This window comes from Panthera onca, chromosome C2 (assembly GCF_046562875.1).
Source record: "Panthera onca isolate mPanOnc1 chromosome C2, mPanOnc1 haplotype 2, whole genome shotgun sequence".
Taxonomy (NCBI): domain Eukaryota; kingdom Metazoa; phylum Chordata; class Mammalia; order Carnivora; family Felidae; genus Panthera; species Panthera onca.
The window spans coordinates 59,413,706-59,485,794 of record NC_138347.1 but is presented as its reverse complement, the minus strand read 5'-3'; positions in this window follow the sequence as shown (position 1 = coordinate 59,485,794).

Below are 72,089 nucleotides of genomic sequence, written 5' to 3'. Positions count from 1 at the left end.
TAAAATTATCATTACTGAGTCATGATATTATTGTGTATCCCCCAAACCTAAATGACTGTATCACAAATAATATTTAGTATTATTTAGTATTAAGAATTCAGTAAGGCGGTGAGATACAAACTGGGCACAGAAATCCAAGCATTCATATGTATGTATATATAAGAGCAACCACTTAGAAGAGATAGAAGGAAAGATCTGCTGACAAAAGCAGCAATGATTATAAAGATGTTAAGGTATAAACTTAAGAAGAGATGTGTGAACTCTGTATGAAGAAAGTATCCAATTGCTCTTAAGGAAAGAAATGAACCCTTTATCAACTGAAAAGCATCTGTAAAGAGATCCAACATCATAAAGATATATATCTATTCTCCCTAAATTAATCTATTTATTTAATGCAATTCCAATAAAAATTCCTAAATATTTTTTTGGGGGGACAAAACCTGACTCTAAAGCTCATAAGGAACAGAAAACAAGAATTTTCAGAAGAATTCTGAAAAATAGAGCAATGAAAAGGGCTGCCTGGTGAGGGTGCAGAGAGACAGGCACTCTCATACCTCTGGGGTATGACCTCTAAAGACAGTTTTACAATATTTATTAAACTTACAAATGGGGTGCCTAAGTGGCTCAGTCCATTCAGCATCCGACTTCAGCTCAGGTCATGATCTCACAGGCTGCATCAGGCTCTGTGCTGACAGCTCGGAGCCTGGACTCTGCTTTGGATTCTGTGATTCCCTCTCTCTCTGCCTCTTCCTGCCTGTGCTCTTTCTTTCTCAAATATTAATAAATAAACATTTAAAAAAAAACTTACAAAGGCACCTGGGTGGCTTAGTCGGTTAAGCGTCCAACTTCGGCTCAGATCATGATCTCAGGGTTCATGGGTTCAAGCACCGCATCAGGGTCTGTGCTGACAACTCAGAGCCTGGAGCCTGCTTCAGATTCTGTGTCTCCCTCTCTGTCTTTGCCCCTCCTCCAGTCACGCTCTGTCTCTCTCTCAAAAATAAATAAATAAACATTCAAAAAAACTTACAAATGCACGTGCCTTTTAATCCAGAAATTCTTGAAATTTATCCTTCAGACATACACCCATATGTACAAAATAACATACGAACAAGATAATTTGTGGCAGAATTTTTTGTAAATAGCATGCAACTGGAAACATCCTCACTATAATGGTTTGGATAAATAAATTATGGGCCCTCCATACAACATAATACTCTAAGTCTGTGAAAAAGAAAGAGAAAGTTCTTTCCGGATTTATATAGAATGATCATCAAGATATATAGCTAACTAAAAAAAGAAAACAGGGTGCTTTTGTATAAAGTATGCTATGATTTGTGTAAGAATAAGGAAAATAAAGAAAGTATACATATATATACACACACACACACACACATATATACACACATATATACGTACATTCATATACCTCTGCATACACACACATATAAATATATATGTTTACATATATATGCATATAATATCTCTGAAAGTATTTATCAGAAAATAGTAGCATCAGTTGTTTCCAGGGAGAGCTGTGTAGGAGAAAGGGTAAGAAGAACATTTTTACTCTTTTGCATCTTTGGAATTTTGATTCACATGAATGTATTTATCTTAAAAAGTAAGTTAAATAATTAAAAAAGCAATTTATTTCTGATTTTTAGCAATATCATGGAATTGAATAAGCTTTTTTTTTAAGTTTATTTATTTGAGATAGAGAGAGCATGAGCAGGGGAGGGACAGAGAGAGAGAGGACAGATAATCCCAAGCAGGCTCCATGCTGTCAGCACAGAGCCTAAAGCAAGGCTTGATCTCACAAACCTCGAGATCATGACTGGAGCGGAAACCGAGAGTGGGAAGCTTAACCGATTGAGTCACCTAGGCACCCCTTGAATGAACCTTTAAATCGAAGACCATGAAAGAGCAATAGTAATTTGAATTGTTCTAAATTAATGTATTCCAAATTCCCTTTCAGCTAGGAGAGATTGTGGGAAACAGAAGGGAGAACAGGGAGCCCATGGGGATGAGACTGAGAGTCAGGAGTCTGGGAGCCATCAGAGGGGGAGAGAGCCAGAGAATCAGGGAAAGTGGCGAAGCAGGGAGGTGAATGGGCAATCTGTAAGTTTTAGGGTGAGGACAAAGACTTTGAGGACAAAGTCAAGTGAGACTTTCTTGCAATACTTTGCGACCCACTGAGGACATGAGTTTGGGAGCAAATTTCCCTGTTCCACTGGCCTTTGAAATTATTGTGTGTAAACAAAAAGTTTATTTTCCCATTGATACCTAAGCGTTTTCTCCCCTGTGGATGGAATTAACAAAGGAGTGTCCCTTTGACATTCAAAAGCAGTCTAATTGCTTTATCTTTGTTGTTTGACAGTTAGGGTAAGACTCACTTAATACTGCCAGGAGGTTATATTTGAACATAGCATTTACTTCACTGTTTTATGCCTCCCATCACCACAAATAAATCTAATTTATGGGACTATAAATGATTTTGCCACTATATCCATTTTTTTTCAACTAAAACCATCAGACTCTTAGAGGACCCTCCCTTGGAAATCTGAACACAACAGCAGCTCAGTCAGGAAAAGGTTATGTGTCTCCCTAAAGCATCTAAGGCTTGAACAATTCCATCTCATAAAATGCTAGTGTAATGCAGTGGGAGCTGAAGCTGGGGCTCAATCAAGTTCTGATGGTTCCCAGCTCTGGTTTATAAAATAATACAAATTTAATCTTTTGGGATACACAATTACCTCTATTGCCACCTGCTGGTAAACTTATGTGTCATTTACTTCAGTGAATGGCTTTGCCACTGCTGATAAAACACATTTTGGAACACAGAGATAGATTTATAGCAAAAGAACTTCTGCTGCTTCAGGATTGGTCACTAGTTTACAGATGCAGCAGCTGATGCGAGGGGAGGGTGAATCACACTGAGTCATGTCCCCTCAGCATGCAGGACAGTGAATGACAAGGCTGAACCAATAGAGGAGATGGACGGTTTCCTCTGGCTGTGCCACGCACCCTACCAAGTTTTTAACTTTGTCCACTCTTTTGTTTTTTTTTTAATATTTGTTTTCATTTTTGAGAGAGAGACAGACAGAGACAGAGCACAAGCAGGGGAGGGGCAGAGAGAGAGGGAGACACAGAATCTGAAACTGGCTCCAGGCTCTGAGCTGTCAGCACAGAGCCTGATGTGGGGCTTGAACTCACGAACCACGAGATCATGGCGTGAGCTGAAGTTGGACGCTGAACCGACTGAGCTACCCAGGCGCCCCAAGTTTGTCTACTCTCTTGAGCTAATGAAAATATAGGGTTCTCTACCTCTCACACAAAAAACATCAATTTTTTTAAAACTCAGTGATTTTGAGTATTAATTTTTTAAAAGTTTAATCAAACATGTACACATACACACAGGCAGTTGCCTCTCTTGGTTCTGGAGTTGAAGCCAACACTGACAGAGACTTTCGTTTATTCTACATGCAGACTGTCTCTTACTTCTCTCGCGCACATACTTGACCCCCTGCTCTGTCAAAACCTAGACTTCATACTCAGCTTACACACTTAGATCTAATGTACTCATACACACACTGTATAGCTAACACAAGCATCAGTGAACAATCGACACATTTTCTTCATGTTTGTAGTAGCATCAAATCCTTACACTATCTGGAATCTTAATAAGTAGAAGAAAACATATGGCAATTTTCCTTCTTTGATTCCACCTCATGATACTAATTGATTGGAAAATTCCCCCAAAGTATTGTCAGATTCTGAAGTAGCTTCTGTGCACCCATTTCCCTGGTGAAGGATGTTTCTGGTGTTGCAAGTTTTTGGTAATTATAACTAGAGTCACTATAAACATGTATGTACAGGTTTTTATGTGAATATATGTTTTCATTTCTCTATGATAAATATCCAGGGTTAGGATTTCTGGGTCACATGGCTTGTACATGTTTAAAAGAAACTGGCAAACCCTTGTCCACAGTAGCTTGGCCATTTTGCATTCACACCTGTGATGCATGAGAGTTCCAGTTCCTCCGCATCCTTTTCAGCACTTGACATTGTCAGTACTTTTTCTTTTAGCCATTCTAAGTGCACGACAGGGGAGTGGGTGCCTGGGTGGCTCACGCCATTAAGGGTCCAACTCTTGATCTCAGCTCAGGTCTTAATCTCAGGGTCGTGACTTCAAGCCCTGCATTGGGCTCCATGCTGGACATGAAGCCTATGTTAAAAAAAAAAACTGTGTACAATGGTTATCTGTCTGGTTTTAGTTGGCATTCCCCAATAACTAATGTTGTTGAACAACTTTTTATGTGCTCTCTTGTCAGCCAGATACCTTCTTGGATGAAGTGCCTGTTCAATTATTTTACCCACCCCTTATTTTGTTTTGCATTAGGTTGTTTGTTTTCTGTGATGTTTTGAGAGTTCTAATATATTCTAGATGTGTCTTTTGGTGAAATAATTTTTTTGAATCATCAACAAGTGTAAACATTTAGGGTCTTTCAGTGCAAATTTATTCTGTTTACTTTTTAGTGATTCACATATGCAATAGAGTTGAGTCTATAAACTACAAACATTTTTATAACTACAACTGTGGGTACTTTGAATGATGAGCTCTCTAAGGAGGCCCAGAGAGAAAGCTGATGAGCTGCCCTGATCAGATTCTAGACAGGTTCATTCTCCTTGGTGGATTCACCAAAATCGAGAGTGTAGCCTTAGGCTTTGAAGGTTTAGAAATGTGATTTGGCCAGTGTCCCACCGGAGAACACTTATTCATGCCAGTAAGCTCTAAAGAGACCAATGTGCAAGGCCAAGGGGGCAGCTAGTGCAACAAGGTAGCCTCAGGTGCCTTCTTCTCCTATAGATTCATATGATAGGAGCTTCCTTAGTGAGTTTGGACTTGGACTAAGGGACTTGGGCACATCAATGGTGGTGATTAACTTCTCACTGGGCCACGATGAAAAAAAATGAGCATAATTTAATTAATTTTTCTTATTTGGCACAATTTAAAGGACTATCTTTTATTCAGAAGTTATCTTCTTTCTACGACTTTGACAAATTCTGCATTAATGTTTTTCTCTAGGGAATAGCTATGGCTTGTTGGCCTAGCAGATGTTCTGAAAGTGTTGTTCTCTGCTCTAATGTTACCCTCATCTCCTACATTTCTGAGACCCTAGGAGGTACCTCCCTGCCCCTGCCCTAAGTCAACTGAATCTGACATTAAAGATTCTGTACAATCTGACCCCTAGCTTTCAGCTTCATTTCAATACGCCTTCCTATGTGATTCTTCTCCAGGGTAAACCAGTCTCCTGGTTTGTCATGCCTCTTTTTGCCCTCTGGATACTCGCTGTTCCATTCCTAGCCCATGTATTCCCTTATGCCTATCTTCCTCAGTGTCTTCTGGGCCAGAAGTGAACATTGACTTTTCTGAATTCCTATACTACCTATCTTCAGTATCACTCCTAAAGCATATTTCCTACAGTATCTTTCAGCGTGGGTGACTTGTGTATGCTTTAATGGACGATCAGAGGGACTTCCATCAGACAGGAAGCTTTCGAAGGGGAGGAGTAATGGCCTGTTTTAAAAGAAATCTCAGGGTCTCACAGCAAAGAGCACAGTACTTTTTACGCTAGGTGCTCAATTAAGGTTTGCCAAATGAAAGAAGAAAGAATTGAATGTATGAGAAATAGTATATTTAAATTCTTGCAACAGGAGTCCTCTTCTTACCCACAGTTATCTGTGCGTTTTGGTACTTGAGGGCCCTCATGTACACACCTCCTACATAAATACACAGTTCAAGGGCTCCCTTGGGCGATATCCTCAGATGCATGAGTCTGTGAGTGTGGCCTGCACATCAGCATGCCCAGGCAGAAGGAAAAACAAGCAGACACTCCCCACTGGGGAAGTCATTTGCAGCTCCTCCCATTATTACTGGCTGAATCTTCTTATTTAAAACAAACAAAGAGCTAGAAGCAGCAATTCAAGTGGCTGGCTATTAGCAAGTTCAGTTATCAAAACACAGACCTAGTATTTAAACATATAAAATAATCAAGCCCCAAAGTCCAGTTCTGACCTTTAGCATCTCTGCAGCCAGAGCCTCCCCTAGCATCTCCCTTTTGGACCGTTAGGGGTCGTGTATTCTTACCACATGGAGGCTATTTTTAGATTTCACTTGACTGAGAGATCTTGCATTAATCTCAAAGAGACTTTTCTCTCCTTCCCTTTTCTTCTTATCCCATAGGACATGGACGGTCCGCATAGCAAACCAGCTACCATTTTGCACTCGGTCTGTGGCTGGTCTTGGGGCTGCAGAGAGGGCAGTCCTGAAGTCCAGATCCCAGGGACAAGAGGGCTACTGCAGAGCTGGTGAAAATGACCAAAGGAGGAAATCAGAACACGGTCCAGGCCACAGTGGGGAGATGTGGCTCATTTCTTGTCTCTGTAGTCTGCTGAGTGGTCCCATAATCCGGGCTACTCACACGCTGGCCTATGCAGGCACAAGCCAAGGGATGGAAGTGTAGTTAACTCCCTTCATCTGTGATGCTTGTGAATCATCACTGTGGTCATCATCATGGACACCAGTCCTCACTGTCCAAGCACATGGAAAGGGGTGGAAAACAGAAGAGAATTCATGGTGACCACAGGCTACAGCCTGGCAGTGTTTTGTTTGGGTTTTTAAAATAAATCAGATCTATCAGCATATTTGTTGTCTTTTATTTCTTTCTCTTAAAAAAAATGGAGTGCATTAAAATACTGGTTGCATAAATATTCTCATTATTTGATTAGGTAATGCCTACTTTATACGTTTAGATAAAGAAAGAGACAGTTTAATTAAAACCATTCGGGGGGTGCCTGGGTGGCTCAGTCAGTTAAACATCCGACTGTGGCTCAGGTCATGATCTCATGGTTCATGGGTTCAAGCCCTGTGTCAGGGTCTGTGCTGACAGCTCGGAGGCTGAAGCCTACTTCGGATTCTGTGTCTCCTTCTCTCTCTGCCCTTCCCCCACTTATTCTCTCTCTCTCTCTCTCTCTCTCTCTCTCTCTCTCTCTCTCTCTCTAAGTAAATAAACATTAAAAAATTTTTTTAAAGTATTTTGCACTGTGCCAAGCATATAGAAATAGTAAATAGATGGCAGCTATTATTATCAGCTCCTGAATTCTTATAACCAAAGACTTTTGTTATATTAGAAATGCCCACTGAATTCATTCTTGGTCTTCTAAAATGTAGCGTTAGATACTGTTTAGTATGATATTAACTCCATAATGAAAAAGAAAGAAAAAAGACCTGAAGGAAATATACTAAAAGACTTAATATGATTGACTCTGGGTGGCAGAATTATGGATGATTTTTCCTGCTTTTTTATACTTTGCATTACTTTCCAACCTTTCTACAATGAACATTTACTATTTCGATGACCTGGGGCTGTACTACATTTTAGAAATAAGATTATTAGATGTTCAGTATGTAAAGGTTGTTTTCAACCAAATTTATTTTTCAGAGGCTTTGCCACTTTCCACCTGCATGACCCTGGGTACATTACTTAATTAACCCTTTGGATCTTGTCTCCTCCTAAACAGTTGGTGAAAAGAAGCACTTCCTTCAAAAGTCTGTCTAAAGATCAGGCAAGAAAACATAGGGCAGTCACCTCACACACAGCCTGATGACCTACGGGTCCCTAATAGTAGGGCATCAAGACCTGTGAAGCAGTACCTCCCCTCCATAGAGTCAAACAACATTAGGGTCCTATTTGGATCAGTATTGAAAATGGAATGAGTCCACTTACTTACTGCCACCGTCACAGTCTGCCCTCTGCATGATTTCTGGCTTTTCTCCAGCTATGCCTGAGAACGGCCTAACCCAAATTTCAGAAGAGTAATGCAGTCCTAAGGGTAATTGCATGAGTGTAAATAATGGAACGATGTGGTAACACACAGGCACATGTGCTTTGGATTTGAAAAGACCAGAGTTTAAATTTTACTAATTACTAACTGTGTGATCTCGGGCGAGGGACTTAAGTTTTTGGAGTCTTGATTCTAAATAACATCCATTGAACCCTTACTACATACCAAGCAGTGGGCTAAGCATTTTGCATATATCATCTCATCTAATTAACCCACCAACCGTGTGACATGTAACTATCATTCCCATTTTACAGATGAACAAGTGGTAAAGTAAGTTGCCTGAGGTCAGATAGCTCATTATTGCTAGAGTTCAAACATTTTAATTTTATTTATTTATTTTTTTGGGGGGGGGAGGGGACAGAGAGAGGAGAGAGAGAGAGAGAGAGAGGACCCGAAGCAGGCTCCATGCTTTCAGCACAGAGCCTGATATGGGGTTCGAACCCACGAACTGCGAGACCATGACTTGAGCTGAAATGAAGACCCAGACACTTAACCAACTTAGCCACCCAGTTGCTGCACGAGAGTTAAAATTTTAATCCAGGCAGTCTGACACCAGAGCCTATGCTCTTACCCACTCTACTGTAAAGTCTCCCATGCATTAAATGGGCATGGAAATATGAGCCGATGGGCTCATCACAACGATTAAATGGAATATTACATGTGAGGTGTCTGGGCATAGTAGGCATTCAATCAAGGTCTGGGATTAGAGAAGGCATTCTAATCCTAAAAGGTATTTAGGAGTGCGTGTAGAGGAATTTCATACATAGCATGTATCATACTACTGGCTTCTCTTGTGTGCATCATTGTTGCTACTCACGCATATCTCTCTCCTACATTCTTTTTCTTGACAGGTAGTAGAGCATCTCAAGGAAAGGTAACTTTAAAGTATCCTTCAGATTTGCTACATGATTTCTCTCAGACATTGCAGTGATAATTTACTTATTATTCCAATCCTAACACCAAAAATAATGGTGACCTCTTATTGAATACTAAGGGATTTACATGATTTATCTCAGTGTAGCCCAACAATAAAATTCGGAGTCTTTTCTACAGGTGAGGAAACTGTGAATTAGAAAAGTTAAGAAACTTGCCTGAGTTGACATGGATAGTAAATGGCGAACCCAGGACTCAAATCCCAATTTGCCTGGTTTTGAAACCTCTTTATCTAATGGTCTCATGACTGTAGCCCCACCACCACCCTTATCTCCATGTTTTTGGCGTGTCTATCTATATGGCTGGAGAATGGCATGAAGTGTAACCCTGGGATCAGACCATTCTGGAAACTTAGCAGTAGTTGCGATTTTCCTATTTTTCTTTGAGGCTGAGGAAACAGAATTCGCTATAGTGAGGCTGAAATTGCCCAGTGGCCTAGCATCTTAGGGCTTGGATAAGCATCGATCAAATCCACTACTCACTATTCTGGTGGTCACTAGTGCTATTTGACAAATATTCCATTTTCCTCAGGGTTGAATCTCCTGGCTCCTTTGGAATTGGATGGAGCTTTGTAACTAGGTGCAGCCTTTAAATTTTGTGTAGAAGTGACATGTGACACTTCCAGGCTAGAGCATGGAGCCTGTTTTTGAGATTTTCCAGAACCTTCTTTCCCTTTTGGTATAATAACCAGCAACATTCAAGATGGTAGCTGCTCCATCAGTTGTGTCTCTAAGTAAATACAAAAAAGCAAAGGACCCTGCCAATTTATGATGACTATATTTCTTGAGTGGAAAATAAATCTTTCTTGTTTTAAGCCACTAAGCCACGAAGCTTTCAGAGTTGTTTGTTACTACAGCAGAACCTAGTTTATCCTGACTGATACAGCCATGTAGCAAATTATGGATCATACAAAGCAGTGCCCGGCTGTCAGTGTCATAGCTGCTAACACACTCTGCCATGACTAACACCAGTGTGAGGACAGAAAGAAAGTGGGGGGTGAGGGGCGCCTGGGTGGCTCAGTCGGTTGAGAGTCCAACTCTTAGTTTTGGCTCAGGTCATGATCTCATGGTGTGTGAGTTTGAGCCCCGCACTGGGTTCCATCCTGACAGCTGGAGCCTGCTTGGGATTCTCTCTCTCTGCCCCTCCCCCACTCACTCTCTCTGTCTCTCTCTCAAAAATAAATAAATAAAACTTAAAAAAAGAAAGGGGGGGTGAAGGTTAGAAAAACAGGAGGGGGGAACACACACACACACACACACACACACACACGCACACAGAATGAGAGAGAGAGGGAGAGAAAGAGCATTTTAATTCTGGCAGAACCTCTAGGAAGCTATATTTTTTACTTTGAAGAAACATCCTCAAGGAACCATGAGGGTTGAGACTGTGTCTTGTGCACTATTTCCAGGGCTCAGTAAGATGGCTAACACCAAATACTTGTCAAATGCATAATATGTTGGATTATCATTTTATAAACAATAGAGTAGGTAGGGATGACTGCTCATGGAGCACTTCACTTGGTTTTGGAATTTTCTTTACCTAAAACGAATGCAACTCTCCTAGCTAGCATTTTAAACCAGGCTAGTTTACTTGCTTTTTCTCACTCATTAGTCCAAGGTCTCTAACCAAAGTCCTGTAGGACGGGGGTAGATGTATTTTTAAAAATTAGCAATATCCTTGTGCTTTAAAAAAGAGTGTCGAAGCTCATTCATATTCAAATAAAAGTTTTCATTCCTTAACCTCTTTAAAATAAAGAAATAAATCAGTCCAAACTTAAACTTGATCTAAAGATCCCTGTTCCTTTCATGGAGGGAGCCCTGCTGTGTGTGGGGTGGTGGGTGGGAATGACTCAGCCTGTAAAGCAGTGGCCACAGCCCTCAGACGGGCCAACAGCCAGACTCCACAGGCCAAGAGGAAAGAGTGGGAGGGCAAGGAGAAGGAAGAAGAAGGGGAGCAGTGCTGCTGGCACTGAAAAACAGCCTTGTGCTGGCTGGAAGAACTGCAAGGTTGAATGCGTCTCCAGGTAATTCCAAAGGTTCCTTCTCCTTCTTGCCAGTCATTATCCCATAACTTATTCCAGGAGCCACTTGCCAGTAAGCCAGTGTTCCTGCCATCATTAGACTGTGAGTTCCTGAGTGCATTCACTGTGTCTCACGCATCCTTTACTCATCCTATGCCCATACTGCCTGCCTGGCACTTTGGAGGCTACCAGCAGGTGTTTGCTGAGCAAGTGATTCTTCAGGACCTGGGACTGTTCTGAAAGCTACAACTAATAGCCTGACTCAGAGAGAGGAGACGTGTTGCCTCTGCCCTATTCTGGGGCATGGGTTGCTAACTTTTCAGTTTGTATGAGCATTCATTGGCAGCTGCTGCTTTTATCTCTTGCTTGCTTCCTCTGCTGTTCACGAAGTTGCTGTTAGGGGACTCAGCCAAATATCATTCCAGCTCTCTATGTGCAGTGTGGGAAGGATGTCTAGAGCTGGCTTCACTGAAGAGCTAAAGGCTGCTCCTGAATTCAGAGGAGGGATAATAAACAGGATACACCAATTCATTGTCTATCTCTGCCACCTATAAGCTATGATTTGGGGACAGTTTGCTCCTACCAACCAATCACAGGCTTAGGAGACACAGTAGGGCCTAGAGGCCACAATGAGATGTATTCTAAGACTTTGGAAATACAGTTCACTGTAAGAGTTAAATTACCAAAATCCATACACAGTGGATGTGATTAGCCATCTGTGGAAGTATGCCAGGAAATCATTTTAAATGTGTGAGTCAAAGGCTTGGGAATACATAATGTCCAGTGAAGATGAACTAGGAGAAATCTCAGGGAAGCAGGAGGGACAGTGCAGAGAACCCAACCAGTGGAAGCACACTGTTTGAAGAATGCTTCTGAATATGTCTGTCTGGCAGTGGGGTGGATGGAGGAAACTATCAGCTCTAAGAGTAAAGAAAAGGGGGGGGTTGCAAAGGCAAACACTGGTACACCCACTCAGGTACTCTTCCGGACAGAAGTTATCTGGGACCCTGAATGATGAGAGAGCACCAAAGCTTTTTTACCAGAGAGGAATTTCTGAAACTCCACTCCCTCCCTCCATTCTGAGACAGTGTCCTGAGCAGGCCAAAGTGAACCACCAGCACTCTTATCTTACTTCCTGGCAAGACTATACTTTTCTCCAGTGCTCTCAAAGTTTTTTAATTGGCCAAAGGCACTATGGCTCATTTCTATTGTAAGAAGATCCCTCCTCCACACAGACATTTTAATCCTTTCAAGGATTCAAAAGGCAGGTCCTCATAGCCCATTGTGAGCCTTAGACCACCCTCTGAAGAACGCCGTCCCAGATGCAGGCCAAGCTCTAGAGGAATTTTTCAGCAGAAGGATGCCATCCCTTTCTTGGCAATCTGTTCAACTCTGCCCCCATATATACTGTGCCCACTGTGTGCCAGTGGTGCAAAACGCTTCCAGCCCCTTCTCGTGAAAGATGCCACCAAGGCAGGAAGTAACTTTGGAAACGGGGGGGGGGGGGGGGGATCAGCTTGAGGGATTGGCCGGTCTGCAGAGGTTGCGTTTTCACTTGGGAAAAGCATTGAGCAGGAAGGCCAGATGTGTGTTGAAGAAGGAGCCTGGAGGTTTCTGGATAATTGCACGCACACCACTGAGAGTGGAAGGGGAACTATTAGGAAACAACAGGGCTGCCAGAAGGTCTTTCTCCACAAAAAAACCTTCAGAATACTTTACAACTGCAGCAGCTTCCTCTGCTTTGCTCACAACCAAGAGCTCTGGTCCCCTCTGTGATGTGGAGAATGGAGGTCTTAAGATGCCAGACTCCATTCATGATCAGACCCTTCATGAGGAGTTTGAGAGGACTGCTGTGTGAAGGCTCTTTGACCCCCAAAGTTCTCTGTTCTGGAGACAATACCTGAAATTATCCAATTATCAGGAAGTCATATCTGGACTAGAAAATCAGGACCTGGAGCTGGAAAATAATGATGAAGGTAGGGAAATGGGTTTGGTCCTAAGTCAGGGACACTGCTTAGGGGAAATACCAAAGGGTAGAGCTATACAAGAACATCCTGATGTAATGACAAGGGCCCCCTAATTCATAGGTAAGAACAAATCACTAGCAGGGAGAGACGCACAGAGCAGAAAAGTAGCTGAACCCAAGAGAAAGATACACCTTTTCCATAGTTTTTCCTACCCTGTTGTGGCCACAGCTATCATATTTTAAAGAAGAAACCATGCCCATCAGCCACTGGTCATGGTCACTCAAGAGTGATTTTTAACCCCACGTCTCTTACCCTTTCCTTATGGAGAATAACTGAACATAATAAACTGTATTCTTTGCTTGCAAACTTCTTCCGTTCATTTTAATGTTAGACTTTTCAGCCAAAAATATTTGCCCTAAAGCTATTTAGTAAACATCTTTGTGGAAGACCCACAAAACACTGCTGACAGTGTCAGCAAGCTTTCAAAGACAATGCCCATTCACTATAATACATACTCATGTATGCAAACTTCCTCAGACTTGCCTTCAGAAAGATGCAATTTATGATAGTACAGGGCAGCAGAAGGTCCAAAAACAAACAAGCATGTGCATACAAAACAAAACAAAAACAAGTAATTAATTAATTCTGTGAGTCATCCTAATCAGATGATCTCTCAGATACTTTCAGCGTCTGACAATGCCGAGTGTGGCATTGAAACTAGTGTGGAGGGGAGTAGCATCACGTCTCTATTTCCAGGGGAGTTACTGGTTGCTGCGTGTGTGGTATCCTGACTGCCCGTCCTCATTCTGGCACTGGCACTTACCTTCCGAAGGGCAAGGACAGTCTGCTCATTTGTACCGTCGTCAGCTCAGGGACAATGATCACGCCTGTTGATGAAGGTGGCCCAGGTGATTACAGCAGCATACCATAGACATAATAGCAGCCATAAGAAATACAACCTCAGTTTTCCCACTTATAAAATGGGGCTGTGCATAATCTCAACTTACTTTACTAGAAGGATGACAGAATATTAAAAAAAAAAAAAAAAAAAAAAAAGCCTAGCTAGATACTCTATGGAAAGGTATGGTACAAAGCATCACAACTGCTATAATATGGTAGAAGCTTAACTCCAGGACCCTAAAAGGTTTCACACGGAAGTCCATGCAAGAGGTTCATTTAAACCTCACCGAAGTGTTCCTTGATTATTATGTGTAAAAAGGATCTTAATTGTTTTTTTTAATTTAAACTCTTAGCATTCCTAGAGCATGGTCTAAAACGTAGTATTAAAATGAGGCTCTTGTTCAATCATAGCAGCTATCACCTAATTCCTCAGGTGTTTTGCTTCTTTGTTCTCCCCTTCCTTCTAGAACCCTGTAACCCCTCAGTCTATTTGGTGTGTGTGTGTGTGTGTGTGTGTGTGTGTGTGTGTGTGTGTAGGCCTGCGTGCCTTGCTGGAGCCAGGGGGCTCAGGTATCAGGAAGATTGCAGAAGCTATGTCTCGATTGCCAAGTAAAGCTTTGATTTCTTTTGTTCCTACTGCTGGAGCCTCCTTGGCTGATTAAGTCGGAGGCTTCTCCCAGGTTTTGTTGGCCCATGAATGGAGCCTCTTCAGTGCTCACTGGAGTGCAATATCATTGATGCTTCCTCTCCCAGCCTGGCTGAGCTGATGGATTAATCCTGCTGTGTACTTGGAGGGCTCACTGGCAAAAATGCAAGGTAAGGTGGAAAAAGAGGGCTGGGATTGGAAGGGACCACAGAGACCTTCTTCCTAGCATCAAACCCCCTAATTTTGCTTAACTGAGGCCCAGTGTGGAGCAGTTAGGGGCCTGGCCCAAGCCTAGCAGCAGCAGGTCAGGTAAGCCTTAACTTCCGGGGCCATCTACTCTTCCCACCACAGACACTTCTGAGAGGGCTCTGTGGCTCTTGCTGTGGAACAGTAACCCCGCATCTAGACACATCTTTCCCCAGCCTACAGCCAGGTGAAGGAACTGGTTACTGAGATCATGAATCTTTATTAGGAGAAAGAAAGGGGTTCAGAGTAGTAAGAGTCAGAAAGCTGCCTTGTTTGCTAGTGATTTACCTGTGATTTTTATTTTCCTGCCATCTCCCTCAGTCTCACACACATGCCCCAAACCCTTGGGCCTATACATCAACTATTCCCAGCCCAAGAAAAGACTCTGGCTCCTGACAAATCTCCTCATTAGAGACAACACTTCATAGCATTTATTACTTTCTGATATCATGTTACACATTTATTTGTTTGACTGTCTCCTGTGACTGTTTTGTTCAGTGATGTACCCCTCTCCAGCGCCAATAATGCTGTCTACATCATAGTAAGCACTCGAAAAAATCATTTTGTAGTATGAATGAATGAATGAATCAATGAATCAATGAAAATTACATCCCCAGGCACCAGCACAGAAGAAGAAAAACAGATGGGGAGGGAAAGGACATGCGTCTTCTTTCTTCTTGGCTTGTAGTCCCTCCCCACCCTTCCCATCCCCAACTCCAATCACTGTCTCCTGCCTCCCTCTCCTTCTCCTCCTCAAAATAATGTGGTTCCTCATCTTCACAACAGAATAAAAATAGCTGATAGCCATTTAAAAGTAACACCTTTCAAGGTCATTTAGAAAAACTCTAAGACTTAAGCCAAAAGGATGCATCCTTAGTGGTAGAATTACAGATATTGGCCAATAGGTGGGAAAGGCGTAAGAGGTAATGGACCTTCATGAGGCTCCTTATAACCCCGCACGCTCACAGCCTGCCATGCTTCTAGCCAGTGAAATGAAATTCCAGAAAATCTTTAACACTGAACATGGAATAGTAGCCAGAGTGCAGCCAAATCTCATCAGCAAATTCACTCTGTTGGAAAGAATCTGAGAAAAGTAGGGCATTTGTATGGTGACGTCTCTGCGTAAATTAGCAAAACTTTTAAAAATGTAATTTGGTAATACAGAGTGAGAACAAAAAATATTTAAACCATTTGATGCAGACATCTTACTTGTGAATTTATTTTAGGAACATAATCAAAAATAAGAGATGGGTGTCTGGGTAGCTCAGTCGGTTGAGCGTCCCACTTTGGCTTCGGTCATGATCTCACCGTCAGTGAGTTCGACCCCTGCGCTGGGCTCTGTGCTGACAGCTCAGAGCTTGGAGCCTGCTTCGGATTCTACGTTTCCCTCTCTCTGCCCTTCACCTGCTCGCACTCTGTCTGTCTCTCTCTAAAATAAATAAAACATTAAAATTTTTTTAAAAAAGAGAAAAGCTTTATGCACAAAACGTACATTGTCAAATTATTTCCAGTAGTTAAAATTTGGAAGCAAAACAAAAACAAAAACAAAAACCCTAAGTGATGAATAACAATGAGGAAGAAACCATAATGTAAATTACACCACAGTAACAGATCTGACTTAACACTGCATCTGAGCAATGTACTACTCATAAGAACTTGGGTATATTATGTAACATCTCCAAGGTCCAGTCTCCTTGTCTGTAAAATTCCTTCTTTGTATTAACAATACCTAATTCATGGAGCCCTGAGGATTAAATGAGATCATTGTTATCAATTACTTCTATTATTATTATTTCAATAGGTGGCATTATATCTTCATGGAAAGAATCAGTGGACCTGAATCTCCCAACACTGTAGTTAAATAAATATTACAGGAAAACACACTGAGGCCCCAGGTCCCCTTACGAGTACACATCTTCTTATTAGTATGGGTTTGGGATTTGATTCCAAACAGGCAGGACTTGAAGGTATCTTTGCCCAGGGGTTGCCTCACATTTTTACCCCCAATTAACCAAAAATAACTTGGCTTTGGAGAATAGGGCAGATAATCCCTTTTCTTTCAACTGTTCTGCCTGGGTACATTCTGTGGAGGGATAACTGGGCAGAATGGAAAGGACAGAGGTGAAAGGGTCCAATTAATGAGATAGCTTCTTCTAAGGCTTTTCAGCTGAACTTGCATTTAACCATGGAGCCACTCACAAAGCTTTGACCTGCTCCCCTCCTCTCAACCCCCGACTTCGTTCTCAAATCTGATGTTATTGCTGGGTTGTGTAGATCTGGAACCCCTCAAAGAGCAGGGGATGCTTAATTGAGGAAGCCCTGAGAGCCATCATTAATGAGCACTCTGGTCTTGGACCTTGAAAAAAAAAAAACCAATGCATTCACTCAATTTGCACAGCTTTATCCTTTTTCCCACCCCTTCTTGCCCCTTTATTTACCTACCGCAGATTGGCTCCAAATCTGGGATTTTCCTCTTTTTAGCTGTTCATGGGATGGTAATTAGATCTTCTTGGCTCTTTGTCTATTTGTCTTATTGTTGAAGTGTGTGTGTGTGTGTGTGTGTGTGTGTGTGTGTGCGTGCGCGCGCGCGTGTGTGTGTGTGTGTTGGTGAATATGTGTACTGTGAAGTTCCTAGGGCTGCCCTGGTGGTTGTGAATTTACGCCCAGGGACAAGTAGGGGTACACAGTTCTTGGATATAGCTTGTGTATCTGGAGTTTAAGTATCTGTTCACATTTGTATATCAGAGTATTAGGACATATTTGTATCAACTTTTATGTCAGCCAAAGAGAACAGCCTGCCAAGAGAAGCATATGTTTCCCACTTAAGGATTTCTAGAATGATATAGTTCTCCAAATGAATGAGACAGGAGGCGATGCTATACAAGGATCGCAATTATACACCCTAAGCTTTCCAGATTATTTAAGAAAGCCGGCAGGGCCACATGTGATTTTCATGGGCCCCAGGTACTTTTGCCTACATGTGCCCCTTCTTCCATATGAAATTATTACAAGTTACCCTTTATAACCCCAATAGTATACATTATGTTCATTTTTTCTTGTGGTTTTAAAATACATTAAAACATTTTCACAGATTTCACATTCCATAGGGTTACAGGTTCCTGGCTCTGGGCCTGCCCTACCTAGGGGGTGTTGGCATGAGTCTGGGACATGGCTAAAGGAGGGACTGCAGCAAAGGGGACCCAAGGTCCTTCCCACAAAAGCTCCATTGCTGTCACCTCCCATAAAAATATCTGAGGGGTGGGGCTCCTGGTGGCTCAGTTAGTTAAGCTCCTGACTCTTGGTTTCTGCTCAGGTCATGATCTCATGGTTTATGAGTTTGAGCCCTGCATAGGGCTCTGTGCTGATGGCATAGAGCCTGCTTGGGAGTCTCTCTCTCTCACTCTCTCTGCCCCTCCCCTGCTGGTGCTCACACTGTCTCTCTCAAAATAAATAAATAAACTTAAAAAATATATCCAAGGGGTTAGGGATTTCTCATACAAAAGCTATGACTGACAATTTTCATTACCAGCAGGAAGTAAGATATTGTAGTAGCTCTTGCATTCAGTCAGACTTGGAAGTGAATTCCAGTTCCACCACTTACTAGCTCTGTGAACTTGGGGGCAATCATTTATCCCCTCTGGGCCTCAGTGTCCCCATTTTAGTATATGGAAAATAATACTGCCCTCACAGCATTGTGAGCATTTAAGGAAGTGACGGAGGTAAGATGCCCCAGCCCGGAGCCTGGCACTCTGAGTAAGCAGGCACCACGTAACGGCTGTTGTAATTTCTCAGTTCTCTTGGGGGGAATTTAGTTACTTGGCTTCAAGTGAAATTAAATCATGGGGTGGACACGTATGCAGGTGAGTGATAGTCTGGTGTTCTTAGTGGGAAAACTCACTTGATGCTTGAGACATCCTGATACCCAATAAACAGTATCCCCAGGCTGGTTCGCAACTTTTCTGGCTGAACCTTGTACCATCCTTTAACTCCAGAGAGCAAGCTTCTTGCTATAGCTCAAGACAACTGCTTTAGAGGCTCCAGCCTTCCCTGGGACCTTGAAAAATCACAGCCTACCATCAAGAGTCCATCTTTCACACTCTTCTTTTTCTCACTACTTCCCACTCCCAGGGTAAGGCTTTCGACTCTAGCTCTATGCCCTCCCCAAATCTAAGTTTCTTGTTTCTCCCAATATTTCATGTTTCCAGTTCATCCCTGCATGTCTCCACATATCCTTTTCTTGCCTTTCTATTTCTCCTGTGCCAGCCAGGTGCTACACATGCCATGTCTCATTTAATCTTCCAGATAAAGCTGCAAGGTAGTCATGGTAATCTTCATTTTTACAGATGAGGAGACTGAACCTTAGAGCAGTTTGGCAACTCCCCCAAATCAGCCTGATGGGATTTGAATCTATAGCCTTCTGGTGCCAAAGGCCTAGTATGTTTTTTTTTTTTTTTTTTCATGAATTAAGTCCACAATCTCTCATATGCAATTTTTTGCATCTAAAAAAAAAGAGCTCTAAATATCATAAATTGTTTTTTTCTTAAAACTCTTCTGGTTAAGAAAAAAAAAACCTGGGATGGACTGCTGTGAGGCTGGTTATAATATTCATTTATGTCAGTTGGTGTGATCAACAACAATAGCACTTCTTTTTCTGCTAACCATGTTATTACTTACCGTTTAAAGGAGAAGCAGTAAGCCCCAGACCAGAGTATTCCCCTACCAGCCTGAGTGGCGCAGGGCCCCTTGTGTCCCAGCAATGACCCTGTGGAGTAAGTGAAGACAAGAGTGTTGGAACTCTGAACCATAATCCTGCAGCTAAGCCAAAGCAATATTCCATGTGGGCTGATACTAGATTTCCTATCCAGGTCCCAGCAGAGCTGAGGCACATGGCTAAGCAGCTCTTCCCAATAAGCAAACTTGGGCCATAGCATAGCAAAATAAATCTCCCAACTTGGCTATCCAGGGGAGAAGATTGAATCCTGCTGCTTGCAAAGGGGCCCACGGGACAGCTCATGCAAAAGGCAAGGGCAAAACAGCCAGTTGAGTGTCCTTTGTTTAGGAGAACAAGATGTTCAAATTACATGAGACGGCACATGCATGAACGTCTAGTTGAGCAGCCCTCAGTAAACAGTTCCTACCTTACCCTTTAAAGCACAGGGATACATGGGTATACTGGGTGTTCAAAGTGGAGCTGTTTGGGCAAAAGAGGACACACAGAAGAGATACCAGCTCTGAGGACCTGAGCCTAGGACCTGAGATACTTGGTCCCCGGAACTTCCCTCTGCAGTAAGTGGTGTCCTTCACCTCTTGATAAGAGGGAGCTGGAACTCAGCCAAAAATATAGTCTCTCCAAGGTCTCTGAGATTGGGAAACCTGACACAGATGTGACATGGGAAGAAGCGGATAGGTGTCAATGTGGAGACTGCTGGTGGAAACCTACTGCCAAACTGTCATCTGTGAGGCCCAAGAAGGGCTGGTCTTCCTTAGGGAGCTGTCAGAGGTGAATCCCTGTGAGGCTGCTATAGACGGACATGCACTAATGACCCTTTCAGACAGTGGCTGTAAGCCAGCACGTCTGCAGAAGCTCATCCAGTGGAGAGAAAAATAAATGGGGAGTGAGCATTTAGCCATAAAAGCTCTCAGAGCAACTCCCAACTTCATCTCGCACTTCTCCAGCCTTATTCAAGAAATGGCTGAGGAGAGACCTTTGGCTTCTCCCTGTTGGAGTGATGTCATTTCTGTGAATGGACTTCACCTTGATGAAGATGAAGATATATCCCTCATCAGAACAGGGAAGATAACAGTTTTCAGGCTGGAACAGAACTTAATCTATCACACTCTTGGGCTTTGCAAAAGTATACTGAGTACCCTATCTCTTATTTCTGGGCATTGTCTCATGTGAGCGTGGGAGGAGACTGGGAGAGGTGGTTCGTATGAAAGAAGACAACATTGAGTGTGGTTCCTTGGTTATTCATTAGGTTCTCTGGTCACTGAGATGAAAAGGTACAAAGAATAGCCCATTTCCAGCATCTTGGCACTTAGATGCCATCAGGGGCAATTGCTAATGATAAGTATTCACAGTTGGAGAATTATAGCTTTGGAAAGAGCCCTGGACATCATCAAATACTACTCACATTAAGGAACGAGAGCACAGATGCCAAGAGAGGCTAAGGAACATTCTTAAATGATGGAAGAAATACAGATTAAGAATTCACATGGTTCACCTATGGTGTCTTGGCATGGTCCAGGCATTGGTGCCACTAACTACATCTATGCCCTGTTGATAAAAGGGAAGAGAATCCCCACATACAAACTTCTCTTTTCTCATATGTAAAATGAGGAAGCTGGATAATGCCAAGTGTTGGCAGAGACGTGGGCACAGAATACCTTCATACGCTGCTGGGGGAACGTGGACAATGCAGCCATTTTGGAGAGCAATCTAGAACTACTGAGTCAAATTAACATTTAGAAACTTAGGAGCCAGCAATTTTACTCCTAGAGGTATTGTCCCATGTGAAACACTTACAATATTCCATAGGGGACATACACAGGAAGTTTATTCCAGTGCTGTCTGTGGTGTCAGGGAGTCGGGGCCAACCTGGCAGTCTTTGGGGGAGCATTGATAAAGTATGACAGAGGCCCACACTGGAGTGCTAGGCTGCAACTAGAAGGAGTGCTCATGACAGGAGTACATGACAAAATGCACGCTCTTAAACCGACACCCTGGGAGGGGGAGGGGAGGGAGGAAACAGGATGCGATATATACCACGTCTCTCTCAAATCTAACTACCATTTATTGTACTTTGCACCATTATTTTATGCTTTGACTACGAGAGTACAATCTCTGCCAATTAAGCTGTGAGAGACCATTGATTGCAAGGTGCATCCTGATGTCAGAGATTAAAATGTGGAAAAACATGTTGTTTTAGAATCCATTTATGTAAATAAAAACACATGCACAGGTTAATCTCTTTTGCGAAAATATCTTTTTTTTTAAGTTTTATTTATTTTGAGAGAGGAGACAGAGGCAGAGAGAGAGCAAGTGGGGGAAAAACAGAAAGAGAGAGAGAGACAGAGAGACAGAATCCTGAGCAGGCTCCCCACTGTCAACGCAGAACAAGATATGAGGCTTGAACCCATGAACCGTGAGATAATGACCTGAGCCTAAACTAAGAGTTGGACCCAGGCACCCCTGCTAAAATATCTTCAAAAACATATTGAACATGTTGCCTACGGGCTGTGGCAGTGAAATGCGAGCAGCTCTGGGGATAGAGGGAATCAACAAATGAACGGGGGAGCTTTGCACAGACTACAGATGATAAAGTGGTTAACTCAGAGCAGCTGTGGATAACAAAGTGTGAACGTGTGTACTAACATCAGCTTCAGGGGGTTGTGGTGAGAATCCCTGATAGGCACAGGGCACAGCATAAAACAGGGCTCATGAGTCATTTCCACTCGCCCTTCATCTTTGTGTTTAAAGATGCTGCCCAGGATAGGAGTTGAAGGGAAAGGTTCAATGTCCCGAGTGTCATTTACTTCCTTAAAGTCCAAGTACGGTAAGCTTGGGTTTGCTCCAGGACACTGTCAAACGTGGAAAACAGCAAGCCGTCTTGCTGCTGTAATACTGGAAGTCTATTTGATTATTTGTTTATAAAGAGATATAAATGATAAGGGCAATGATGATAATGAATAAAAACCAGTGTTTCAGCAATGCTTAATTTCCAGAAATTCTTTGGATGGTTTCCCAATTTCTCTGGAAGAACAGTACAGAATCAAAGCAATAAGCAAATAATATACAAAGCCTCTGCTGGGGGCTGCTGGGAAACGCGTTAACTTCCCAGAAAGTCTCACACACTCGTGTATTAGTAACATGCTCAACCTGAAACATGAAGCATTTTCTAGAAGAGCATTAAGGAAAGGAAGTACAACGCTTAAGATGCCCTGGGAAGTAAGAGAGAGGCCTTAGGGAGGCTCAATGAAAACGATACAAACTGTGGCTGCCAGAAATGTCTTCCCCTGAGATTCCGAAGAGGAGAATAAATTCTCTGAGTGAATCCGTTAGATCACTTATGAATATGCTGAAGAACTATCTCCCCCCCTCCCCACAAATGAGGAAACGCTCCTAGATTTGAGGTAAAAAAAAAATGTATCTTGGTCTTTAAAAATTAGACAGTGGCAAAGTAAACATTTTAGTAAAACTGGACAAGGGGAGCCACGCGGCAAGCTTGCTGAGACTGGAGACGGTCTCTGTGACCCTGCTGGCCACAGTGAGAAGGGCCATTTTCTCACAGCAAAGGGCACTGCTCCAGATTTTGTGCTAATGGAGGTTGAACAATAAAGGTTTGCCACTCGAGGTGGTAAACATTAAGAGATAGGAGGGGAGGGTGGCTGGGAGCTGGGTGTCTGCCCCCTTACAAGAGGACAGGGACTGGAGAAAGAAGATAGAATCTCCAGGTTTCTGGATGTCTTCTTTCTTCCCCTTCCTTTCCCTATCTCTTCAATTTTAGTTCTTCCTTCCCTTTGTCGCAGAGGCTCCACTGCACAGTGTCCATCTTTACCTTAGGAAGCAAAGCCTTCAGGGTTACAGCCTGCAGGGTTACTGTGTAAGGAGACTCTAGAGTCCCTCTGAGTTCATGTGTGTGTGTGTGTGTTTTAATGCTTATTTATTTTTGAAGGAGAGTGTGTGAGCAGGAGAGGGCAGAGAGGGAGACACAGAATCTGAAGCAGGCTCCAGACTCTGAGCTGTCAGCACAGAGCCCGACGCAGGGTTCAAACTCACAACTGTCAGATCGTGACCTGAGCCAAGATCATGACCTGTGTCAAAATCCGATGCTTAATCGACTGAGCCACCCAGATGTCCCAGTTCATGTGTTTTTTGATTTAATATCTTGCGCACAGTAGATAACAATCTTTCTCCCCATCTCCTATATTTACAAAGTCTTGTTGGAAAAGTCAGGAAAAACTGTTTCCCTTAAATTTCTAGACCAAAGACATTGGGTGCAAGTTAACAACCAGGATTTAAATTCAAATAATGACCATTTCTTCGGTTTTGCATTGTTTCCCCCAACTCTGAGGCCAGGAATAGCTGGTCCTAAGTGGGCAGTCCAGCCAGCGGCAACTCTGCTTTTCAGGGAGAATATTCAGGGGGCGCTGAAAGGAGGGGCAAATCCAAGTAATTCAGGACTTACTCATTCACCCTCAATTTTCTAGACTTGGAGAATTTTGACGCTGGGAAGGGTCTCACGCATCATCTGGTCTCCAGCTCCCAAATTGTGGAGATGGGGGTCCTCAAAGGTAAAAATGTGACTCAAAAAGCTTTTCTACAATGACTTTAAAAGCTTAAAAGGAATCATACATTTAACTTCCAACAAACTCTCCAACTGATTATGCACCAAGCAATTCAGTTGTTAGCACTGATAGCACAAGAAGATTTCGGGCTCTGGTTGGCTGATGATGACATCATTGCAAGAATATAGGAATGGGCACCTTAGTGGTGACAAAACTGGGAACCAAGGGTCAAGATTAAATTTTGTTTGGTAGGTTTGGTAACTGAGATTCTCAGTGAGTATGACAAGTTATTACAGAAGGACTGGGGTGGGGGAGCTTTTCAGAAACTGCAAAGGGCAATGAACTTTCTGCCTCTCAATTCAAGGAAAGCCTCTGAATGAATGAAGCTTTTAATGCTTGTCTAGTTCAAGATTAGGGTTGAATAAGTAACATTTTACTTTTTCACATTTTTATTCTGCTCAGGATAGGATGCTGGAGAAGGAACTTGAAACAATATAACTTGCTTTCCCAGTTTTTCTTGGAGACCCTGCATTTGACCCAAACCTTAGGGCAGAATGCAGAAATGGATCGACTCATTCTCTCTTGTTTTTTTAGGAACAGAGTAGACACCAGCCCCCACACCTGAAATCCTATTTGTTTAAGCAGTCTGTTACTGAGGTATTAAATGGTAGCTTAAGATTTAGCAGTTTCCTTCACCAATACTAAACAAGCTACTAAACTAAGAGCCACATGAAATCCTTAACCACGCAATCTCACGAGACAGAAGTGTCCACAGAAAACAATACTGTCGAACGCTAAGAAGTTTTCTACGTGCGTCTAGGAATGTGTGGGGAATGTGTGGGGAAGTAGGTTCTCAGTGGACACAGAAGTTGGAAAAGAAGGAGAATCTACTGCTAGATTTTGTCTTTCTCCTTTGTCCCATCTGAAAAACTATTTCTGCTCATTTGAATGCCTTTGACTGTCAGGGAAAAGAAGGTGTGCCATAAGAGCACTTCTAGACTAGCAGAACTCAAAATCAGGTAATACTGCCATCAGTTTCCTAGAATTTCTCTGATGCTTGATAATCTGGTGGCTGGGATCATGTGAGGAGGTTCACTAGGGAAGTGATTCTCTTCCTCAGGACATTCAAGCATGAAAAGTTTTCACAGCTCCTAGAGAAATGTTCAAGAGGAATCTGAGCCCTTCCTACTTGGCCGCCTCATTTTTGAGATCTGACCATTGTTGGTCTGACTTAGACTTCAAGAGAATCTGAAAATCCAAGAAAGACTTGATAAAGGCTTTTTAAGGTAATTGTTTTGTCCTTATGTTCTGAGAAGGAGCAAAGAGATGGGAAGAGGACCTGCCATTAAGTACATTGGAAGGGAAGTGCTCGTCATAACGGTTTGCTTCTCCAAGGCGAGAGCTTATGTTTTCTATTTATTTGATGGAGATATGACAAAATTCACCATTTTAATGTGTACAATTCAGCAGGTTTCAGTATGTACACAAGGTTGTACAACTCTCACCACTATTCCAATTCCAGAACATGTCATTGCCGCTAGAAAGAAACCCTGTAGACTTTGGCATCTTACAGGCTTGCATGTATGTAGGTCTGCCTTAACTACACAACATTACTCCTTCACTCAACAAACGCTTGTTGACCCCTTACCTAGCTCTGGGCATGGGATAACGTAAGCCCACGTTTTGTCACAGAGGCTCCACAGCACAAAGTGTCAAACTTTACCTTAGGGAGCAAAAGTCTTCAGGGTTACAATAGACTGCACAGGCGTGAGAGCATGGCAGGTAGGGGTGGGTCATCTGCCAGCGACTTGTCAATCACAGTCAGGAACTGTGGTTGACAGCTAGGATGCAGAGGAGTTCTATGTTCTGCAGAAAGCTCTACTCTGCTGCTTAGGTCCTTCAAATACCCACAGGCTCATGGCTTTTGGGAGTCATCACCTCCCAAAAGGAGGTCTGGCCGCCAAACCAACCCCACGCATTTCCAGACTCCTACCCCTCACATCCACATTTCCCATTCAGTCTATGTCCAGCAGCAAAACCTGTTTCCATCTTTAGCAATTTCCATTTTCTTTTCTTTCACTTAGTTTTCTTTTGCATGTCTTTTGTCAGTTTTTGCCCCCAGAAACCTCTTTTGATTGTATCATCTTTTTTCTTTCACGTTTCCTTTTTCCTAGACTTTCCCCTCACACTCCACATACCCAGCAGGCTTGGGCCGGTGAGTTACCATGGAGGGGACTGTTCAGAGCTAAGAAAGAAAGTAGGTCTCTTCTCCATACACGCTGACATTTAAGAACATAAGAACTCGACTCGGTGGCCTCTCCCTCCCTGCAATGCTGTTATTTGTAATTATAGTAATATAAAATAACAGCACTTACTGTGAACTGGACACTGTACTAAATTCTTTACAGGCGTTACCTTCTTTAATCCTCACAGCAATCCAATAAGGTAGGTGCTGCTATTATCCCCAGTTGACGGAGGGGAACCCCCAGCTTTAGAGTAGTTAACTCACTTGTTTAATATCATAAGCTAGTAAACAATGGAAAGTCACCCACAGCCAGCTCTGTTTGACTGCAGAACCTGGGTTGTGACTTTATAATGCCTGACTTACTTTCTGGGCTTCATTCTTCCGACCCACCTCCCACTGGAGCTGGCTCCCTCTCTTTTTCTAAAGTGAACTTTGCAGGAGACTTGGCCTCTCTCCAGCTTCAGCAGGCTGGAGGATCCTTGGCCTGAGCTTAGCTCTGAGCTCCATGGAGCATTGTAACTGCTGGTACTGGGGTAATAAAATCTTAACGGTCTCCAGAAAAGACGGCCGTAAATTCTTCTGAAGTCCCACTTTGGGTGTAAAGGTTCACGCCTCCCTTCCCCCTCCTCCTCTTCTTCCTCCACCCCCACCTCCATGAACTCTCCTGGGTTTCATGAAAGGGGCCATGCATTAAAACAAGGCACAGAAATCCCAGCAGTCTCCAGCTGCAGCCAGGGTTGTGTTTTGTCTAAAGAATGTTCTTTTTAAAAAAAAAAAAAGTTTGGAATTAACTTTGTTCAGGATCATAGACACATAGTTTATGCTTTGGGGAGCAGTACAGAGAGAAAAGAAGAGACAGAGGAAAATGGCCAAGAAGGATAAGAGAAAGGAAACAAGAATAACCCTGAGCATGTAAGGATGCCCAGAAAAAAATCTTTGTGAAAACAACACCCGAGGGCTTCTGGGATTGTTCCTCTCTTGATTATTTTTAATATTGTTACCTGGGCCCTGACAAGCCAGCTGTGGTCTTTCTGAAAAATTCATTAGGCTGTTTGGAGCTCAGCTGGGAAATAAGTATCAGAGGAAGCCTGAGAGGGACTCAGAGCTCATTTCTTCCTTCAGGGGGCAAAGTGAGCAGATTCAGAGCACCTGGGGGGACGAAGGAGCTGATGTAGGAAGAGTAACAAAAGGGCCCCTTTTAGAGTTCCCTTGCCTTCACCTAATAACTGACACACTCACATTTAGAGAAAGTTTGAAAGTTGGACAATGACCTGAGAAAGTCACCACTGGGACAGATATCTTGGGAGCCATGTGACCTAAGTCCCAGCCATCAAACATCACAACAAGGTTGCTTTGACTTCTCTCCCCCAGGGAAGAGGCAGTCCCAAGTGGGGGCATGGAGGGCTGAGCTCAGACTGAGAATGTATGTGCATGTCAAGGATGGGTGAACCCAGGGGGCCCTGGCTCTTGATAAACACCACAAAAAGGTTTTATGTGTCCTGTGTGATAAAACCCAAATGTACTTGTCCAAATCCTGCTTCCCTCTTACTTTCTAAACCCTAGTGCATTTCACAGGAAATGAAATCTGTGTTTATCAGATTCCTATACCCCTACCTCATTGAAAGGAGGGTAGGTTGGAGTTGGCTTCTCTACCAGACACTCTCAGATTTGTTTCTTTAATTAACTTCTAATTCTTTTCTGATCAAGATCAGAATACAGTGGCAGGGCCAGCAGCAGCTAGGTCTGTCCTTCGTTAGCCAGCTGGCCAAGGACATGATTGCTGCTGAAGAGAGTGTGTGTGTGTGTGTGTGTGTGTGTGTGTGTGTGTGTGTTGGTGGGTATGCACATGCACATGTGCGTGTGCATGTAAAGGAGGGGGTTGGGAGTGGATAATTTGCGTTACCACTGTTTGCTGAACCCCACATCTCAAATTTGAGTCAAGTATTTAAAGAAACTTTGGGAGTTGTTTTGTTCTTTTTGTTTCTTCAGATGTCACTTTAGGAGGAATGTGCAAAGTTCTTCCATTTCTCCTGTATTTCTTTCAAGTCTCCTTGAGGGCAGGGATTTCCTCTTCTGCATTTCTCTCTAACAGAGTAGCTGGCACCCGGTATTTGCTCAATTCTTGTTTGTGGAAAGGAGTAGAAATCTTTAAGAGAGCATTTCAGCCACTCTCTTGAGCTCCTCCTTGTGTGTCCTTTTCCTTCTGTGGGCCTCTTATAGATCTGAATATGTTGTTTCTCTCCGAAGCCCCCAGACTTTGCTTTCTCTCTGCTTGTATTTTTAATACTTAAAAAAGTGCCTTTATATAGATGACTTCCAAATCCCTCTGTTCTCACCGCTCCAAACCACCATACCCATCGCCTATTTCTGGCTCTCTGGGAACCTTCTCTCCTCTGGGAGAAGGAAAGCACTAGGAAGAAGACACCCTTCTGGCATCTCAAAGCAGCTGAGTGCTCTTCTGTGAACCTTTTCCTGGCAGCGCCCCCCTCTTTGCACAAGCCTAGAGCCTTAGACATCTCTGCTGCTCTCACCTGGCGCCCCAGTGGGGTGGTGCAATCTGCTGGCATCCCAGAGTGAGATGGGGCTGGAGGTCCTGGGCCCTGGAGTCTGGGGAGGGGTGGGGGTGTGGGGGAGAGAAGGCAGTCTGTGCTTGTGAGGTCTGAGATGCTGTCCCTGCTCCAGGCCTCAGGGATCCTGGTGAGATTCTCATCCTTTGGTTAGACACTCTGACTGCAGTCCCTCTAAATTGCCTTTCCTCCCAAACTCACAATAGTGTGAGACATCTTTGTCTCAGTTTCCTCTGTAGACAAGGAAGTCCTATTTCTTCCTTTACCACAAAAGTAAGACCCTAAAAAGCTTGACCCTAAAAAAACTTCTGTTTGCTAAGCCTCCAGCGTGCCTACCAACCTGTGGTTCTCCAATTTAAGCATGGTTCAGAATCACCTGGAAGGCTTGTTAAGACATGGGGTGCTGAGTCCTGCACTCTGAGCTTCTGTTCAGTAGTTCTTCAGTGCATCCTGCGATTTTGCCTTTCTAACAAGTTCCCAGGAGATGCTGATGCCACTGGGGAGACCCCATCAGTCCACCAGGCCCACTGACACACTCTTCAGAAGCCACTCAGCCACAGTTTCCCTCAGTCACAGTAAGTGCTACCAATTACTGAGCTTGCTTTCTGCTTAGCTTTTTAGATGCTTTTATGTCATTTAACCCTCACAACAACCCTCTGAGGTAGCTACTGTTGATATTCCCATTTTAAAGAAGTAACTGAAGCACAGAGAGGTTACACATCTTGCCTAATGTGAGTGGTGAAGCCGAGTTTCAGAGCTGAGCAGTATTGACTGAAGCTTGTGTATTTAATCACTCTGCCATACTGATTTAATGGTCTAAGGATATTTTTTTCCTAATGGATGTCTTCTACCTTAGAAACATGGGGCTTTGCAAACAAGGTGCTCTTTCATTCTGAATCTCCCCTCCCCAAATTTCTCTTTACTGCTGGCTAAGTACAGCAGGAGAAAGCACACATTTAATCTCCATTAAGACCTTCAGACTTTTGGGAGAGGAAGTCTGACTTGGGAAAGAAGGCTGAAATTTTTAAAGAAAGGCAGTTTTATTGCCTTCAATAACACATGGTAATACAAATGAATGACTAAAGGAGGATTTCCAAGAATTCCTCTTAGCCTTTTAAAATAAATAAATGTGGCTCATTTGCATACAAACTACTGTGTTAAAGACCAGGGGCTTATTATTTGAGTTCTGTTTAAAATGGTTTAAGAATTTTGCCACTGATTTTTTTAGAGGTTCAGCCTGAATTAACAATCCATGTTTTGGAACATGCAACCTTTAAGATCATGTCCTCAAATAATTCCTTTCCTTTTGCTTCTAGATTTGGGTTTTGGTGTCTCAGGAAATCTCTCTGGCAAAATCCACAAACAGGCAACTATTAAGTCAAGGCAAAATATGATCCATAACAGGCAGGCTAGGATTTGATTTTAAATCAAGACAGTTCAAACATCTTGGTGCTTTGCCTCAGTTGGGGTTCCTACACTTACTGAGAGTTTGTGTAAGTTATATATATATTTTTTTCAGTGATTCTATTGTACAATGTGTCTAGAGGAGAGCAGAGAATCTGCAACATGTATAATTTCAAATATTACTTTGTTCTTTTTTCTTATCAGTGTTTCTTTCTCCTGCCTATGCAATTCTAATGCACCAGACTTTGAGAAACACTGCCAGGGTGTGGCGGGAAGCCAGGACTGGGGAGTTCTAGACACTTTGGTGGTTCCAATGCTAACTTCACATTGGACTCACTTGCAGCTCTGCTAAAAAACACCAATTCCTGGAGCTCTACTCGAGCCAAAGAAAGCGGAAGTTTTAGAAGTGGACCCGGACAGTGGCATTAACAAAAAGCAAAATAAAAAAGTCCCTGGGTGAATCTAACATGGGGGCTGGCATTGAAATCCACTAAATCTGATTTGGAGCAACACAACTAGCGGTATATTTAGCTGAGGGTAAAAAGTGGAAAAGTAGAAGACAGGATATGCTGAATGTATGGGTGTGTGTCTTTTCCAAACTAGAACGAACTCCTGTGATCGAAGACCCCAACTTAGGAAACAAGGTGTTGCCCAGTTAAGAAGCTTCTGTCAATCCTTCCTCCACCATGATTCATTCCATCCCTATCCTGAGCATGGTGCAGGGCCATTAAGGGAGCCCATTGGCCTAAGGTGCCTTGGGCAGGGACCTCATGCTCACTCCTGCTGGACCCTGCAGACACTCCCCCCTGTGTCCTGGGCTGCTCTCTGCTGCTCAGATCTGGCGGCCACACAAACCACTCGGTGGTTTCTGAATGATATCCCTTCAGCTGCAGCCCAGGGACTCTGGCTGGCTTTTCTGTTTGTTTTCTTTTTTCTTTCTTATTTAAGAAGCTCAAGAGAACTTAAAAGCAGACCCTTGAAAGCTAAGCATTTCTAATCACATAAAGGTGTCTCTGCAGGGCCTGGGCTGAAGAGGGTTTGTTTGGGGGCTTTCATCTTTCTGTGTATCCCCTTCCTTCTTCAAACACTCTGCGCTCTTATCCACCCAGCTTCTTTGCTGGACGCCTACCCCCATCATCTCCGTGTTTGGGGCCCAGAGGGTAAAGGAGGGGAGGGGGTGGCTGAGGGCCTGAGGGGGAAGGGAGGAAGCAGTCGGCCCCCATGCTGGGTCCAAGGAGACTCTGTGAGAAAGGCCCTCTCCATCTGCAGCCCAGCCCGGTGGGAGTCAATTAATTCTGAATAACCTAAACCGACAGAGGTATTTGCATTCACAACCTGACTGATGACCGTATAAAATTGATTTATGAATTAAAGTGCTTCCCCTCCCTTTATCCCAATTCAGGCTGTAATTGATTATACGTGCTGCAGCGAAATTAAAGAAAAGAAAATTAAAAAGAAAAGAAAAAGGAAAGTGCAAAAAAGAGAGGCCCTTGCTTGGCAGTCTGGCCTTCTCAGGGCTCCTCAGGATTAGCCATTCTATTCATCACTTATCATTTTTTATTTTAAAAAGTTACTTCCCCCTTTGTCTCCACCCTACCGCATCCCCCCACCCCCCATCTCTGCTATTGCCACATTCTGTCTGGCCTCCTCTCACTCCCTGATCCTTTGGGGGATAAGGAGCCAGTTACCCTCCCTGCTTCCTGGACAGGGAGAAGTAAAGTGGGGAAGGGCTTCTCCCAGGTCACACCCTGCCCACAAAAAATGAGGAGCAAGCAAGGGTGTCTTCTATCTTCCTTTGTGTTAATCTCTCACCTTGTCCCTTTTCTGACTGCCCCATGATCCTCATGCACATAGTGAAAATTTCCTTGTTGGGAATTTTCTCCTAAATATGTTTTCAGTAAGGAATGCATTAATGACAACCCTTTTAATGGCTCATTCCTCTCAGTTGCCAAAGAATAAAGTGTTGGATAAAGAAATACATCTCTAATCGAACATTTTCAAGCTCCTTCTGCCTGGGGGAGGACCATTTCTTGGTGGGAGGAAGGTCTGGAGTAGGGGACTAGGAGAGCTGGACTTTAAACCTCCTATGCAGCATGAGAACAGGCTTCGGAAACAGTTGGATGAAGACTGAAAATTATGAATCATGTGTCCTTATGCAAGTCACTTAACCTTTCTTGCTTTCATGGACTCTGCTTTAACATAGAGATAACAGCCTAAACTGAGGTAATGTATGTAAATCCCCTTGAAGGGGGTTCAGAAAACATGGCGGGTACTGCACAAATATTAGAGCCTACTTCCTTGCTCAGGCCCCTTATGAAACAGGGCAGCGCTGACTCAACGAGTTCTCTGGTAGTAGGATAATCAATGGCTTTCTCTCACCTCAAACCCAGTGTTGCTATTTGAACGACAAATAGAGAATTGTTTTTCATTGCCAAGCCAGTCTTGGGAGCAGACTGCTTTATTTCTGTATCCTCAGAGATCCCGGTGCACAAAATACATCATAATTAAACCCTCCCACTCAATCCACCTCACTGCTTCTTCACCCTTTCTCTTCCTCCTTCCACCTCAGGACTGCCAACATTGGATCCCCAGTTCCTGCTCCCTTTCCTGCCATAATTGCTGTCTCAAAACCCCCCATCGTACTGTCCTCCCCTTCTTGTCAAAAGGCACGGTGTCATCCCCTCTCCTCTAACGAGTTAATGTGCGGTGTTGTGGGTGCTCTCCTGTGAAGTGCAGCTGGCCACATTTCACATACAGTTAAACAAAGTGGGGAGAGTTTGCATGGGCCCGGTCAGAAGCAGCCCACTTTGCTGACAACCAGCATGATGATTGGGTTCTCCAACTAGAAGCTCTTCCACAAACAGATCTCTGAAGATGAGTGTGGAGTGTGAACTCCCCCAAAGAGTCACCAAGAAAAAACTGAAAAGTGGATCCTCTTCGGCGAATGTTCTAAAGGTGAGCCATGCAATGAGAACGTTTCTGAGAAATATTCAGGCAGCTCAAAGTGAGGTGCTAACCTGAGAGGAGGTTTTCAGTGGCCGGGAAGCCCCTTCTCAACATCTCAGGAGAGCCCAATCGCTGCACCTTGAGGTGGGATTAGGTGTCTTGAAACTTCACGTGACCACTCAGCTGCTGGCGGACCTGCAAATTCCCTTCTTGAAATGCAATAAGGGAGGCAAGGTGCTTCTGCTATTTTCAGCCTTTCACCACTGAGCATGAAAAGAGGAGAGGGCAGTCTGCAGAGACAGACCACCTCTGTGACTTTGTGCCACTTCCACAGAAAATCCCAATGCGCTTTAAAGTATGCGGGAGTCAAGAGGACAGGAACTTAACACAAAGAAGAACCCAATGGAAGAAATCTAAAGTGGAGAGTTCTAATTAATCAGAACCTCTCTTTTTAAGGGAAGAGAGAACTTTCCCTGAGGCTAAAGCAGGGAACAGGTGGAAAAGCGTTAGGGTGGGGTATGAGGAGAGTATCCAGCCAGCTGGGGATTGGCTTCAGAAGATGAAAGCTTTCTGTCTGTGACATGTGACCAGAAATGGCATCTCCTAGTGACTTCTAGGACACAAGTCTAAGTGTCATGGGCCAGAAGCCCTGGTGGTAACGGGCTCCTCCAGCTCAGTTGAGATTGTCTCTTCTCCACAATGGTGACAACTTAGGGCTCATTTCTCCCTGGTCTGGGATCAGACGTTAGGCAATTTGGATGTAACTATGCCCTTAACTCTGCCATGGTAGGCTTGGAGGAGGACCAGGAGCAGTTGTGAGGAATCAGGAAGTCACGAGGGACCAGTCAGTCGACGAGGCAGATAGGGAAAGTGTGGAGATACAGAATTCTGGGAGGCTTGCCTGTCCCTCAGCTTCCAAATGAGAAGAAGCTACACACGGATGTTGACAGCAGCTTTATTGACAACTGCTAAAACTTGGAAGCAACCAAGATGTCCTTCAGGAGGTGAATGGATAACCAAACTGGTACTTCATACGGTAGAATATTATTCAGTGATAAGAAGAAATGAGCTATCAAGCTACAAAAAGATACAGAGGCACCTTGAATGCTTATTACTAAGTGAAAGAAGTCAATATCAGGCAGTGTGGATGGTTCCAAGTACATATATGGAATTTTGGAGAAGGCAAAAACATGGAGACACTAAAAATATCAGTGAATGGCAGGGGGGAGAGGGGAGAAAAGAAGGGATGGATAGGTGGAGCACAGGAGGTTTTAGGGCAGTGAAACTACTCTGTTTTGACACTGTAGTTGTGGATATGTTTCATTAGACATTTGTCAAAACCCATAGAATGTACAACACAAAGAGAGACCTCTGATGTAAACTATGGAGTTTAGTTAATAATAATGTATCAACATTGGCTTATAGGTTGTAAGAAATATACCAATACCAATGCAGGATGTTAGTAATAGGGAAACTATGGAGGAAGGAGGTAAGGGAATGGAAAGGAAGAGAGGCTCTATGAGAACTCTCTGTACTTTCTGTTCAATTTTTCTGGAAACTTAAAACTGCTTTAAAAATAAAATCTATTATTTAAAAATAGAGAGAGAGCACAAACCCTTTTTTCAGTATTGACTTTTAGCAGCTTGTTGGGAAGGTCCTACATAAATGCTAATTTATACTATCATTCTTAATGAAAGGCAGAAATGACTTCTGAAGACATAAAAACAGCTTGCTAATAATATATAGAAAAAGATACAGGTTGAAAGAGTAAGACTGAGGCGCATCACTGCCGTGGTGCCATGTCCCAAGCTCAGCCTCCTCCACATGGTGCTCTCCCAAGCAGAATCTGATTGCCTTTAAACAATGCTCCCCTCTGACCTTCCAAAGACAAAGCGAATGAAAGATCAAAATTCCCACTCATGAAAAGAAGGGCAATCTGCAGAGAACGGATGAATAGTTGTTGAAATCACAAAAGTGAGATCCTGGAATCAGTTTTGTCATAATGGCCCAGTTGAAGACTCCTGCCAAATCACGCAGCCACATCGATGCTTTTCTCTGAACATCTTCACTTCACCTCTGGTGTCACCTCTGGTTTGCTTGCCATTCACAGGGCAGATGCTTCTCCTGAACTCTTGCCCACAGATGGTACAGTGGATGTCCTTTCTTTTGTTTAGAGAAAATCCAATCTTACTTCTAAAACCACTCCATCTTCCAAAAATCCAATCTTCTAAAATCACTGCATCTTCCAAAATTCTGGACAGTCTTCCTGGACTCCTGTCCTGAACTAGGATTATCTTCCGACATGCCAGACTCTAGCCCATGCCACACCAACTTTTCTCCTATTCTTGCTGTAAGATTTTGTCTACTTGGCCTAGTTTCCCAATCAATTCAGTACTCTTATCCTCAGCAATCAGACTCCAGGGAAATATGTCATTTATATATAGCACTCTCTTGAATTCAGCTCAACAAATCTGTCTGACCTACAAAACAAGACAGCAGAATCTGCAAAGAAAAAGAATAGTTCTTTTCCTGGGAACCTGGTTCTGAAGCTAAGATATATGTAAATTAAGTGACTAGAGATGGGTTCCAAGCCAAGATAATAAACAAAGGCTTGGCGGTGAGGCACTATCTGTATATGTAAGTGCCAAGAGGATTCAAAGACAGGAATAGATACCTGTGGGAAAGCTTTGTCAGTGAAAACTTTTGGGAAAAACTGCTATGTAAGATCTAAAAGGAATCTTGTTTGTTCTAATGTACACATTTTTGTTGGCCCAGCAAAGTGATTAAAAACAATTGTGGTTTGGGTATTCGGGAAAAGACATAATAAAATAGTAAAACCAACCTGGGAGAACAGAGGAAACACAAGGAAAAAGTAAAAAATTTCACCGACCATCTATTTTTTCAGTTGACTTATTCAGTATACTTTCTCTACTTTATATGATTACGAAGCCTTAAACCCAGGTGATTTCAGAACACTTCCTATATTATTCTTTTTCTTCTCCTTTTATCTTGATTTAACTTCTGGTGGTGTTGGAATAGGAAATTCATAGGATAAAAATGAAAACTTTACCAAAAGTTAAGTTGCCAAACATAACTCAGGGAGTCTCAAATAAGAAGTTGTAAGTAGTGTCAAGTTTGGGGTAGACCTGGAGAAAATGAGGGGAGGGAAAAGGAAGAGGAAGAGCCATATTGACTGTGTTGTAAAAGACAAATCACTTGCAACTCTGCAAATGAACAGGCCGTCAGAAAACCTGATGTGTGGCCATCACCTATGAAGGCTGAAAACAACCATGTCCTTGGAACACTGTTTATGTCATTAATATTCTCCCTTTGGAAAAGAAAGATAATAGTACTTCAGAGTATTGTAATAATTAAAAAAACAGATGCATATAAAGCATTTAGAACAGTGCCTGGCACATAGTAAGTACTATAGTATTAAATTTTATCATTCATATGTGATAAATAAACACAAAGGGTAAAAAAAAAAAAGCAAACAAAAACCCAGTCACTCTTAACATTTGGTTGGTATATTATTTTTAAGTAACCACATATTTGCTCTTTCCAAAATAAATGATATCTAGGACGGAAGTGAGACAGTTTAAATGAATGTTGGTCTGGGTTTAATAACAGATTCATGTTATTGTTCGGATGAGGAAATAAACCTTAATAATTACATTAAAATGACCTTTGAATGCCTGATGTTAAGATGTCCAAGACAGGCAAATGTTCAGACTATTTAAAAAATATATATATTTTTTTCTGATTAAAAACTGGTTTAAGAGGATAAGCCAATATCACTAGAAATAGAGAGGTCTGTTACATCAAAAGAATCTCTTTTGACCTTGGAGCCAATGCTCCAAGCCTGCTGGGAGAGTGAGTCGTCCAGTTCCTTGGGTTTCTCTGGTGGCCCCCACGAGTCCTGGTGCCACACCTCAACTCTGCTCCATCTGGATGGATGTCCTCACCATATAATGACCCCTGCTGATCTAGCTACCTGCTGGAAGATAGGCCCCTGATGTGTTCCTGCAAAGCTGTGCATTTGGTGGAGGAAAAGACCAGCTGGCTGGAGAATTCAGCCATCCTGGCTATCTGGAAAGGAACATCTCTAAAATTGCCTCATTGAATTCTTCCTTTCTTCCATGAAACTGAAAAGTGGGAGTACACAATATCTTAGCTCTCTGGATGATGTCTCTTCCATTTCTTCCAGCTGTCAACATCTATGAGTCTAATAGATTGTCCTAGTCCTCACCTCCTCATGGTCACTTTGGTGAGGGAGACCCTTCACATCACATGTCAACACCCAATCTTCTTTTAAAAAGACACATTTCGGTGCCCCCAAATTACTTTTTCTCAAAGAACAAGAATTTTGCTTATCTAATCCCTAGAGATATTCCACAGGAATATTCCGGAGGCAAATCTTCCATCAAAAGATGCGGGACAACAGAGCAGAAAGCTGGGTAGGAAATAATCCATACTACTGCATGGACATAACTCATCTCTGTAGAAGGTCATGGATGATTTGAGGTGAAGTGCAATTTCAGGGAAAAGTAGTCTGCTAAGAAAAATGTGCAGAAAATTTATCCCTAATGTAAAAGGCCAACATTAGTCTTAAAAGTTTCTTTGCATGTAAAAATATTATTTTTGAAATGAACAAGTGCAGAAAGGCAAGGCCAGCAATAAAGGAAAAGAACTCAAGGTCAAAATCATCAGTTCATAGATACCTGATAAACAATTCTGGTTTGAAAACAACATGGAATTCTTTTTTTTTAAATTTTTTTTTTCAACGTTTTTTATTTATTTTTGGGACAGAGAGAGACAGAGCATGAACAGGGGAGGGGCAGAGAGAGAGGGAGACACAGAATCGGAAACAGGCTCCAGGCTCCAAGCCATCAGCCCAGAGCCTGACACGGGGCTCGAACCCACGGACCGCGAGATCGTGACCTGGCTGAAGTCGGACGCTTAACCGACTACGCCACCCAGGCGCCCCCAACATGGAATTCTTAAAGGTTATTTCAACATATACAACTTCTTCTGATGTTTATAGCAGAGGTAACTGATTTCGTTTTTATCTTGAATATCCTTACTATTGAAGACTATGTTCTTTATGGTATGAATTTTTAGATTATAAAAGTCCTTGGGAGATAATTTACTGTGGGTCTGTAAGTCATTCTACAAGGTGTGATAATGGTGTATCTTTCCAATTTTCTATTTGGGCTAAGCAATTTCCGCATGTAAACATCATTGTTCATGGAAAAAAAAAATAAACGTCCCCTCTAAAAACATGAGACTGCTCAATAAATGAAATCTGTTGTAAGATTAGAAATTTGATTTCAACTCTGAGGATGGAGTTGTAAAAAGTTGGCCACTTTTGATTCTGAAGTGGGCCTTTGTAGCTGTTTTCTGAACCCCTGGAATAAAGAGGTTTGATTTGCGATGGAATCTCCAAAGCCTGCAGTCATATATTACAATATGTTGTAAATCCAGAGGGTACAATATAGATTTCACAGGGGGCCCTGGGGTTAATTGAAATTCCATCTGTTTCTTCTCTGTGGCAAACTTAGGATCCTGGGATATTAACTCAGGATAAGATATGACATTTACAACTTTTTAATTTTTAGGCTAAAGTAGAAGTCTGTCTAAATCTGCTCCTCTCTACTTTCTACCTCCTACCTTCAATTAAAAAAACAAGTTTACAAGACAGCCTTTATTTTCCCCACAGCTGCCCCCGAGGGAGCCCCCCTTCTTTCCAGTGCATGCCGGGCAATGCCATGTATTCTTAGACTCCCAATGGCCCCCATTACTGTCAATTAGTTACGGAATGCTACAGGGATTCATGCCTGACAGCTCGAGTAAAGGCAGGAGAAATGGGCCCAGTAGGGAGCGAGGGGCCTGATTCTTTTTTGTGCACAAGAAATACCTTTCTCAGCAAAGCTTTTAATGGCCTTCCCTTCATTCTTTCCCTACGCTGTAGCGCCGCGCCCCCCATGATCCCAACACATCATATACACATGCGCTCCTATATTCACACACTGATGTGTTTGTGTGAATATCACCCAGGACTGTGAGAACTCTCTGAGCAGGAGGCTCTGAAATGTCCTTATAGCCTCTGAAAATCACGGAGGTTTGAAATTCCAATATATATCTTTGCTACAGTTTGATTTCTAACTTCTTCAGAAGGCTTCTTGTTACCAAGTGCCTCTTTTGCCTCTGGCTTTTAGCGTATTTTTCTTCTGCAGCTATCCTCCTCCCAAACAAGAAATGCACTCCCTCTGGCCACCGACTCTGGATCTGGAGCCCACTGCACCATTCATGCGGTCACTGAGTTGGGCGGCGGATTGTGCTTGGCATCTCCTGCCACTCCCGGGTCTTTCTGACTTCTTTCTCCACCTCGTGCCTTCCTCTCCTCTACTTTCCCACAATATCCCCCTTTCCCCCCTCCTATCTGTGCCTAGATCATTCTGTTTACTCTGAAGACTTGAGGCCAGGGGTTTTGTTTTACTCATTTTGTTCTCTCTCTTCCCTACCTTACCCACCCCAAATATTTATCACAGCAAGATAAAAGACTTTGTTTTGTTCACCAATAGAGCTGTACTCCATAGAATAGCACCTACCACAAGCAGGAGCTTGGTATCATGGGCTTAAAACAAAAAATGCATAAAAAGGCATTTATTTAATGCCATTGGTGTTACTCAGGGTTAAGGAGACCCCAGCATCACATCAAAACTGGTCTGCCTGTTGCTGATCTGCTGGCTTTGCTCTTTTGTAGGAGTACCAGGGTTTTCTTACCATTCAAAACAAAGATAGATATGATTAGGAAAAGCCTACGAGGAGAAAAACAGGTCCCCATTGGAAATAAATACAATGCCTAAGGTCACACTTCTCTGGTGGGTTTGAAAAGATGACAGAGTTAAGGTAGGAGACAACAACACACTAGAGAAAAACATTCTCTGGGGCATTTCCTGCATGGGTTGTACATTGTTCCAGGCCCTTCCTCTCCTGAAGCCTGGCCTAGTGCAGGGTGTCAAGGAGTCACCCAAGGGCAGTGGCAGGAAGACACGTCCAGCCTGTTGAATCCAGACATCTATAGAAGGGCAGAGGAAAAATCCAGAAGAGGGCAATGTGATGGAGATAAGTGAGGAAAGCAAACATTGGAGGGATTTCCTGAGCCCAAGAGTAAGGCTGCAGGCATCTCTTTCAGGGCTCCTACAGTCTCGGGCATTACTGGGTAGGCGCTGCCCAGAGCAGGATTCTAGTTTGCAAAATGCAGCTATTTTATATGGCCAACCCATCATGACCCACATATTGCTTTAAGATTCCTGCAGATTCTTCAAGCTTCATATTTATGCCATCTGAGATGTATTTCCAATGCTGTTTATCAAGTCTGCTTTCCTTCAGTGCTTTTCAAATGTGAATGTGAATGTGAATCACCTGGCAATCATATGAAAATGCCCATTCTGAGGAGTGTCCTGGGATTCTGCATTGCTAATGAGCCTCCAGGTGAGGCTTTATTGCTGGTTCACTGATGCACTGAATAGCAAGACTTGACTCCATCATCTTGGCAAGAACTAGAGAGGGCTTTGTAAAGATAGAGTGACTCTAGCCTGAATTAAAGAAGCCAAAGTCTCATTAATAAAGATTTTGATTCCTCAGAAGAGAGAGAGAGAGAGAAAAAAAAGATGTGTTTGTGATTCTCATATCTTTCCTTTTTGGTAAATGAGTGTATGGGGTGCTTGGAAATAGTCAATGAACTCATGAGCTAGATATGCTAACGCTGTTTTTCCAGTGTAAATTTCATTTTTTTTTTCTACGCACTTGAATAAGATTCTATTACAAAGTCTCGGTTTTGTTTGTTTTTGTTTTAAACAGTGGAGTTACTTCATCATGAAGGAAAAGATGAGTCATTGTATGATACTTGGAAGAGAGTATGATTAGCTGTCTACCTTGCTTCTTTCCTACATGCTAAAGAAGAGGCAAAAAGAAAAATCAAGGTAACTGTGCATACATACAGTTCCATGGGTAGCCAATAAATACGATTTTGATTGGAAAGAAGTAAAAGAGAATATCCACGCCTGCATATAGTTAATCCTGCCCAAAGTATATGCTCTCATAAACATACAGGCTTGAGACTCAATATACAAGGTCAACTTGTATTTATAAATCTACAGTAATTCAGGAGAGAACAGCTAATGTGTACTAAATCTGGGCTAGGTGCAGTTAGGGGTCCAGATCCAAAAGGAGCGGACACTCTCATTAGGAATATAACATAATGAAAATGAAGCAATAATTTAAAACGTAAACTATAATTTTACATTATTCCATAAGGTAAATAAATTTACATAAATTTACATTATTCCATAAACTTCCAGGCATATATGGGAGTTAAAGGGAGTATATGGGAAGAAGAGATTTACTGAGATTGAGATGGTCAGGGAAGGTCTTCTGAAAGGTAAGATATGAATTGAATTGAATTTGAAGGGGGGTTAGGCCAGGAGAGATGGGAACAAAGTGAAGAATGCATCGGGAAAGACAGACAACTTTGTGGAGACAAGAGAATATAAAGTGTGTGGAAGCTTATGGGCAGAGCAGTCTGCTGGAGTGATTGATCTATTTGAAGGAAATATATGGTAGAGAGAGAAATGTGGGAACAACAAAGTTGTGATCAAATTAAGAAAGGTCTTGATGGGAATGCAAGCTGGTGCAGCCACTCTGGAAAACAGTATGGAGGTTCCTTAAAAAACTAAAAATAGAACTACCCTATGACCCAGCAATTGCACTACTAGGCATTTATCCACGGGATACAGGTGTGCTGTTTCGAAGGGACACATGCACCCCAATGTTTATAGCAGCACTATCAACAATAGCCAAAGTATGGAAGGAGCCCAAATGTCCATGTATGGATGAATGGATAAAGAAGATGTGGTATATATATACAATGGACTACTACTCAGCAATCAAAAAGAATGAAATCTTGCCATTTGCAACTATGTGGATGGAACTGGAGGGTATTGTGCTAAGTGAAATTAGTCAGAGAAAGACAAATATCACATGACTTCACTCATATGAGGACTTTAAGAGACAAAACAGATGAACATAAGGGAAGGGAAACAAAAATAACATAAAAACAGGGAGGGGGACAAAACATAAGAGACTCATAAATATGAAGAACAAACAGAGGGTTACTGGAGGGAGTGTGAGAGGGGGGATGGGCTGAATAAGTAAGGGGAACTAAGGAATCTACTCCTGAAATCATTGTTGCACTATACGCTAATTTGGATGTAAATTTTTAAAAAATTTAAAAAAAAAGAAAAGTTTTGAATGTTAGCCTAAGAAGGTTGGACTTGATTCTGTTAATAATAATAACAATAATAGTAGTAGTAGTAAACCATTGGATGTTTTGAGTAGAAGAGTACATTTTAACCAAAGCATATTAATAAATTGATTTCAGTAGCCCAAGTGTAAAGCATAAGGGACAGAATTAGGATGGTGACAAAGGAAATTGAATATGTGAGGTAGAAGGGTTGATCTGAAGGAATTGTAGACTTTAATGACTGATTATAGTTAATGGACGGGCAGTGACCTTGAGGCTTGAAGTTAGTAGAATAGAAAATAAACAGTGTGGGGTGGAGGGCATTCAATTTGAGATATTTTAAGTTTTAAGTAGTAGGACAGATGAGTGGGAAAATCCAATAGATAACTGGAAGTATGTCATTGTGACCCTGCTGAGACATGGTGATAACTGAAGCCTTGGTAGTGAAAGGCATCCCCAAGGAAAAACATGCAGAGACTGAATCTTGGGAAATGCCCACATGTGTGGCCTGGATGGAGAAATGGCAGTGGGAGGAGAAGCAGAGGCACACAGAGGGTGAAAGAAGAGAGGGAAAAAGACAGGGTGTCAGGCCAGAGGCAGGGGCCACAGCATCGAATGTTGCAGAGGAGCCCAGCATGACCAGATCAAGGGAAGGTCGTTCGAGGCTGCTGGTACCTTTCCCAGTGAACGAAGTGTAGGGTGGAAACCAGATGACAGGAGATTAAGGGTGAGTAAGTCATAACAAAGTTAGAATTTACGGACTTCCCTTTAGATAAAAGGGAAAATAGAATGGAAACTGAGGGGGAAATTAAGACAAGTGCTTTTGTTGCTTTTTCATTTATTATCATGGTGACACAGGTTTCTCTGCTTATTGATTAAGAAAAAAGGAAACAATGGGAGGGGGGAAAATCGTATCTTAAAAATTGCAGAGGGACAGGAATTTGAGGTGGTAAAATCCTGAAGGAGATAGGCCTCCTGGTAAAAGGGTGAACCCTATAAATGGCAACAAGACAAAACAACACTAAACCAACCCCAACCCAAAAACTTTCCCAAACAACCGTGCCTCAGTGTATTTGAAAGGAAAGCAGTGCAGGCTCCTGGGGGTCCTATCACCTCAATAATGTGAGACTGTTTTCAAGTTCCAGGTATGGAGGTAAAGTGGAAGAATGGGAGAATGTTTGGAAGGGCCATTGTATTAGGAAATACACAAAAGGTGAATAGAACGCATTGTTTTGTTTTGTTTTTTTTTTTTTTTTTTTAACATTTATTCATTTTTTGAGAGACAGAGACAGAGAGTGAGCAGAGGAGGGGCAGAGAGAGAGGGAGACACAAAATCCAAAGCAAGCTCCAGGCTCTGAACCGACAGCACAGAGCCCGACGTGGGGCTCAAACTCACAAACTGGGATCAGGACCTGAGCTGAAGTCGGATGCTTAACCGACTGAGCCACCCAGGTGCCCCTAAAAAGCAGTGTTAAGCAACAGTTGAAATGAACATTGATTTGCCAAATAAGCACAAATACGCACCCAAAGACAGTAAACAGCGGGCATGACTCAGGGATGTGGGAACAACACAACAGACTGGGGACAATGAAGCACCAGAACACAAGATGTTGATGCAGACAACATCAAAGTGGCTGGTCTTTGAGTCTCCATGGGGTTAATAATCCAAGCTGACATGATCCAGAATCTGTAGCATATCAACAAGAGGTAGATGATGAAGAGTCCTGGACAAGAGCAACTATTTAAAAAAAGGCTATTTCAAAAGCACTTGTTGGGAATCAAACAAAAGACAATAAGTTACTGAGCAACGTACACTCAGCCCTGGGCTTGGGCACATTGAGGATACAGAAGAATCACCAGTGTTCCTGCCCTCAGGAGCTTCAGCATAGGTGGACAGTGGGGATGAGCATACTTGACCCCCATGAGCACATCCACGTTGTGCAGTAGAGATAGGCCTTTAATACCAGGAAGAAGAGTTGGTTGGAGCAGAGCCAGTTGAGAAGTAGCTAGGGTGGCAGAATGGGAGTCGTCCCCTATCCTACGTTCTTCACATCCTCACCAATAGTTACAGCCAAGCCATGCAGCTGTACCTTCAAGAGATTGGAAATGGAGCCAAGGAAAGGGTAACTGATTTTCTTATCATGTGAAGGAGACCTGAAAGCTATATTCTCCCTGCTCAGAGAAAGATCTCAAAGCAATGCTCATCTCCATTCTGTGCCTAGTGTGGGGTGCTCTGCTCAGCAGAACAAGCTGTGTGAAGAGGAAAAAATGAGATTTGGGAGTGGTGAGAAGTCTGGAGTCCTTTTTTACAAAGTTTTTAAATTAATCACCCCCCCCCCCCAGTTTTATTGAGATATAGTTGACACAGAACATTATTTATGCTTAAGTGTACAACACAATGATTTGATATATGCATATGTTGCAAAATCATGACCACAATAAGATTAGTTGACACCCATTACCTCGTATAGTTACATTTTTCCCCCTTGTGATGAGCAATTTCAAGATGTATTCTGTTTGCAACTTTCAAACACACAATGCAATATTGTTCAGTATAGTCATCATGGAGTCTCTGATGAGAAGGCAGCTGCCAGAAGCCATTCCACAGCTCAAAGCTGCCAAGTGGATGCACAGCCCTTAGGAACATTCCTATGGGCTGTGGTGGACACTGCTTCCCAATGCTCCCACTCCCCCACTCCCCTCCCTCCACTTCACAGAATGCTCTTCAGATCCTGCAAGCCTAGGGGGGAATTCTGGCCCTGCCACTTAGCTGCTGTGTGGCCTGGGGCAAGTGGCTTGAGACAACTGAATCCCTCCAATGGGGTAATAATTCTTGTAGGAAAAGTGTGTGGCACTACGCAATTGCTTGATTGTCCCTTTCAATTACTCTCTCCTTCCCTTATCTTTATTGTTTGGTAATGAAAATGGTAGTTTCTTCCTTCCTATTCCTTTCATTCAGCCACACTGCTTGGTAGCTGAGAGTCTTTCCCTGGTTGGATGGATCCAGCTTGAGCAGCAGACCATTTGCCTGGCACCAGACCAGTGCCTGTTATTTGACCAATACCCCTCTGACCTGACACACACACACACACACACACACACACACACACACACACACACACAAGGTGAGGCCAGGAATTCATATTTTTAAAAGCTTCTACTCCTGATTAAGAATGATATACCTATTGGGGCACCTGGGTGGCTCAGTCGGTTAAGCGTCCAACTTCGGTTCAAGTCATGATCTCACGGTCCATGAGTTTGAGCCCTGCGTCAGGCTCTGTGCTCACAGCTCAGAGCCTGGAGCCTGCTTCAGATTCTGTGTCTCCCTTTCTCTCTGCCCCATCCCCACTCATGCTCTGTCTCTCTGTGTCTTAAAAGTAAATAAAACATTAAAAAAAAAAGAATGATATACCTATTCAGACTCAGGTACCCCATGAGAATACATAACAATATTGTTTGAAAAATAGATGAATTATTTTCTATCAAGCTGAGTAAGTTCAGAGGCAGCAGCTGCCTCAATCACAGACTTAGGAATAAATTGAAAAGGACTTGTCTAATTGGGGACTTAACATCTCAGAGGAGTCTACCATCAAAAACAACTTTTTGTTGTTTGCTGCTTTCTAAAACAGTCTGCTATTCAAGCTTAGGTTTGCTCCAATATTTTATTTTTACATTTTTGGGTTGAAAATTACCATCACTCCACCGTGGATGTTTGCTTTACTTGTGATCATGTGACTCACGTCTTTATAAGGAGTCAAAGACCAAGGCATCCGCCTGAGGAGGAGAGAAGTGCACAACAGACGATGGAGGGAGCAGAGGCTGAGTGTGGGGTGGTGGGAGAAGACAGGCAGTGTAGTGGAGGGCACTGGCTGTGAACTGAACAGCCCATGTGTACTGTTCTGGCAGGTGGATGTAAAGTTCAGCAAAACTGACCCAAGGAAAAAACATTTTCAGATGTTTCTAAAGTCTTGCCCAGTGTCCCACAATTTTAGGTGTGTGTGTGTGTGTGTGTGTGTGTGTGTGTGTGTGTGTGTGTGTGATGGGGGTGGGGTGGTTGTATACTGAGAGTTGAAAATAAAAAAGCTCTCTCTATTGACTCCTGAATGGCTGAGATAAAGAGAACCACATGGGACTCATTGTCAGAAATGAGAGCTCAGAAGCTGGCCTCCTTTTTCCCATTATTGTGCCATTCTCCTCCTTCCCCCATCCCTCCCACCTCAAAATGTTTCCCCAGCCCCTACCCAAACCCCCCACTCCCCCCTCCCCAATAGCCCAAAGACCCTCTTTTCAAGCTCCCACTGTTGAGGCCCCTCCACGGAGCCCAAGACGTCCATTCAGAGTCACTGGTTTGGGTAAAATCCCTTATTCACCCCCTACCCACCCCCCTGCCCCATCAGCTGAGCCTCAGTTCAGACCTCACAAAACAAAACAAAACCAGCCTAGAGAATTGATGGTTGCTGCTGGAGGACCCCCCTCCACTTGGTCCCCCAGGGGCTCCTGCCCAGGCAGCTTCTATTCTCCATGGTTCCCTCCCTCCCTGCCCCCAGTCCTGCTGGATTTTTGTAGTTAACAAGCACACACTGTTATTATTGTGCCCCCTATCATATTTATTCCCTTTCAGAGCGGATCTGCACTTTTGTCAGAGGCAACTGAGGCATCTTTTGACATTTTAGCCTTTCTGTCTGCCGGGGAGTGATGGCAGTGGTGGCAGCAGGGGTGACCCATGCTTCTAAGATGGAGCAAGCAACGCAGAAATGAGGAAGAAGAGAACAAAACCCCAAAACAACAGGGACTGGAGAGGAAAAAGAAAAACATTGTAACTTGTTAGTGACCCAATGCGAAAGAGGTAAGGGGAGGAGGATGTTAATGAGTTTGATGACAGTTGTATTTTAAAGAGTTTTATTTCCCAGCAAGGCTGTGAGGTGGCTAACTTTGTGATAACTCTCAACTGAACTTTCGTGTTCACAAGTTACCCAAACTTGAGCGAAATAAGACAAGGAAAAGGAAAGAGTGAGAAAGAGTGAAACCCAGAGAGATTCAGAGAGAAGTATCATCAACAACAACAAAGACAACAAAAAGAAGAAGGAAACGGGAGAAAGAAATAAAAATTTCTTTTTGGTGTTCTTAAATACACAATTGAAAGTGGCTAATAGATTTGGCAAAAGTCCCTTGTGCCTTTTGTAAATGGAAAGCTAGGAAATGTCACCAGAATCTCAAAACTTTGGTGATTAGTTAACTTCCCAGATTCATTCATATTCATTTTCAGTAAGAATTTTGTGGCCAGGGAGCCTGGGTGGCTCAGTTGGTTAAGTGCCTGACTTCTGTTCAGGTCATGATCTTGTGGTTTGTGAGTTTGAGCCCTGCATAGGGCTCTCTGCTGTCAGCACAGAGCCTGCTTCGGACCCTCTGTCCCCTTCTCTCTGCCCCTCTCCCTCCTCTCAAACATAAATAAACATTAAAAAAAAAAAAGAATTTTGTGGCCATGGGATAGAAGTAATGTCTAAAAGTTTTATTCCAATTAATGACTGCAGAGAGTACTGAAATGTCAGTGGAGAGAAACTTCAAGAAAACACAGCTAATTAGTTTTCACTTGACCTCACAGAGAGGGGCATTTTTATTCCAATGGTACATATGTGGAAAGGAAATGGAACAGCACTGTGATTTGCATAAGCCCAAGGTAAAGCAAGGGATAGACAACATCTGACTGCCGGGCCGCAGCCAGCTCCTTGCAAAACCAGTCTTCATTTTTCACTATTATATTTCTAGGAAAGAATGCATTTGTACTGATGAGGAAATCTGAATGACAAAATTCCAACATACTCCTATAGGAGAAGAGTGCATGTCCAGAGAACATTAATGGGGAAGAGATTAGTTTGTGATGTTAGTCATCTCCCAACTAGATTTTCTTTCCTTATAAGACAAGGAAGGAGGAATCTCATGAAAACACTACATAGAGGGAGATGTTCCGAGTGCTCTCTGATCATGTTCTTTCACTTTTCTAAATAATCCATTGTATTCTTAAAGACTTTGTCCTTCCAAATTGCTCAAAGCATTTAAAACATTAATCAGTCTCAGGACAGTTGTAGGTGAAACTCTGCTTTCAGACAGAGAAACAGGTTTAGAGAAATGAAACTTCTAGTGCAAGATCACTCTGAAAACTCCACAGTAGAACAAGGTCTAGAATTCATCATTCCTAGGCTGAAATCCACCCATCTTGCTGTGAGATGAATGTCATCCAACATGTCCCCCAGCAAAATCTCCAATACCATTTTCTTATTTTTATGCCCAAGATTTCCCCTTATCTCCTCCTTCTGCAAACTTTAAATGGTACCCATAACACTTTTATAATCTCTCCTGAGATAGGAAATCAAAAATTCTCACAGGTTTTGCTTCAGAACAAACCGTTCAACCTTAATTTTATTCTCCCATTGTACAATTTCTACTCACCCTAGGCTTGACTCACTTGTATTTGGAGGAAGAGGCAGGATACCTACCCCAGTTTCGCTTTCTCAGGAGTACAGGTAACCCAACTGGTATTAACACTAAAATAACTGCTCCATGATATTTGTACAGTGCTTCACGGTTCATAAAAAGGTTTCATTTAACCTTTCAGTTGAACTTTGCTACAGTCCTAAGAGTTTTACAGACAAGGAAATTGAGTCAGGCTTAAAGAGGTTATATGTCCAAAGTCACACAGCTAGGAATTTTGTGTGGGCGGTTGGCAGGCTGTGGGAAGACAAGAACCCAGGTCTTCTAGGATGCAGGTACAGAATATTTTATGTTAATATTGGAGACAGTGACTGGATAATGAATTTTCTGTTTATACTGAAGAAGTCAACAAGGACAATATAGTCTCTGAAAAATAATTCAGCCCCAAAGACAATTTGCAGGTTTGACTGAGTAGAGTATTCCTCAAGTGTTACTGAGGAACCTAGAACCACTACTTGAAAACCTGAAACACTACAACGAACGTAAGGTAAACTGTAATCTATTTGGATGCAGGGACCTGAGATTTGGTTGACATTGAAATGTTCTACATTGTGGGGATAATGCATTCAGGTAACCTCTCAAGTTTTGGGGTCAGAGTTATCAGCCATTTTAGGAAAGAATGTATGTTCTGTAGATGCATGAAATGTTTTAAAATATTAATTAGGTCAAGGTGGTCAATAGTGTTGTTCAAGTCACTTATGTCTTCACTAATTCTTGTCTAGTTCTATCCATTGTTGAGAAAGTGTGTTAAAATCCATCACCATGACTATGGACTGTCTATTTCTCCCTTTAATTCTGTACATTTTTGCTTTGTATATTTTGAAGCTCTGTTATAAGGTACATGCTCATTTATTATTTTATGCCTTCCTGATGAATGGACTCCTTTATCATTATGAAATGTCCCTTTTTATCTCTGGAAATACTCTGTCTTGAAGTCCATTTTATCTGATATTAATAGAACATTCCACTCTTCTTATGCTTATTGCTTGCATGGTTTATGTTTTCTACCCAGTTGCTTTCAATCTGTATCATCTACTCAAGATCAAACACATCTAAATTCCTGTTTATATAAGAGCTTTTGTGAATTTTATTAGTTTTATTAAGGTACTGAGACTATGATCATCTCTGGATGAATCAATAAGAGGAAATTTATGAACTTAGCTAAAAGGTTAAAATCAGGTGCATGTGGCCCAGTGGACAGAAGTGGCCAGCTCCATGACCCATGTTCAAAAATCATCATTTGAACTCTCCATGTCTTTTCCTCTCTTTTCAATCAGACTTCCCCCAAGTCTTCTCCCACTTCAGACTGGCATCTTTCCCCCTTTCTCTCCAGAAGGTAAATTCTCATCCATAACCTTGTCAATTCGTCCATGATCATTCAGGTTTCCTTAACTTGGACATCCTTGCCTCTCATCTCTTCGACCAAAAGATGCAAGCAGGTTGTCTCATTGAACATCTTCCTCTCCTGAGACTCTCTCCTCAATGCTCCTTCTGTTTCCTTTTTAACCCCATTGGTTTGGTAACCTTTCTTGTGTGCCCCTTGAAATAGTTCACCTTTTTTTTATGCTCCTTTATCGCTTTTCACATCCCTCCATAAAACTTACTTCTTTTTTTCCATCTCAGTTTTTTCCTCCTTCCCAGCCACATCAACTCAACCAGTTGTCTCCCTGTTTATTCAGTGTTTTGTTTAAGCCTAAATCAGACAGTCAACGCCTTAAGGCTGAGGTTTCATTCTCAGAATTCTGTGCTTTGCAAAATGCCATCTGCACTTACCACACTCCACAAATAATAAATAATCAGACCAAAGAATCAGAAAACTGCTGCCAGATCACTGATTAGCATAAGTACTCAATACATAGAAAGAGCTGCTGCTGCTGCCACAGAAACTTTTCCTCCAAGACAAAGAGAGCAGTGAACAAGAACCTTGGAAGAGATACTTGGTCACAATTCAATTTGGATGAGGTAGACAACAAACTGACTGTGGAGGGGAAGGCTCCCGGGGCTCCTTCTCACCCTCTCTGTATCTTAAAGAACTATGGCCTGAGAACTCTCTCTAGGTCTTATTCTTCTTCTGTACCCAGCCTCTGGCACAGTGCCCATCATGAAGGAGCCACAGAATAAACATATTCTTGAATTGTTGACTTGAACTTAAAGAATTAGGGGGACATTTAGCTCATTCCAGTGCCTGGCTATAGAGTTATTCTTTCCGACAGAGCCTCACTCTTGATTAATTTGTAGACATCCAGTTGCTATAGGAACTGGATTACTACATTAAACCATATTTTATATTTATAATTTGATGTTCAGGCAGAAAATTATGTGCAATAGGCTCTGGTTAAGAAGGCAGATCTCACATATACAACATTTTTATTTGCTATATACAAGTATATATAGTAAATGAAAAATATATAAAGTGTACATAAAAATGAATATATCTATATTCATATTTTCAAAATAGTTCAATGAAAATATTTGATCCTTAAAGGGATGCATCCTCAGCTATATAGAAAACTCACATTAGAAAAGACTTGTAATGAAGGTCCCAGTAGGTGGGGTCTGATATTTCAGTTTATTGTCATTATATATCCTAGCTGTATACCAAGGCATATACCTTTCTATCTTGCTCTAGAAACATATGTACTATATGTTCTCATATGAGGAACAGAGTTGGGGTTCTCTAACTACTATGTTGTAGTGTTCAGGTGCTCTGGGAACTGATAACCTCAACAGGGTTGAGAATGAACCCTGTTCATTCAACATGCAACAGGGTTGAGAATGAACATTTTTCCATTCATTCAGGACACGTTTCCTGAGCTCCTTCAATGAACCAACTCCTTCATGAGTAAGATGAAGTGCCAGCCCTTTAGGAAGACTATGGTAAGGCCTTCAAGTCCTGCAAAAGTTGGAAGGTTCTTATGATGTAGCTTTACTTTGGGATGGGAAATGAAGTTGAGGCTGATAAAGATTTAACACTGATGCTCTAGGTACCTTGCCTGTATCTTCTCAATTCCAAATATAAAAGACTCCTCTTTCATCTGGGACAAACTTGCCACTGACTGGGCTAACAGACAAAAACTTAAGGGAAAAGACAAGGCAGAAGCAAAAGAGAGACTGAGAAAACTGACAGATGTGGAGGAGAGGAGGCAGAGACAAAGTAAGATACGCTGTTTCTTGAGACAACTATCATATTTCAGCATGCAGCAGAAGTGTTTCATAACTACTTCTCATTTCATTACACAGAATGTTAAAAAGATGTGCATTCAAAGAATAAAACCTAGTACAATTAATATTATTACTGCTTCATCCAAGGATATCCTTTAGTGCAATTAATATGTTCCTTTATATTATGAGTGTGTGGCAGTGAAGATTATAATGATGACTGGTATAGTTTGGTGATCCTGCTGGATTCTTGCTGGCACACTAGCAGCTTTACCCATATTTGGTTTTGCACCATCATTGGAACTATCAACATAGTGAGAAATGGAAATAACATCTTAGTATCATGAAAATAGTTTTGGTCTTACAGACTCTGTGAAAGGGTGTTGGAGACCCCCAGGGCTCAGTGGACTACACTGTAAGAACTGCTTTACAGGGTATCAAGGAAGTTCTGGCATTTTCTTTCTTTTTTAAAAAATTTTTTAAATATTTATTTATTTCTGCGAGAGACAGAGACAGAATGTGAGTGGGTTAGGGGCAGAGAGAGAGGGAGACACAGAATCCAAAGCAGGCTCCAGGCTCCGAGCTGTCAGCACAGAGCCCAACACAGGGTTCGAATTCACAAGCTGTGAAATCATGACCTGAGCCAAAGTCGGACGCTCAACCGACTGAACCACCCAGGTGCCCCAGTTCTGGCATTTTCTTTAGGATAGGCCACCTTTGCATCCAGAATTCAATCAACCAACCCATGTTGGAGCCACTCCTAGCTGCTTTTGGCTCTAGAGCTAGTACTTTGAATCCAGAATCTCTGGTTAGTGCACCCAATATCAATGAATTTGGCTATGTCCAACATTATATTCCTTCCAACCTGACCTATCACCTTTAGGATCTATGTAGGATTCCCATACATTTCCCCCATGGTTCTGTCAGTGAAAATGGACAAGACTGTGCAATTTTTTGTGTGTGTATGTTGCACCTTCTCATGGATCATCAGTTCTGTACATTACCCTTTGGGCCTGCTGGGAGTTGAGTCTGGTTGTAGGTGTAGCGCCGTTAGCGGCGCTGCTGCTCTAACCGCCGAGGCACTGGCCCTCGCCCCACGCGAAGCCTCCGGGCCGCTCTTCGGGTAGCGGATTGTAATTTGGATCCTCATCTGGCGTATCGAAAATAGCCTTCAAGACAGATGGCGTTTTCAGAATTCTGATTCCACCAGGCTGATTGGGAAATACGTCTTCCAAAAAAAAGTAGATGTGTCCAACCGCGATGCCCAGGAGGTCCACGATGACAGAGTTCCCCAACAACAGCGAGAAGCCCATGAGCACCCACGGCAGGAAGGGGGCCTGGAAGTTGAGAAGGCCGAAGAAGTTCATGCGGACGTACGGGTTCCTTCGGCTCCACACGTACACGAGCATTATGGTGAAGGCCTGGCCCAGGAAAACCAGACTCACGAACAGCCTCATGAGAATGCATGAGGGAAGGTCTAGAAAAAGATCATCAGTCTCCTGCAAGGCCACTACCTCAGGATTCACCATTTCAGGTTTTTCAGGTGAGGGGAGACTAACCCCCACAGACAGGAGAGGAAGGAATGCTACTTTCTGCAAAGAAGGCTCAGCTGAATTTAGGGGGTTAAGGCCAGTATTTGCCCATTTGTCTTCATTAAAATATGAGTTGGGAATTTGAAGACCTGAACTCAACATTTTCTTTCTCTCAAGTTCTCCATCATACTAAGAAGCATCTAACTAGCTCCTTTATACTCCTTATCTTTACAAAAATATTTTATGACAATATCTGCTTTGTCACAAAAAGCCTTGACTTCTGTTGACAGTTGATTATGTATGTTTGCAGGTAATAGGTGATAACGTAAGTTTTGTATCGGCATGACATAGACTACCAGTATCCCATTTACCACTGGCAGTAAGGTAATTAATACCTATAAATCTAATCAGATTAAAGGAACAATTCCAGAAAATCCAAAACTAATTCAGAGAACCCAACCTTAAGGCTCTGTTTCTATAAAATCACTTCCAGTACTAATTTCTGTTATTAGTAAGGATTTGCAGAGAAGCAAAGCCATGAGTGACATAGAGTAAGGGGCATTTAATAGGGATTAGGCCTTGCACAGCAATGGTTAATCAGTCTACTTAAGGCCCATGCATGCACCACATCTCATGTGGTATCCAAAGTCACCAGGACCAATAGTCAGGAAAGGAAATTAGACATAAATTGGGGAGAGAAGATATTCATTAAATGCTTACCATTATGTGCCCTCTGCTCTTCTGGGCCCCACAGTGGTGTCCTTTGTTCACCTCATCACTACTGACCTTGCTGGCACTCATGGCTAATGTCAGCAGCTGGTGTAATACTTACTTAGGTCCCTTTTGGTTCAGCTGGGAATAGTAATCATCACTGGCAGTCTTGCCTCATATGAAGACCCCTCTGGAATTGAGCTAAGACTTATATTTGGCCTTGGTCCAAGTGGTCTCCTCTGCTGAGTATAACCCCATGTCGGGTTGGCAGGCCATCTTTGGCAAGTTCTACAGTTAGACACTCAGACTAATTTGAGTTCTGCATACCTTGGGTAACTGAAGGTGGCTTGGACAAGCTAAATTTATATGTCTTTCTCTGCTCCACTGCACTATAGCCCTGGGTTTGCATTAAAGGAACACACCCCATGTTGATCAATGGCAGCAAAGGAAGTAATCTTCCCGAGCCCCAAGTGATGAGTCAGAATAAAGATTCTTCTCAGAATTCACTTGATTTAATTGGGTGCTTCTAAAACACCCTGCCATTTCAGCTCATGGTCTGTGTACATTCGTGTATGAATGGGGGTGGGAGGAGACAGAGAGAGAATGAATTCTATGGATCTAATAGTGTGTTGGTCATCTGGATCTTTGAGGGGGAAAAACCCTGGTTTGTAGTGTTTGTTGATTTCTGTGGTATAAATATTCCCATCATGGGAATATTTCAAGGTACCAATGATTTCAAGGTACCAATGATTTAGCAACCTGCTCAGAAAATTTTTGAATATTTAAAAAGTGACCTTACTAGCCAGTATAAACTGACTAGCATTTGGCTGCCTGGAACCTTCCCTTATCTGCCTTTGTTTCCTTCTTATTTATCTATTGTCTCTTCTTACAACTCCACAGACAGAAAAAGTGGGCTTTGTTTTATTTCCATTATCCTTCTATTATGGGGTGGTATGCCTCTTGGCTGGGAGAATCATATAATTTATCATTCAAATCAGGACTTTTTTGAGTGAAAGGGAGCACTCTTAATTATTCATAAGAATAACAGGAATAAACCAAGACTGTCCCAGAAAACTGGTATATATGGTCTCCTCACTCATGACCTAGTCCTCGTAATCAGAAATTATATCTTTCATAAAATATGGGGATCCTCTATGATCTGAGTTCCCTATGCTTCCTTCCCAAAGAAATTTAAGAAATCTTTTACATCCAAAACCTCGTTTTTAAGCCAGTTGTCTTGTTAAATAGGCCTCCAATGTGAAGGGCTACAGGGTAACATCCATCATTTTAATATTTTCACCCTTTCTCTGTCAATAAATATAAATTTCCTTACAGATCATTGAAAGAGAAGTCCTGTCTTTGACATCAGACTGGGATACAAATTCAGGTTTTGCCATCATACAGTTTATGATCTTCAGCAAATTTCTTAATTACTTATAGCATCAGTTTTGTAGAGAGTTTTGGGAGATGGTAGAACTGGAGTTTGATGGTTACAAGCTCTTCCTGGTTCCCCTGAGACTATCCTGATTTTAAAACTAAAATTCTATATCTCAGGAACCCTCCCAGTCCTGGGCAGACTGGGATGGCTGGTCACCCTGAAACCCAGAACAATTATTATGAAGCTCACATATCATGTAATAGTGCATCTGATCTGGATGGAGCTGTTATCCTCAGGGGAGGGTGAGTAGTCAGAGGACAACTACCTAGCAAATGTTTTCAGTTTTCCTTTATTCTGTGTCTCTACAGTTCTACTTTATCGCCAACTATTTGTGGGGGGGGGGTGTTATTTTCCATTTGGTGGACATATCTATGGATGATGGGTTTGTCTTTTAAATTTTTTTTAATGTTTATTTTTGAGACAGAGCATGAGCAGGGGAGGGAGAGAGAGAGGGAGGGAGACACAGAATCTGAAACAGGCTCCAGGCTTTAAGCTGTCACACAGAGCCCAACGTAGGGCTCGAACCCACGAACTGTGAGATCATGACCTGAGCTGAAGTCAGACGCTTAACTGACTGAGCCACCCTGACACCCCTGATGGATTTGTCTTTTACGTCATCTCAGTAATACAAGTAATTATTAGGCACAAAATAAGCATTTTGAAGACTGATCTGAATAATCCTTTCCCCAGACTAGCCCCTAAGTAACTCTTTAAAGAAAACCTCTGTATTCCTCTTGCCAAGGCAAGTCTATGTTGCCAATGGTGGACTTTATTCTCCTGTTAATTCTTTTGGAATGATCACTGCAATCAGAGAGGCAGAGGATCAATCAAGCCATACATTCCATCCACCCCTCTGGGGACCAGCATGGAACTGTTCTCTCACAGAAACTTTATTTAGACTGGCTTAATAAGAGCCTTTCTTTTAAAAAATATAATGTTAGTTTAATACCGATGACAGGGGCTGGACGGCAAGTGCAGAACCAAGTCTTCTATTCCCTGAGAAGGTTCAGCTGGTGTAGCTACAGCACAAATTTCTCTCCCCAAGTCTGAGAACTACAACACTCTCAGGTAGGAAGTAGCTCTAGAGGGGCCTGTTTGGTCTCAGGGACTCATTCCAACTGTAACACCTTGGCCTCAACTGCCCCATTATGCTGAGCAGAATAAATGACTCTTGCAGATGCAAGGCTTGGGATGACATCAACCTTTTTCCATCTGGAAAGAATTGAAATCATCAGTTCACTTTTGGTAGTTTCCTATGGAGCAAGGGTTGTGATTTAAGGAATTATGACTAGGAACTCAATTTGGGACAAAAGATGCTTTTTTCCACTTACACTAGATGGTATATGCACAGCACCTTCATTATCATCTCTTCAAACACACCCCTTTTCTTTCTTTCTTTCTTTCTTTCTTTCTTTCTTTCTTTCTTTCTTTCTTTCTTTCTTCAATATATGAAATTTATTGTCAAATTGGTTTCCATACAACACCCAGTGCTCATCCCAAAAGGTGCCCTCCTCAATACCCATCATCCACCCTCCCCTCCCTCCCACCCCCCATCAACCCTCAGTTTGTTCTCAGTTTTTAACAGTCTCCTATGCTTTGGCTCTCTCCCACTCTAACCTCTTTTTTTTTTTTCCTTCCCCTCCCCCCATGGGTTTCTGTTAAGTTTCTCAGGATCCACATAAGAGTGAGACCATATGGTATCTGTCTTTCTCTGTATGGCTTATTTCACTTAGCATCACACTCTCCAGTTCCATCCACATTGCTACAAAAGGCCATATTTCATTCTTTCTCATTACCACGTAGTATTCCATTGTGTATATAAACCACAATTTCTTTATCCATTCATCAGTTGATGGACATTTAGGCTCTTCCCATAATTTGGCTATTGTCCAGAGTGCTGCTATAAACATTGGGGTACAAGTGCCCCTATGCATCAGTACTCCTGTATCCCTTGGGTAAATTCCTAGCAGTGCTATTGCTGGGTCATAGGGTAGGTCTATTTTTAATTTTCTGAGGAACCTCCACACTGCTTTCCAGAGCAGCTGCACCAATTTGCATTCCCACCAACAGTGTAAGAGGGTTCCTGTTTCTCCACATCCTCGCCAGCATCTATAGTCTCCTGATTTGTTCATTTTGGCCACTCTGACTGGCGTGAGGTGATATCTGAGTGTGGTTTTGATTTGTATTTCCCTGATAAGGAGCGACGTTGAACATCTCTTCATGTGCCTGTTGGCCATCCGGATGTCTTCTTTAGAGAAGTGTCTATTCATGTTTTCTGCCCATTTCTTCACTGGGTTATTTGTTTTTCGGGAAACACACCCCTTTTCTAATTTGGTAGGGCCTTCATGGTTGGTGTTAATAAACCCAATTCTTCTTGAAATAATACATATTCCATGAGCTGGCTGGGAGGGAAGGATTAGCAAGGTTCTGTTCCTTTAATTCCAGTCTTACTCCCCTTCCTGTGAGGAAGTCATACTGGAGGCAGCAGTAGGAAGAGCAAGAATTAGGAAACATCACAGTGGTTGGCACAGAGTAGGGATAATGGATGAGACCTGGTTGCTGGCCCTGCCTATGGAATCAATTAGTTGTATGACTTACGAGTTATTCCATCACTTTGGCTCTATTTCCACAACTTTAAGTGAGGGGTTGGGTTAGGTCATCCTCAAGCCCCCTCTCATCTCTAAAACCCAATGAATTGTATGCTTCAGCAGCTTTTCTAATTTCTCCTTCTTTTACTAGTTTGTTTTCCTCCCCGCCTCTCCTTAGAAACTGAGTAGACTGATGAGATGGCCCTTGTCAGGGATGAGGAGGGGGTGGTGGTTTCCTAGATTGGCTACAAAAAAAAAAAGGATATTTCTTTTATATACCATACTAAAGTCCTGCTTTCAACAGGAATCTCCCCAAGGAACCAGATGGCTGTGCCCTCCTCTGGACACTGGCTTCATAGAAGGCATCTTTTCCTCTCTCATGTCAGTCTTCATATTCCTGCTAACTCTACAATCTCCGACTTTGGGGACTGTCCCTGTATGATACTGGCAATATGTGCTGGTAAGCTGACTCTCTGAAAACAAAGTCCGAATTTATAGTATTTGTCCATTTTCATGGTGTAAGTGGCTTATTTCAAGCTAACAATGGTTTAACAAACTGCTTGAGAATTTCCTGAATATTTAACACTGTTCTCATGAGCTTATATGAGCCAATTCCAGTACACCACTTGGCCTGGTGTAGACTGTAAAGAGAAACCAGACCTACTTTTTTGATTAGTCTATGGTGTCAACACAATCCGGTGCACATAGTAGGAACACAAGTGAAGCCATTGGTTGACAGAGCCTCTTCATGTCTTGATAAGTACAATCATCCTTACCTTCTGCTGTAGACTAAAGGTTTATATCCTCCCAAAATTCATATGTTGAAACCTAATCCTCAGTGTGATGGTATTAGGAGGTGGAGATTTTGGGATGTGGTTAGGTTATAAGGGTGGAGCCATCATGAATAGGGATTAGTGCCCTTTAAAAGAGACCTCAGAGAGCTCTCTCATCCCTTTCCACCATATGAGGACACAGTGAGAAGATGGCTGTCTATGAACCAGGAAGAAGACCCTCACCAGAGACCAAATCAACTGGTGCCTTGATCTTGGACTTCTTGGCCTCCAGAATTATAAGAGATGAATTCCTGTTGTGTATAAACCACCCAGTCTATGGTGTTATGTTATAGCAGCCCAAACAGACTAAGGTACCTTCATAATCTTTCTTATGGAAAGTACCTGTAATAATTTTCCAAGCTAGTTTTGGCCCTAGACCCTAATTCATTTTATTTATCATGGTTATCTTTTCAGGTTACAAATTAGTCTGGCTTGCTTTTATTTCTGTTTCTTTCCTCTTCTGGTACTTTGATATTTAATGCACACATACACATTAGTGAAAACAAAATCACCTTTAAGCTTCCCTGTTTGTATCTTGGAAAAAGAAGGTGCTCCTAGAGCTACATGTTAAGCCAAGTTAACTTTATCTCACACTGGAGTTTTCTTGGGGTCCATGGCAGTCTGTGAGTTACCCAAGGATTCCTTCTTGAAATCATGGTGATCTCTGGAATGGACCATCAGGTCAGAGGAAAATTTTAGATACTAACCTATTATTAGCAAATCAGATACTGACTACACAAAAGCTTTAATAAATTAAAGAACTGCCTCTGTTAGGTTCTTTCTCCTTTTAGTTCTTTCCTTGTTTAACTTTTGCCCTAACTTTGTTGTGAAAGCTTACTTTGTAGGACTGTGCCAGTTGTGGCTCTGGGACAAAGTGTTCCTTTTTTCAGGCAGTGATGTTTCATCTGGAGCCAGCCTTGACTTTTCTTTCAGCCATAATGTAAGCATGAAAATATGAAAATGAACAGCACAAATAAGGTTTTATGGCTTTCTCCAACAACGTAGGAAGCCAGGAAAGGCAATAACAGAATTCAATCCTTCCTCCTCCTTTCCTATTAATTTGATTTCAATTTCTCTTCCAGAATAAATATTCAACGAATTTCTTCATTAGTGTGGAGCTGGAGGAAGTGCAGTAATTTTGGCTCAGGCATGTCAATACTGTTCTTCTCTGGCAGTTCTGCTTTGTGGAGTTTAGTATTGGGTTTATGATTTCTACCAGGCTATATGGCAAAGACTAAATAAAGAAGGGGATGAGGTTGTTGAGGAGGGGTCCAAGGCTGGATCAGCCAAGAGCAGATATCATAGGTCAAGGGTGAGGTGTGTTGGCAGAGCTGTGCTCAAAACTAAATTGTGCATGCGCTAACTATACTCATGCCCAGGAGTGCAATCCATTCTCCAAAGTGGAAAAATACAAGAAAAGTACCAGAAATAGAGTAAAGCCTTCAACAAATTAAAAGCAATCATGTTCTTCACAGACTTCAGGAATCAAAGCATTAGGAGGTCAATTGCAAATTAGATTAGGGAGCAGTAACACATGTGCACATTCCAAAAGGGGTACATGAGATAATTTTGAGAAGGCATATTATGATTTCTCTTGGCATCCCCTACTTTTGCTGTCCTATCATCTTATCTTGCTTCTAAAGTCTCAAGACTCCCCACCCTTTCCAGGGGCTTTCCAACTCCTACCCATTCAGTGAGACAGTGAATTCTAGCTAAAAAAAAAAAAAAAAAAAGGATGCTTCCAGGAGAATGCCATATTGGGGGGGGGGGTTTGATAATTTGGGACTCAGGTTTAGATGTAAATATCATCTTCCTATCCCAATGATGTGCATACCTGCATGCAAACTTAGAATAGTTTGGGAAGCCTTTCAAAATATCAATCCGTTCCATTCCCTTCTCATTTTCATCCAAAGAAGAAGGGCAGTAAGGGAATAGTGATATTATGATGATGTGGTGGGAAGCAGCCTGATGGTTGAGGAACAAAGTAAGATGTAGAGGTGACAAATGGAGAAGGAAGCTGGAAGGCTGGGGATTGGTTACCCTTAGCAAATAAGTTAAAATAAGTTAATTGCCTGAGCAAATAGGTAAATATATTGAGGATAGTCAATCCATATTCCTCACCATCTGAGACAAGATTTTAAAACATAGAAATAGAGGAGGCTAGAAAGATCCTGAGGTATTGGATTGAAGTTTGAAGTATTGGTATGAATTCATGAATTTGTAGATAGATAGATAGATAGATAGATAGATAGATAGATAGAAAAATAATTTGAATATACCATGTCCCAGGTCTTGCGTTTTATATACTTTTTCCACTAAAAGGAGCCAGGGATCCTTGGAGGAATGACTAATTGTAAGGCTAGGGCAAGGAAAGAACAAGAAGAACTTGAATCATCCTGTTGTAACAGAAAGTAAAGAAATGCTCTAAGAATGATGGGGACATATCAATAAGACATATAAGTCAGCTTGAAGAGCTCCCACTGGCCAAATCTAGGACAACAAAAGCATCAAGATAAATAAAAACATTGGGAAGCCAAGATGACGGAACAGCATGGAAGTTTTTTTTGTGTCTCATGTCCATGACATACAGCCAGATCAACACTAAACCATCCTGCACACCTAGAAAACTGATTTGAAGATTAACACAACAATCTGCACAACCTGAACCAAGAACTCAGCAGGTACATGGTGTGGAGAGGTGAACTGGGGGAGAGGGAAGCCGTGGAGGGCAGGGAGTTGTTTTTGCTTATGGAGAGAAGACAGAGATGGGGGGGAGAGTACAGGAAAAGCACTCCCCCCCCAAAGCAGCTGGAGAGAAAGTGTTAAAGTGGAAACAGTTGCAGGGACTGCAGGAGAAAGGAGAAGGTTTAAATTCCATTAAGACTTTATTAACGGGGGGGGCACAGAGTCTGAAACTCCACAACTCGCTACCTGGTGGTGCTCTGGTGAGAAGGGTGAATCCCCAGGAGGAGAGTGAAGTCCAGGGATCTTAGGGCCACATGGGGAGAAGCGGTTCCCCTGCTGAGAGGACATTTTGTAGGGGCTGTGAGACCTCCCCAAAGGCGAAGGCCCCAGTGAACACTGGAGAACAACCACATTTGCTGGTGCTGGAACAAGGTCGTTAAGGGTGAAGCCTGGTGCCAAATGTGTATTGTGATTTTCCATAATCCCTGAAATGCTGCTGCTACACTATCACGTGAACTTTTCCTAGGGTGGGCTGGCACCCAGCCACAGTCTCTGGGCGTCAGCAGCAGCACAGTCCCGTGAACATTCGTAGGTGCAGCTGGCACCCAGCCATTGCTCGGTGAGACCCTCCCTCAGAGGGGCAGAATGGGTCAAAGCCACAGTCCCTCAGAAGTAAGGGGTCTGGAGAAACAGCCTCATCTGAGATAAAACTCAGGAGGGAGGTGCTGCCTGAGGCTTGGTCACAGACAGTGTAAAAGTGGGAGCGGACAGAAGCCAGAGACAAAGGATGGGTGTGTAATTGCTGGTTGGGGAGAACAGAGTTCCAATACTAGAGACTGAGTAGCTGGGTAACACCATTTTCACCCCTCCCACGCATGCGCATACACACCTACAAGCACCACAATACACCCCAGTAAGCAAAGGAATGCCATCTAGTGGAGAATGGAGCTGTTACACTAAGCCCTGCCCAATTGGGCCAATCTCGCTCTTCAGGAACACCACAAGGCTCTCTGCCTGCTAAGTTTACAGACTATAAAGTGCTTCATAGTTTGACTTCTAGGGGGAAAATGATGTAATTTCAATTGTACTGCAGTCTGTTTGCTGGTCCATCTATTCAATTTTCTTTGTTTTTTCTTTTTCATTTCTTTTCTTTTTCTTGAATACAGAAAGGGAAAAATTATTTTTATTTTCAATTTTTATTAAAAATATTTTTCTTTAATTTTTTCTACCATATTTTTTACTTTTGTGTAAACTTCAAATTCTATTTTACTTCCATCATTCATTTTATTCTATTTCATTGTACTCATTTTTTCAAATTTTCAAATGTTTTCATTTTTTCTTCTTTTCTTTTTCACCCTTTATCCCTAATCAATCAAGACCTTTCAACACCCAGACCAAAACACACCTAGGATCTAGCATCATTTATTTGATTTTGTGTGTGTGTGTGTTGTTTTTAATTTTTTAATTTCAATTTTTTTAAATTTTAATGTTTTTTACCTCATTAATTCCTTTTCTTCCTTCAAAATGACAAAATGAAGGAATTCACCCCAAAAGAAACAGCAGGAAAAAACAACAGCCAGGGACTTAACCAACACAGATACAAGCAAGATGTCTAAACTGAAATTTAGAATCACGATAATAAGAATACTAGCTGGAGTTGAAAATAGACTAGAATCCTTTTCTGTGGAGATAAAAGAAGTAAAAGCTAGTTAGGATGAAATAAAAAATGCTATAACTGAGCTGCAATCTTGAATGGATGCCATGGCCGCAAGGATGGATGAGGCAGAACAGTGAATCAGCAATATAGAGGACAAATTTATGGAGAATAATGAAGCAGATAAAAAGAGGGAGACTAAGGCAAAAGAGCACGATTTAAGAATTAGAGAAATCAGTGACTCATTAAAAAGGAACAACATCAGAATCATAGGAGTCCCAGAAGATGAAGAGAGAGAAAAAGGGGTAGAAGTGTTATGTAAGCAAATCATAGTGGAAAACTTTTCTAACCTGGGGAAAGACACAGACATCAAAATCCAGGACCCCTATTAGATTCAATAAAAACTGACCATCAACAAGGCATATCATAGTCAAATTTACAAAATACTCAGGCAAGGAAAGAATGATGAAAGCAGCAAGGAAAAAAAAGTCCTTAACCTACAAGGGAAGACAGATCAGGTTTGCAGCAGACCTATCCACAGAAACTTGGCAGACCAGAAAGGAGTGGCAGGATATATTCAATGTGCTGAATCAGAAAAATATGCAGCCAAGAATTCTTTATCCAGGAAGGCTGTCTTTCAATATAGAAGGAGAGATTAAAAGTTTCCCAGACAAACAAAAATTACAGGAATTCCTGCCCACTAAACCGGCCCTGCATGAAATTTTAAGAGGGATTCTCTGAGGGGGGAAAAGACAATAGATAAATACTTACATACCTATATACACACATACATACATACATACATACACAGCAACAAAGACCAGAAAGGACCAGAGAACACCACCAGACCCCCCAACTCTAGAAGAAACATAATGACAATAAGTTCATATCTTTCAGTACTCACTTTACACATCAATGGACTAAATGCTCCAATCAAAAGACATAGGGTAACAGAATGGATAATAAAATAAGATCCATTTATATGATGTTTACAAGAGACCCACTTTAGACCTAAAGACACCTTCAGATTGAGAGTAAGGGGATGGAGAACCATCTATCATGTTAATTGTCGACAAAAGAAAGCTGGAGTAGCCATACTTACATCAAACAATCTAGACTTTAAAATAAAGACTGTAACAACACATGAAGAAGGGCATTATATCATAATTAAGGGGGCTATCCACCAAGAAGACCTAACAATTGTAAACATTTATGCTCCAAATGTGAAAGCACCCAAATATGTAAACCAATTAATCACAAACATAGAGAAACTCATTGATAATAATACAATAATAGTAGGGGACTTCAACATCCCACTTACAGCAAAGGACAGATCATCTAATAAGAAAATCAACAAGAAAACAATGGCTTTGAATGACACACTGGACCAGATGGAATTAACAGATATATTCAGAACCTTTCATCCTAAAGCAGCAAAAGATACATTCTTCTCTAGTGCACATGGAATGTTCTCCAGAATACGTCACATACTAGGACATAAATCAGCCCTCAACAAGTACTAAAAGATCGAGATCACACCATGCATATTTTCAGACCACATGCTATGAAACTCGAAATCAACCACAAGAAAAAATTTGGAAAGGTAACAAATACTTGGAGACTAAAGAACACCCTACTAAAGAATGAATGGGCTAAAGTTAAACCTTACACTTTAAAGAGCTGGAAACAGAACAGCAAATAAAACTGCAAACCAGCAGAAGGTAGGAGATGATAAAGATTAGAGCAGAAATCAATACTATCAAAACCAAACCAAACCAAACCAAACAAAACAACAACAAGGGGCGCCTGGGTGGCGCAGTCGGTTAAGCGTCCGACTTCAGCCAGGTCACGATCTCGCGGTCCGTGAGTTCAAGCCCCGCGTCAGGCTCTGGGCTGATGGCTCGGAGCCTGGAGCCTGTTTCCGATTCTGTGTCTCCCTCTCTCTCTGCCCCTCTCCCGTTCATGCTCTGTCTCTCTCTGTCCCAAAAATAAATAAAAAACGTTGAAAAAAAAAATAAAAAAAAAAACAACAAAAAACACCAAAAGCAAAAACAAAACAAAACAACAACAAAAAAACAGTAGAACAGATCAATGAAACCAGAAGTTGGTTCTTTGAAAGAATTAAGAAAATTGATAAACCACTAGCCAGTTCGATCAAAAAGAGAAAGGAAAGGACCCAAATAAATAAAATCAAGAATGAAAGAGGAGAGATCACAACCAACACAGCAGAAATAAAAACAATAATAAGAGAATATTATGAGCAATTATATGCCAATAAAATGGGCAATCTGGAAGATATGGACAAATTCCTAGAAACACACAAACTACCAAAACTGAAACAGGAAGAAATAGAACATTTGAACAGACCCATAACCAGTAAAGAAATAGAATTAGTAATCAAAAATCTCCCAAAAAACAAGAGTCCAGGGCCAGATGGCTTTCCAGGGGAATTCTTCCAAACATTTAAGGAACAGTTGAAGTTGTTCCAAAAAATAGAAATGGAAGGAAAACTTCCAAACTCTTTCTATGAAGCCAGAATTACCTTGATTCGAAAACCAGAGACCCCACTAAAAAGGAGAACTATAGACCAATTTCTCTGATGAACATGGATGCAAAAATCCTCAACAAGATATTAGCCAACGAGACCCAACAATATGTTAAAAAAAATTATTCACCACAACCAAGTGGGATTTATACCTGGGATGAAGGGCTGGTTCAATATCTGTGAAACAATCAATGTGATTCATCACATCGCTAAAAGAAAGGACAAGAACCACATGATCCTCTCAATAGATGCAGAGAAAGCATTTGACAAAATACAGCATCCTTTCTTGATAAAAACCCTCAAGAAAGTAGGGATAGTAGGATCATACCTCGAGATCATAAAAGCCATATATGTAAGACCGAAAGCTAATATCATCCTCAATGGGGAAAACTGAGAGCTTTCCCCCTAAGGTCAGAAACAAGACAGGGATGTCCACTCTCACCATTGTTATTCAACATAGTATTGCAAGTCTTAGCCTCAGCAATCAGACAACACAAAGAAATAAAAGGCATCCAAATTGGCCAGGAGGAGGTCAAACTTTCACTCTTCGCAGATGACATGATACTCTGTATGGAAAACCCAAAAGAACTGGATTCTAGAACTGATCCATGAATTCAGCAAAGTAGCAGGATATAAAATCAATGCACAGAAATCGGTTGCATTCCTATATACCAACAATGAAGCAAGAGAAAGAGAAATCAAGGACTTGATCCCATTTATAATTGCATCAAAAACCGTGAAATACCTGGGAATAAATCTAACCAAAGAGGTGAAAAATCTATACATTGAAAACTATAGAAAGCTTATGAAAGAAATTGAAGAAGACACCAAAAAATGGAAAAATATTCCATGCTCCTGGATGGGAAGAATATTGTTAAAATGTCAATACTACCCAAAGCAATTTACATATTCAATGCAATACCTATAAAAATAACACCAGCATTCTTCACAGAGCTAGAACAAACAATCTTAAAATTTGTATGGAACCAGAAAAGACCCTAAATAGCCAAAGCAATCTTGAAAAAGAAAACCAAAGCAGGAGGCATCACAATCCTGGACTTCAAGCTGTATTACAAAGCTGTAATCATCTAGACAGTATGGTGCTGGCACAAAACCGACACTCAGATCAATGGAACAGAATAGAACCCAGAAATGGACCCACAAACATATGGCCAACTAATCTTTGACAAAGCAGGAAAGAATATCCAATGAAATAAAGACAGTCTTTTTAGCAAGTGGTGCTGGGAAACCTGGACAGCAACATGCAGGAAAATAAACCTGGACCACTTTCTTACACCATACATAAAAATAAACTCAAAATGGATGAAAGACCTAAATATAAGACTGGAAACCATTAAAATCCTTGAGAAGAGAGCAGGCAAAAACGTCTTTGACCTTGGCCACAGCAACGTCTTACTCAACACGTCCCCAGAGGCAAGGGAAACAAAAGCAAAAATGAACTATTGGGACCTCATCAAAATAAAAAGCTTCTGCACAGAGAAGGAAACAATCAGCAAAACTAAAAGGCAACTGACGGAATGGGAGAAGATATTTTCAAATGACATATCAGATAAAGGGTTAGTATCCAAAATCTATAAAAAACTTATCAAACTCAACACCCAAAAAATAATCCAGTGAAGAAATGGGCAAAAGGCATGAATAGACACTTCTCCAAAGAAGACATCCAGATGGCCAGATGACACTTGAAAAATGCTCAACATCACTTATCAGCAGGGAAATACAAATCAAAACCACAATGAGATACCACCTCACACCTGTCAGAATGGCTAACATTAAGAACTCAGGCAACAACAGATATTGGCGCGGATGCGAAGAAAGAGGATCTCTTTGGCACTGCTGGTGGGAATGCAAACTGGTGCAGCCACACTGGAAAACAGTATGGAGCTTCCTTGAAAAATTAAAAATAGAATTATCCTACAACCCAGCAATTGCACTACTAGGTATTTATCCAAGGGATACAGGTAAGCTGTTTCGAAGGGGCACATGCACCCCAGTGTTTATAGCAGCATTATAAACAATAGCCAAAGTGTGGAAGGAGCCCAAATGTCCATGTATGGATGAATGGATAAAGAAGATGTGGTACATATATATATATACAATGGAGTATAACTTGGCAATCAAAAAGAATGAAATCTTGCCATTTGCACCTATGGATGGAACTACAGGGTATTATGCTAAGCAAAATTAGTCAGACAAAGACAAATATCATATGACTTCACTCATATGAGGACTTTAAGTCACAGAACAGATGAACACAAGGAAAGGGAAGCAAAATAATATGAAAACAGGGAGGGGGACAAAACAGAAGAGACTCTTAAATATGGAGAACAAACAGAGGGTTACTGGAGGGTTTTTGGGAGGGGGGTGTGCTAAATGGGTAAGCGGTACTAAGGAATCTATTCCTGAAATCATTGCTGCACTGTATGTTAACTAACTTGGATGTAAATTAAAAAAATAAAAATTTTAAAAAAGATAAAAACACTGGATTGAAATTCAATGAATAAAATAAGAATCCGTAAGTTCATGCTGATATAAATAAATATATAAATAAGCAAATGAAGGAAAAGAAGTAGCTCTTCCTCACAGTACAGTACCAACTATTATAAGTGCAAGTTTGATGAACAGCATATTGGTGTAATACTGGACTATCTCTCCACAAAATACTAATCGAATACAACGAATAGTGGTGATTTTGCAGTGGAGAACTTGACAGACATAAATTTGGCCAGATGATCAAGGTTAACATCACCAGTGTGGGACAGGCTACAGTGTAGCCTCCTAATATATGCATTGAGAAGAGCATAGCATCTCTTCTCCAATTTTTCTGCCAAGAATGCATGGCTTGACTATAAGGAAACATCTGACTGATCGAAGTTGAGGGTCATCCTAGTGAATGAGAAGTCTGTCTCTTTAAGACTATTCTCGAGGACACAGAATCCGTTCCAGAATGAAGGAGAACAATAAGCCAATGGGTGTTCTTGGAGAGGAATGTGAAAAAAAGAGACATTCAGACAGTTGGAGAAGTTTGAATGCGGTCAGTGGATTGGGAGTTGGTGTTGTGTTAATGTTGATTTTCAGATTGGGACAGTGGTCTGATGGTTCCAAACAAAGTGTTCTTGTTTTGTGGAAGTAGACATGGAGTCTTTAGGAGTCATAAGTCATAATATTGGAAAAAAGACAGACTTATTCTCCCCCTCTGTGTACACACACACACACACACACACACATCTATATAAACTGATAAGCAAATAAAAAGGATGCATCTCTTATTAATAAATTTATAAATATACCTTACATATATATGTGTATGTGTGTGTGTGTTAGAGTTACTAAAATTAGCAGAAATACATAGAGCCCTAGGAGAATAATGGAGAAAAAAAATGGTAACCTCTAATATTTTCCCTACCTTTACTTGTCATCATTTGGATCAAATGCACACAAGACATCATGGGCCCATCTGACCTCCTCAGAGTTCATGAAATACCCCTTTGTAGTCATCATGTTAGAATAAAAGTCTATGACACTACATTAGTCATTAATTTATGCCAATTTAAAAAAAAAACTTTTTAAGTTTAGGGGCACCTGGGTGGCTCAGTAGGTTAAGCATCCAACTTCAGCTCAAGTCATGATCTTGCGGTTTGTGACTTCGAGCTCCACATCAGGCTGTGCTGACAGCTCAGAGCCTGGAGCCTGCTTCAGATTTTGTGTCTCCCTCTCTCTCTGCCCCTCCCCTGCTCATGCTCTGTCTCCCTTTCTCTCAAAAATAAACATTAAAAAATTTAAAAATATTTCTAAGTTTATTTTGAGAGACAGAGACAGCATGAGTGAGTGGGGGAGGGGCAGCAAGAGAGGGAGAGAGGGAATCCCAAGCAGGCTCTGTGCTGCTAGCACAGAGCCCAATGTGGGGTTTGAACACATGAAGCTGTGAGATCATGACCTGAGCCAAAACCAAGAGTCAGATCCTTAATCAACTGAGTCACCCAAGCACCCCTATGCCAATATTTTACTAATCCTTCAAAGCCACAAGTAGCCTTCATTCACACAGCAAGTATTTAATGAGCACTTACTATGCCCCAGGCCCTGTTCAGGTGCTTGGACTCATCATGAACAAGAAGGAAGAACCCCCTGCCTTTGTGGCGCTTCTATTACATGGTGATTCGTGTGTGTCGTCCATAACCCAAGGACAGGGGTCATCTGGTGGGTACCATCTCACCAAGTTGTGACCACATCATAGCAGTATTAGGACATGCTGTTTATTCTGACTGAAAATGGAAACCGTTCAGACTGCCTACTGGCAAAACCTTTCCATAATACCGGGAAACTGAGAAAAGCTCTTTTAGGACATAACCAGGTTTCCTTGGTGATCTGTGTGCACCGTACCTCTTCTCCCCCGGGCGGCGGGGCACACATGTGACCTTCAATACAGTCAAATGCTTCTCAGCACCAGCTCTCTCATGTGTCTGAGGAAAATATATGTTTTCTGGAAATCAGAGAGCTACGTCTTCATTACTTTAAATTCCAAATGTGTGGGCACGGAAGAGGTGAATACAAACCTTCTGTCTTAACCCGAGCGCAGCTCTGACAGGCTCTGCTGACTGGGGTTAATGTGTTACCAACTTAGGAGAAGCAGATATCTATGCCTCGGACCCCAGAGGAAGACTGGCAATGCCAAAATGCTTTCTCTTCTCTGGGTCAGCTTTGGTGGAAGCCCCAGCCTTGGCCTTGAGCCTGGCTTCCCCCTGGCTGCCCTGGCAATGACCCCAGCCTGACCTGGCTGAGCTAGCCTCCCTCTGCTAAGAAAAGCATGTCAGGGAGGCTGGGGCAGGGCAGAGGGGCATTAGGAGAGAGACTCTGCTAAAGGTTTCTTTTACCACAGTGTAGACATTGTGGTTTTGTCAAAATCACATTTAGGTTTATGTGCATTTGGTTTTATGAAATGCCCAGGGCCATTTGCCCAGGAGTGAAATGAGTTGACCCAGCTCAGCCACAAATGACATTTTGGCTGGAGATAAGCTCCCATAGGGAAGGGGGAAACCTTCCTTCTCTAATGTTAAAGGTTCTCCAGGGGACAGTGTGGTGAGGGAGAAAGAATAGGGGGATGTGGGTTCTGCTGCTGCTCTCCAGCAATCAGCTGTGCGACTGAAGGCAGGCCATTTCTCCTCTCTGTGCCTCAGTTTCCTCATCTTTAAAATGCATGGAGGTGGAACTCATGACCTCTCAAATCCCTTCCAGCCCAAACATTCTATGATTCTGTTCAGGGCTGCCTACATCATTGCAGGGTCCAGAACAAAAGCGAAAATGCAGGGCCCCTTGTTAAAAAAAAAAGTATTAAGAATTTCACGGCAGCAACAGCAGACCATGAAGGGAAGCACGGGGCCGTCCGAGGGCGGGGCCCTGTGCACCTCGCTGAACACTGTGCCCATGAAGCTTTGATTCTCCGCATGTCCCCGTCACTACCCTTTACTGATTACATCTGATGGAGCATGTGCTTAACACAGTGGAAAGAATAGGAGCTTTGTGGTCAGAAGGACTTGGTCTTCCATGTTGGTCCTGTGTGCTAGCGCCTGATCTTGGGTTACTACCTAACCGCTCCTTGCGAGAGAAACAGACGGAGCGCCCCGCCTAGCAGGAACATTGTCAGGGATCAAGACAGACACGCTGAGCACGCGGTAAGGGTTCAGGAAGCAGCGGCGCCAGTGCACCACGTATTCACTTGAATGGAATCCCAGCTGAAAGATGGTTTCAGGGAGCGACTGCTTTTTAAAGCAAGGTGATGTGCTGCTAGAAAGATAGATTCAAAACAGACTTTATTTTTGACCAAAAAAAAAAAAAAAAAAAAAAAAAAAAAAAGAGTCACGAGTGGTTTTTTACAGTAAGTGCGTCCGCGCTGCCCTGCTTTCGGGACCACACACTCTATTATTTAGGAAGTCATACCATTCCCGATTGTAAATTCTCTCCTGGGCCTGTTACTTTTTCCACTCAGTTTGCCATCCTCCCACTCTTTCCCCTGCTCTTCAGGACTGCATATGGCTTTTGAGAAAACCATTTGAGTTTCACATTTAT